General features: G+C 41.4%; 1 long non-coding RNA gene across 1 annotated transcript; it reads left to right on the plus strand.

The window, feature by feature from the left end:
* The first annotated feature begins 36,781 nt into the window (after positions 1–36,781).
* On the plus strand, positions 36,782–48,329 carry LOC122555391. The gene is made up of 3 exons (XR_006313259.1): positions 36,782–36,838; positions 38,254–38,335; positions 48,245–48,329. It is a non-coding gene; the product is annotated as an uncharacterized LOC122555391 (long non-coding RNA).
* Positions 48,330–72,089: the final 23,760 nt, after the last annotated feature.

Here is a 72,089-nt window from a genome sequence, read left to right on the forward strand (position 1 = left end):
CTGACCTGCTCTTGTTGCTGCTGTGTTTATGTTGAGTCTAGTTAAGTTTCTGGCCAATGGTAACTCCTAGGATGTTGATAGTCAGAGATTTAATGATGGTAATGTTATTGAATGTCAAGGAATGTTAATTTGATCATCTCTGACAATAGATGATCAATGCCTGGTGTTTGTGTGTCATTAATGTTATTTGTCACTTGTCAGCACAAGCCTGGACATTGTCCAGATCTTGTTGCATTTAACATTGACTATTTCGGTATCTGAAGAGTTGCAAATGGTGCTGAACATTGTGTAGAAATCAACAAAGATTCCCACTTCTGCCTGTACGATAGCAAGAAGATCATTGACAAAGCAGCTGAAGGTGGTTGAGCCGAGGACACTACCTGAAGGAACTCTGACAGCGATGTCATGGAGGTGAAATAACTCCAATGGCCACAACCTTTTTCTTTAGTGCCAGGTATGACTGCAACCAGGGGAGAGGCTTTCCATTGATTTCAATTGACCCCAGATTTGCTCGAGTTCCTTGGTGCCACATCTGGTCAATTGCCACCTTGATGTTAAGTGCAGTCACTCTCACCTCACCAACAAAACTTAAATCATTAGTCTGACTTTCTTGCATGGATGCAGCTCCAACAGCAGTGAGCAACACTTTTTCACTACCATCTCCACCTTAGCGCACTACAACTCTACCGCATACCATCTGCAAGATCAACATCTGAAGAAGCAACGCTTCAAGTCTTTTTTGACAATACAGTTCATTCTGCTATGACGCGTGTTTCATTAATGTGAATTTGCTATAAAGTGATTGGTGATTGGAGACACTGTTTCTGAAGCGTGAACTTGTAAAATATGTATTGGTTATAATGCGATTTCCAGCCCCATTAGTCTAAATGGTGCTGCGATTACACAATTTTCTTGTAATACAGGATTGCACAAGAATGTAGCTATCACATTATAGGAGAACTGACTGTATCTTCCAAAATTATGACTCCAAAAGGACGGTTTTTACATAAACCACAACTTCCGTATTCCCTTCCACGTCACGCATCGTCCTGACTTGGAACAGTGTCACTATGCAAACACTATTACTAGGTCAAAGTCCTCAGACTCCACAAGTAAAAGCATTGTGTTTACATCAACATCTGCTGTGGTTCAAGAAAGTAACTCTCCACCACAATCTCATGTACAGTTAGCGTTGACCATTGAATACTAGCCTTTTCATTGATTTTTTTTAAAAAATATTGTATATATGCAGAGGATTGTTATGAATTGTTTTAATTTATGTCTAATACTGTTTCCAAATGCATTACATAGGCACTTAGTGAAAATACATTGTTACTATGGAGACATTTCTTTAAGTCAATGTAGCATCATTTGATGCTCAGACCAGGTCTCTGCTGCGCATATTCTGTTTCAAAAACTCAGTAGATTCCCCACTCTGCTATTACCAATCTTAAATCTAACATGAGCCCAGAAAATGTAGGTCAAGCTAGGTTCATTTTTTCTTCAATATACCCCTCTAAGCCTTCATTGATTTCTGTAATTAAATGACTTGGAAGCAGCACCTGATCCTTGTTACTTGTCACACTACGGTGATGATCTCTGAATCTTAATTATCTTTTTATCAGACTTGTGGTGGAACTGCAAGCGATCAGCATTTTTCCAGAATAAAATAACAATGACCGCCAAATGATAACCAGCTATCTGAGTGTGTACTGACAGACCTGCACAATTACTGCTTTATTCTGTGATATTAAAATGGAAAATTGAAAGCAAGGCACATTAATGGAGTTCCTACTAACTTTTGTTGTAGGCCACAAAATGAATAAGAGAGAATCAGCCAGCTAGTTTACATCTGATACTGTTTGCCATTCATGGTATGGTACGGGATGCCAATTCTTGATTCCTGTTTACCAGTAATCAATAAAAAGTAAAATGATTCTACCAGGTTCTAATAAAGAAACGGCTTTGACATGGCTCAGTTCAGCTGGCTCATTGAACACTATCCGTCAACAAAGACTAATCCAGTTATTGATTTTTGAAAACCATGCAGGACTATTTAGCTCAGCTTTCCTACTAGCTGGCAATTCACATCCAAAGCAAAACAGAAGCAGCATGTCATTTGAAAGTATAAGTAGATGACTCAAAAAGTGATAATATATTTTTGACATTTCTTTATTCACAAGCGGTTTGACTTAAATGACTTATTTTGCCACATGCAGGAATGGTGAATGCAGCTAACTACAGGAATGGTTTGAAATTTAGGCCATTTTAGTTCTATTGCACGTGGGGTGGAATCAAATGTAACAAAGATCCTCCTGAGAACCGAGATGCTGAAAATATGGTCATTCAGCTGAGTCGCAAAAAAATGTGACTAATTTAGCCAAAGTTGATAGCAGGTGAATTGTTCTGATCAATTGCTTTTCATGGTGGATGTAAAACGTAGTGGAGCACAGGTTTGTGCATTATTGCAGGTCACCAAATTACTTTGAAATAATCTGTGTGTAATGACAACTTGTGATTTAATGGCGCTTTAATGTAGTCAAAGGTCAAGGCAGTTATTGAACAAAATTTGATGCCAAACCACATAAGGGGAAATGAAGAGTTTGGCTAGATTTTAAGAACCATCTTTAAAGGACACAAGGGCGAGGAGAATGAACAGTTTAGGGAATTGCAGAGTTTAAAACTCAGGCAGATGAAGGCAGTGAATGGTGAAATGTTTTAGATGTCAGTATTCTGAGAAACAGATTTCAATTTAGGCAAATGTGCAAACTTCGACTTTGGCTTTAAAAGAGATACAACAAGATAATTTCTAAATGATGAAGAGCTAGATTAGATTCCCCACAGTGTGGAAACAGGCCCTTTGGCCCAACCAGTCCACATTGACCCTCTGAAGAGTAACCCACCCAGAACGATCTCCCTCTGACTAATGCACCTAACACTATGGGCAATTTACCTGACTTGCACATCTTCGGACTGTGGGAGGAAACCCATGCAGACACAGGTAGAATGTGCAAACTCCACACAGAGAGTTGCCCATGGCTGGAATCAAACCTGGGACGCTAGTACTGTGAAGTAGCAGTGCTAACCACTGAGCCATCATGCCACCCCAAAGGGCCAAAGTCTAGGTATTTTTAGGTATATTGATCAAGAAATTTCATGAGCAGGTCAAGGAAATAATCAAAATGGCTCCTGGAATGCTTACCTTTATATCGAGAGCATAGCTTCTGAAAATATTTTCCTATTGCCAGAACTTTTCAGAAGAATGGTCATGGAACTCAAAAAATTAACTCTGCTTTCTCTTTATAGATGCTGCCACGCCTGCTGAGTTTCTCCAGCAATTTCTGTTTTTGTTTTGATTTACTGCATGTGCAATTCTTTGTTTTATCTTGGTCAGACCAAATAGTTTACTGTGATTTATTCCGGGCACTATACTTGGTCTCGGAGGGAATATGGAACAGACTTACCTGAATGATATCAGGACTCCTGGGCTTAAATTACTTATCCTCTGACTGAATTCACCAGAATTGAGAAGGCTAAGGGCTGAGTTGAGCAAATGTTTCAACTTATTAAGAGGAACATCTATTAGATTTTGGAGTATCAGGACCACAGTTACCTAATAAAGACAACCATTCACAATGAATTTTCTGATAGTTTATTAAAATAGTTATAAAGTGGCAGTTTAGATATGATATTTATGCATTATATGAAAAAAAATACAATTTGTGACAATTGGGGATAGTTCACTAATACCAGGGGATGAACAGACGATTTGCATATTAAAATTGTGAAAGTAACTTCCTGAACTTTAGCCATGTTAGAGAGCTCTTCCCTGGTCTTTGTTCTCTTCTAGACCACCTTCCATCTGAAGGAGACAGCTGTCTGGTGAACAGGGCCACCCGACATGGAGTGTCCTTTGACCCTGAACATTTATGGATAAAGCCTATTTCTCACATCAGGTAGTTTACTCAAAGTAAGTTTGCATTCTGCTAAGAACACCTCGTTCTCTTTCTCCACAAGCCTGACCAAAGTGGTTCATATGCTCCTGGGTTTGTATTTAGTACTGTTCATGGGGTGGTGGGGGGGTGGGAGTTGGGGGGGGGGGGGTGTGGGGAAGGGGGGGATGAAAAAGTGACCTCCTGTCATGGTTATTTAGGCAGGTTGGAAGCAGAGCAAACAATAACCCCAAGACTTGTTGTCCTAGCATTGTCACAATAAGTGGATAATTCTTTGTTCTTGTTTTATTTTCCTCTTGGTCTCCTTGTCTTTATCTTCTCTTTCCTTACTTCAAGATGGTGGATTTCTTGCTCACTTCTCCCTAGTCCTATGTTTAAAGACCTTATCATCATCTCAGATGATTTGTCTCATCTTTGGCTGGTAGTAGTATATACAATTACAGCAATATTTTTCTTATGGATTTAAAAGACCCTTGAGCTCTCCTTTCACTTTTACCCATCTTGTGGATTCTCTTATTTCCCCTTAGTCTTCAGTCAGCCGAACCCAAAACTGCTTTTAATTTTTATTCCCCAGCACCATTTTGTTCACCTTGAATTTAGAACAGAATGTACCATGCTCTGAACAGTGTGGGCTATGGTGAGATGAGTGGTAGGAAAGTCCTGTTGCTGAGATCATCTCACCACAACTTTCCCCTTTTGCTCAGGTGGCATGGCGACATTCTCACTAGCCAGTGGCAAATTCCCAATTGTGTTGCCTGAGAGATGGCTTGTTAACAACCAACTCACCACCATTACCAAACTAGTCATTAGGAAAGCTTGATATGGAAACTAGGAGATCTATGTTGGCCACGGTGAAACTGGACAGCAGGGCATGATCCATCTGAACCAGCTGCATGTACCCTTGCACCATAGGCACTGGCACTCCACTGGACAATGAATGATCTGCCATAAAGTGTAATTTGATGTCAGGTAGATGGTACTGAATTAGTCGTTGTGTGATTAGTGTGATTGCCCCTAGCAGGGCCTCAATTTTTAACAAAATGTACTCTGCCCCCAAAGAAAATTAAAGATACCTTCCTCCACCAGTAACAGTGGCAGTCAATTTGTATTGTCATTGTGAAGTTAATTTTGGATCAAAGCTGGCAAGGGTTCAACTTCATGCCCTTATGAGATACTTTCAAGCTCCACTTGAGTTCCAGGAGATAATTCCCTCATTTTACACATTCCCTCCTATGTTACAGTTCCTTTGCCCCTAATAACTTACCCATCTCCTAATCCATTTTCATTCAGACCCGTTTATCTACAACTTTTATTTCTCTTTCAAAAAACACCAATAATGTTGGTTAAACATGTTTTCCTTTAAACAAAAACCATGTTGATTTCCTAAGATATAAGACCTAAGGAGCAGAATTAGGCATTCGATCAACTGAGTCTGCTCCACCATTTGATCATGGCTGACACGTTCCTCAATCCCATTCATCTACCTTCTCCCTGTAACCCTTAATCCCTTTCCTAATTAAGAGCCTATATATATATCTCCACCTTAAATGCACTCAATGACTGGCCTCCACAGTCTATTTTGTCAATGTGTTCCACAGAATAACTACCCACTGTCTGAAGAAATTCCTCCTCATCTCAGTTCTAAACGGTCATTTCTTCATTCTAAGGCTGTGCTCTCGGGTCCTATTCTCTCCTACGAGTGGAAACACCTTCTCCATGTATAATCTATCCAGGCCTCTTAGTATTCTGTGAATTTCAATAAGATCCCCCCTCATCCTCCTAAACTCCACTCATTACAGAACCAGAATCATTAACTGCTCCTCATATGATAAGTCCTTTATCCCAAGGATCTTTCTTGTAAACCTCCTCTGGACCTCCTCCAGGCTAGCATGTCCTTCCTTAGATATGAGGCCCAAAAGTGCTCACAATATTACAAATGCAATCTGACCAGAGCCTTCTACTGCTCTTGTATTCTAGCCCTCTTGAAGTGAATGCTAACATTGCCTTCCTAACTGCCACAGAATGTTAACCTGAAGAGAATCTTGAAATAGTACTACCAAATCCCTTCTTCATGATTATCTTGTTGTCTTTTTTCAAGTTTCCAGCTATTATTGTCTTAATGATCGTTTCTAATCTGTGACAAATATCAAGCTAATTGGCCTATAGTTTCCAATTTTTGCCTCCCTCCCTTTTGGCAACATTTTGGAGGTGTCTGACAGATAATACAATTTTTTTTAAATAAAGATACATTTTCTGCAAGAAAAATTGACACTTAAGGAGAATTTGTTTTAATTTTTATTCATATTTTAACTTATGAATTCGGACTCTGTATTAGAAAAACAATACTCAGACTACATGGAATTTCTAATATAATTCTGAACCCTTTCATTTCATAAGCCATGTCAAGATGCAGTGAATTATTAACCAAAATTTAAACACTGCTCTTGTCATTTCTCCTGGAAAGCAGCTTCACTGAAAATTAATAGAGACAGCTTGAAACTGCCTCATGGAACTATCTGTCTAAATAGCACAGAAAGGTCACATTGATTGGGACTAAATCTATGTGCTGTGTTGTTGGGAGCAGATCTTGTATTTTGGTTATTCTTGAATTTATGATTTAAATTCAAATTTGAGTTTCACGACTGCTTAGTTAATACTTTAGAATAGCGAACTTGCACCCAAATCACATGACTAGACTCATTGTGAATTAGGAAAAAATATTTTTCAGACAGGTGGATGGTAGGCAGTGATGTTTTTAAGGATTGGTGCTGGGACTACTTTTTTATATATATATATACATTTTACAAGGTAAAATATCAGAACGTATTGGTGATTCATAACTTAGAGGTTTAACTGAATGTGAGGATGACACCAACCGACTTCAACAAGACATTGACAAGCGGAACGGGCAAACAAGTAGCGAATTAAATTTAAAATGGAACTGTGAGGCAATGCAATTTTGTGTAAGAAATAAACTTAATGACACAGTTCTAAAGACAGTGTACGGTTGCAGGACCTGAGGCTTCATATACATAGATGTTTGAAAGTGGGAAGACAAACTGAATGAATTGGGAACAAAGCATATAGGATTTTGTGATTAATATCGCAGTACAGCACAGAATCAGTTCAGGTCACTCAGAATGGGATAAATACAAAGAACAACAAAACATCACAACGCAACTTATAAGAGTGCCTGAAAGGACTATGAATGGAAACTTGTAAAGGATATAAAAGACATTAGGAAGAGATTTTACAGTATATAAAGGGAAAGTGGCTGGTTAAGAGTACCACTGGCCCACTAAAGTTTGAGAGTATGGATATTGTCAGTGACCACAGGCAGACACACTGAATGATTATTTTGCTTCAATCTTCGTAGAAGAAAAGGAGGATTGCCTGCTGGAAGTCCCAAAGAAATTAACAGAGGATCAGGAAACGGTCTAAATAAATTAGCTTAAGTAAATCATCAATAATGAGGACATCAATGGAACTGGAAAGTGACAAATCCTCAGGACTCGATGGTTTCCATCCATGGGTATTAAAGGAGGTAGAATGCCCTAACCATATTCTTTCAGAGTTCCCTGGATTCTGGAGTTTCCCTCTGAATGGAAAGGCACTCAGTTCTTTAAGAAGGGTGACAGAGCAAAACCAGGGACTTACAGACCAGTTAGCCTGACATCTAAGGTGAGTGAATTTTTGGAGTCTATAATCAAGGGTAATTGATCACCTTGAAAAATGTCCAACCAGAGAGAGTCAACATGGATTCATGAAGGGAAGGTCGTACCTGAGAAACTCGTGGAGTTTTTTTGAATAGGTGGCAATGTGGTGGACAGGGGTAAGTTGATAGATATTATTTATAAGGACTTCCTTAAGACTTTTGATAAAGTCCTACACAACAGACTGTCACCTAATTTGTAAGCCCATGGAATTGAGGGCATCTCAATGGTTAAGACATTAGTTGAGTGACAGGAAACAGTGAGTTAGAATAATAGATGAATACTCAAACTGAATAGACAAGACGAATGGTAACCCACTGAGGTCTGTGGTGGGGTCACAGACCTCAGCCTTTGATGTTGTGCAACCTGTGAAACCAATCTGAAGCCTATCTAACTGACACTATTCCATATCATCCATATGTTTATCAAATGACCATTTAAATTAAATGTAGTGTACAAAATACCATGCAAGGACTGCACAAAACACTATATAGGACAAACAGGAAGACAGCTAACAATCCGCATACATGAACATCAACTAGCCACGAAACGACACGACCAGCTATCCTTAGTAGCCACACACGCAGACAACAAGCAACATGAATTCGACTGGGACAACACTACTATCATAGGGCAAGCCAGACAGAGAACAGCCAGGGAATTCCTAGAGGCATGGCATTCATCCACAAACTCCATCAACAAACACATCGACCTGGACCCAATATACCAACCACTACAGCGGACAGCTGAAACTGACAACCGGAAGCGGCAGGGACAGACCACTATAAACACCGGAGGAAACATCAAAGAAGCGCTTCGCAGGAGGCTCCCAAGCACTGATGATGTCGCCTAACAGGGGATGAAACGTTTGCAACAAAAACTTCCAGCTCGGCGAACAGAACCACAACAACGAGCACCCGAGCTACAAATCTTCGCACAAACTTTGATCATCCCTCAATTTTAATGCTATGTCCCCTCATGCTAGCCATCACCATTCAAGGAACAAGGCTCTCACTGTCCACCCTATCTAACTTTCTGATTTTCTTATATATCTTAATTGAGTCACTTCTCAACATTCTTCTCTCTAACAAAAACAGTCTCAAGTCCCTCAGCCTTTCCTCATAAGACCTTCATTCCATACCAGGCAACATTCTGGTAAATCTTCTGTGAACTCTTTCTAAAGCTTCCACATCCTTCCAATAATGCAGCAACCAGAACTATACGCAATACTCCAAGTGTGGCTGCACCAGAGCTTTGTACATCTGCAGCATGACCTCATGGCTCCGAAACTCCATTGCTCTACCAAAATCCTTCCTGACAACCCTATCAACCTGGGTGGCAACGTTCAGGGATCTATGTACATGGACGCCACGATCTCTCTGTTCATCTACGCTACCAAGAATCTTACCATTAGCCCAGTAATCTTTATTCCTGTTGCTCCTTCCAAGGTGAATCACCTCACACTTTTCTGCATTAAACTCCAATTTCCACCTCTCAGTCCAGCTCTGGAGGTTATCTATGTCCCTCTGTAACCTGCAACATCCTTTAGCACTATCCACAACTGCACCAACTTTAGTGCCATCTGCAAATTTACTAACCCATCCTTCTACATCCTCATCCAGGTCATTCATAAAAATGACAAACAGCAGTGGCCCTAAAACAGATCCTTGCAATACATCACTCATAACTGAACTCCAGGATAAATATTTCCTATCAACCACCACACTCTGTCTTCTTTCAGCTAGCCAATTTCTGATCCAAATCACTAAATCACCCTCAATCCCATTCCTCCATATTTTGTCCAATAGCCTACTGTGGGGAACCTTATCAAATGCCTGACTGAAATCCATACACACCACATCAGCTGCTTTACCCTCATCTACCTGTTTGGTGACATTCTCAAAGAATTCAATAAGGTTTGTGAGGTACGACCTACCCTTCACAAAACCATGTTGATTATCCCTAATCAACTTATTCCTATCCAGATGCTTATAAATCCTATCTCTTATAACCTTTTCCAACACTTGACCCACAACCAAAGTAAGGCCCACTGGTCTATAATTACCAGGGTTGTCTTTGCTCCCCTTCTTGGATAGGGGGTAACATTTGCTATCCTCCAGTCTTCTGGCGCTATTCCTATAGACAATGATCACATAGTGGGTGGCATGGTGGCACAGTGGTTAGCACTGCTGCCTCACAGCGCCAGAGACCCGGGTTCAATTCCCGCCTCAGGCGACTGACTGTGTGGAGTTTGCACGTTCTCCCCGTGTCTGTGTGGGTTTCCTCCGGGTGCTCCGGTTTCCTCCCACAGTCCAAAGATGTGCAGGTTGGTTGAATTGGGAATGCAAAATTGCCCATAGTGTTAGGTAAGGGGTAAATGTAGGGGTATGGGTGGGTTGCGCTTCGGCGGGTTGGTGTGGACTTGTTGGGCCGAAGGGCCTGTTTCCACACTGTAATGTAATGTAATGTAATCTAATCTAAAGATCAAAGCAAAAGGGTCTGTAATCTCCTCCCTGGCTTCCTAGAGAATCCTACAATAAATCCCATCCAGCCCAGGGGACTTATCTATCTTCACACTTTCCAGAATGGCTAAAACCTCCTCTTTGTGAAGCTTAATCCTGTCTAGTCTAGTAGCCTGTATCTCAGTACTCTCCTTGACAACATTGTCTTTTTCCAATATGAATACTGATGAAAAATATTCATTTAGTGCTTCCCCATATCTCCACAGACTCCACGCACAGCTTCCCACTGCTGTCCTTGATTGCCTGTAATCTTACTCTAGTCATTCTTTTGTTCCTGATATACTTGTAGAAAGCTTTTGGGTTTTCCTTGATCCTACCTGACAAAGGCTTCCCATGCCTCCTCCTGGCTTTTTAGCTCTCTTTAGATCTTTTCTGGTTAAATTGGATCTCACTAGCGCCTTAAAGGAGCCTTCAGTCTTATTTTTACGTAAACCCCCTTCTTTCTCTTGACAGGAGATTCAACTTCTTTATTAAACCATCGCTCCCTCACTTGACCACTTCTTCCCTGCCTGACAGGTACATACTTACCAAGGACACACAATAGCTGTTCCTTGAATCAGCTCCACGTTTCAATTGTGCCCATCCCCTGCAGTCCCCTTCCCCATCCTATGCATCCTAAAACATGCCTAATCACATCATAATTGCTTTTCCCCATCTATAACTCGTGCCCTGTGGTATATACCTATCCCTTTCCATCGGTAAAGTGAACATAACTGAATTGTGGTTACTATCACCAAAGTGCTCACCTACCTCCACCTGGTTGCGTTCATTACTCAGTACCAAATCCAATGTGGCCTTGTCCCTTGTTGGCTTGTCGACATACTATGTCAGGAAACCCTCCTGCACACATTAAACAAAAACTGATCCATCTAAAACTATAGTATTTTCAATCAATATTTGGAAAGTCAAAGACCCCGTAACAATTACCCTGTTACTCTCGCTCCCATCCAGAATCATCTTTGCTTTCCTTTCCCCTACATCTCTGGAACTATTTGGAGGCCTCTCCTTTTCTGTTTCTAACCTCAGCCCATACTACTTCAGTAGATGAGTCCTCAAACATCCTTTCTGCCACCGTAATACTGTCCTTGACTAACAATGCCATACCTCCCCCTCTTTTACCATCTTCTCTGTTCTTAAAGAAACATCTAAATCCCAGAACCCACAACAACCATTCCTATCCATGCTCAATCCATGTATCCAAAATGGCCACAACACCGAAGTCCCAGTTACCAACCCATGCAGCAAGTTCACCCACCTAATTTCGGATGCTCCTGGACATGCTACAGTGCCAGTACGTCCTTCCTGAGGTGTGGGGCCCAAAACTGGACACAGTATTCTAAATGGGGCCTAACTAGAGCTTTATAAAGTCTTAGGAGCACATCACTGCTTTTACATTCCAACCCTCTTGAGAGAAATTACAACATTAAGTTCCTGTTCTTAACCAAGAACTCAACATTAGGGGAAGGCCATTCAGGAGAGAAGTTAGAAAGCCACTGCAAAGAGTAGTCAAGCTTTGTAACTCTCTTTCTTAAACACCAGACAACGTTAATTCAATTGTTATATTTAAATCTGAAATAGACACATTTTTATTAATCAAGCATATGGAGGGTAATTGGCCCAAGGCAGGCATATGGAGTTAGGCCACAGATCCACCATGATCTTATTGAATGGTGGAGCAGGCTCGAGGGGCTGAATGGCCTACTCCTGCTCCTATGTTCCTAGATATAGAGAGTTTGAGTGCCAAATTGGGGGATATTGAATGAAAACTTGGTAAACCTCTGCTTTGGCCCCAACTAAAGTATTGTATTCAGCCGTGGTCAGTACATTTTATAAGGATCCTTGCAGTTTTATCAGAATGGTTCCAGTGACAAGGAATTTTAGCTTCATGTTGGTTAGAGAAGTTGTTCTTCTTGGGGCAAAGGTGATTGAGTGAGACCCAACAGAGGTGTATGAGATTATGATAACTTTCAAAAATTATACAAGGGTAAACTGTCCTCATTTGCCAATGATGTGAGGAACTTTGATGGCATGGTAGTTCAGTGGTTAGCAGTGCTGCCTCACAGCACCAGGCACCCAGGTTCGATACTGGCTTTGGGCAACTGTGTGGAGTGTGCACATTCTCCCTGTGTCTGTGTGGGTTTCCTCCCACAGTCCAACGATGTGCAGGTCAGGTGAATTGGCCATGCTAAATTGCCCATAGTGTTAGGTACATTAGTCAGAGGAAATATGTCTGGGTGGGTTATTCCTTGGAGGGTCAGTGTGGACTTGTTGGGCCAAAGGGCCTGTTTCCACACTGTAGGGAATCTAATCTCTAATCTAATTTTTTTCAATACTGAGTAGCAACGACCTGGACATCACTGCCAAAAAGGTTGGTGCAAATAAAAACAATGAATAACTTCAAAGAGAAATTAGGTGGGGACTTGAAGGAAATAAACTGCAGGGCCACAGGAAAAGAGGTAGGAAGTGGAAATGAATCATAGAGATGTACAGTAAGGAAACTGACCCTTGAATCCAACTGGTCCATGATGACCAGGTATCCTAAATGGATCTAGTCCTACTTGGCAGCATTTGGTGCATATCCCTCTAAATCCTTCTTGTTCACACATCCATCCAGATGTCTTTTAAATGTTTCCACCACTTCCTTGGGCAGCTCATTCATAATTTCACCTATAACTGAGTGTTTAGACTTTGGGTTGATTAAGATACTGAGTGAATTTCAGTGATTCCTAAGCATATTCAGTTGTGGAAAGTATTTCAACTAATAACAAAACAAGTGATGAAAGTCTTCATAATCATTTGTGATGCTAACAAGTTGATGCTAACAAGGAATTCTGCTATTGCCACACAAATTGATAGAAGATCAGCAGAAACATTCAACTGGCCATATCTTTATGCGCTATGCAAAACAAAAATGTTTTTTGTGAAGAATTTCCAATGAAACCTACCTTCAGTCTATCTTTCCCAAAAGAGCATGCATTTACGACAGCAACCCTTTGTTACTCACACCAACAAACAAAGAAACATTTAATATATGATAGTATAACCAGATGTGACAAGAATTCCTAGGGTAACACAGCAACAGAGCTATCGGTGAGACCTCAAGATTAGAGGTACGATTCAATTACCATGAAATATATCCATGAAATATTCGCCATTACAAAGCTTTATAGATGTCATTCACATTGTTGGCACCAATTTACAGGCCCATTGCTAGTGGTTTGAAAGCAGCAGGAAGGTCATTAAAATCCACATGGTGGCCTCGCCTATACTCTCCCACCGTGTTGGGACCTCCACCCTCACACCAATCAAGACCCTTCAATCGCCAGTTAATTGCCATTTAGGGGCCATTTCCTGCCCCATCTCCAATTTTGAGGCCAGTGGCATGCATTCAAGAAAGGTGGTACTTCTGTCAGATTATCATATTTGGGCGTCAGTTGAGGAGGGCCCCATCATTATTTATCCTGTTCAAAACTGACTGCCCCCTTCCATAATCTGGGCCACTCAGGCACTCCTCTTTGTAGCACACCACTCCAACCCTTTCTCTCCCACACCCGAGCACTCCCCTCAATTCCCTGCCGAAAGACTTTGCACTTACCTCCATTTTGGGTCACCTGTATTTTAATTGGTGGAACTGTTTGTGGTCCTATAAGTTACCACTACAGTGCTGGCAATGACAAGACTGCAGATCTTCCAGCCAATGAAGTTGTCCAGTTACTGTCTGAGCCAGTACTACTGCCTGAGTGCAGACATAATACTCAGCTGAAGACATTTAAAACATTTGGAACATCCCAGATGTATCTCTGATGGCAGGACTGCATTCCCACAGACTTCTCTTGTGGCACGGAAATTCTACTCTGTCTTTCTCAATATTTAAAGAAAAACTTGTATCTATATCGCACCTTACAAAGAATCATAGAGTCATAGAGTAGAATCGTAGAGTGATACAGCATGGAAACATGCCCTTCAGCCCAAACTGTTCCATGCTGACCATGGGTGCCAATGTAGCTAGTTCCAATTGCCAGTATTTGGGCCATATCCCTCTAAACCCTATTCATCCATGTTCTTATCCAAATGCTTTTTAAATGTTGCTATTGTACTTGCCTCAACCACTTTCTCTGGCAGCCTATTCCATATATGTTCCACTCTCTGTGTGAAGAAGTTGCCCCTCAGGTCCTTGTTAAATCTTTCCCCTCTCATGTTAAACCTATGCCCTCTTGTTTTCAATTTCCTATCCCTGGGGAAATAAAAGATTATACACATTCATCCTATCTATGCCCCTCATGCCCCTCAGTAAGGAGATATCTCATTCTCCTACATTTCAAGGAATAAAGTCCTATCCTGGCCAAATGTCTTTCTATAACTCAAGCCTACTAGCCCTGGCAACATCTTCATAAATCATCTATTCACTCTTTCCAGTATTACTATGTCTTTCCTCTAACAGGGCGACCAAAACTGTACACAATACTCCAAGTGTGGCCTCACCAATAACTTATACAACTGTAACATAATGTCCCAACTCAATGCCTCGACCAATGAAAGCCAGCATGCTAAATGCCTTCTTCACCATCCTGTCTACCTGTGACACGGTTTTCATGATCCTCAGGACATCAGAAAGAGCTTTACTCCCAATGAAATATTTCAAGGGTAAAGCCACAGCAACAGTGTTGTCCATTGGAACTCAGTGGTGGAAAAACTTTTATAAATTATAACCTGGGATAAAGCAAACTCACTTGAACATTGTGCACAATGAACAAAGAATGGTGCAGCACAGAACCAGGGCTTTTGGCCCACCAAGAAGTGGAAGGGTGAGTTAGTAAGTTTGCTGATGACATGAAGGTTGGTGGAACGATGGATAATGTAGAGGGCTGTTGTAGGTTGCAATGGGACATTTACAGGATGCAGAACTGGGCTGAGAAGTGGTAGATGGAGTGCAACCTGGAAAAGTGTGATGTGATTCATTTTGGAAGGTCAAATTTGAATGCAAGGTTAAAGGCAGGATTCTTGGCAGTGTGGAGGAACAGAGGGATCTTTGGTTCCATGTTCATAGATCCTTCAAAGTTGCCCCACAAGGTGATAGTGTTGTTCAGAAGGCATATGGTATGTTGGCTTTAATTAGCAGGAGGATTGAGTTAAAGAGCTGCAAGGTTGTGTTGCAGCTCCATAAAGCCCTGGTCAGACCACACTTGGAATATTGTGTTCAATTCTGGTCGCCTTGTTATAGGAAGAATGCAGAAGCTTTAGAGAGGGTGCAGAGGAGATTTATCAGGAAGCTGTCTGGACTGAGGGTATGTCTTAAGAAGAAAGGTTGAGGGACCTAAGGCATTTCTCACTGGAGTGCAGAAGGGTGAGAGACAACTTGATAGAGGTGTAAAAAATGATGAGAGGCATAGATAGAGTGAATAGTCAAATACCTTTTCTCATGGCAGAAACAGCTGTCACAAGGGGGCATAATTTTAAGGTGATTGGAGGAAGCTTTGGGGGATGTCAGAGGTTGTATCTTTGCACAGAGAGTGGTGGGTGCGTGGAATGCATTGCTCGCAATGGTAGTAGTGTCAGATATATTAGGGACACTTAAACGACTCTTGGATAGGGACATGGATGATAGTAAAATGAAGGGTATGTAGATTAGTTTGATCTTAGACTAGGATGAAATGTCGGCACAACATTGAGGGTCAAAGGGCCTGTACTGTGCTGTACTGTTCTATGTCCTATGTTCTAAGTATGTGTCAATTCATAACACCTTTTTAAACTAAAACGTTTTTGCCTCCACGCAGTCCATATCCCTCTATTCTCTGCTTATTCATGTATCTGTTAAGATGCCTCTTAAACTTTGCTATTGTATCCACTTCTACCACATTGATTGATTAAAAAAAGCCAATGTTAAGGACATTGGGTTTAAGCAACTGGATTGATTGGGGTAAAGGTTTTTTAACATTCAACTTTTTTAAAAATCAATCTGTTCAAAGATATTATTACACACTCTGGTGGGAGCAGGTAGGATTTGAACCTAGTCTTCCCAGCTGTGAGGTAAGGACTTTACCACTGCACCATGTGAAGGCTCACAGAAAATGTAGCACATAAACAAACAAAATTAGAAACAGCCAGTACCATTCATTAAAAATGCATAAATATGGACGTTAAGTATGTGCAGAATTAGGCTCAGCTGTAATACATCTAGAATCCATGGTCACTCGTGGTGAATTATTCATTACCTGTTTGAGATATCATCAGCTACTTGCACCATATCCCACAGCCTCTAGCAACGTAGGAATAAAAGTTATCTATTAGTGCATTGAGCCTGGTTGTATATCTAGTTAACTCATAGAATCATAGAATTTACAGTATAGAAGGAGGCCATTTAATCCATTATATTTTTACCAGCTCCTGAAACAGCTACCCAGCTCATCACCTTCTCCAGATCTATCTCTGTAGGCCTCTAAATTGATCACCCTACTCTATTTACCTGTCTTCGCTCCATAATGATTCGATATGCTTACTTAAAAATAAATCAACTCAGTCTCGAAACCTCCAATGATCCTGTAGCCACACCCTTTTAGAGGGAGAGAATTCTAGATGTCTATTGGCCTCTGCCAGCATCTTCAATTGAGAAGAGGATGATTCAAGAAAATAAAATTAAATTCCACAAGAAACAGTAGCGGTGACACTGGTTACAAGAATTTGAAATGAACTAAAGCTGATACACTCCACAAACTTTAGCTAATCCAATGTAATTGTTTTCCAGTTACATTTTGAGATTAAGACATCCTCAAGGTTCATTACCATTTTAACCATAACTAAATTCTGTGACATTTCATCTCAATTCTTCTGTGATATGTTTCCCCCAAGTGCAAAATTACACAGGGGGACTGTTTCAATTCATTGTCTCACAGAAAAATATATTGCATTATTGCACATAATATCATTTCTATAATGGTCAACAACTTGTACAATATTTGGCATAAAAACAATGAAGCAACAATTTCACTCCACTGTGCTTGCTCAAGTGATGGAGTATTATAATTGAACAGTTTGCAACTCTGCATTATCTGAAGTCATGATGTGGGATGTCAATAGTGGACAATATACCAAGATCGCAATTGTCAGTGGTCTGATTGACAGGAAAGCAAATTTTCTTGACAATAGTCAGCCAACTGTCTGAGCTTCTTGAGTTAGAGTTAGAGAGGAAGTAATTATTTTCAAAAATTTTTAAAAATTAAGATTATTTCTACTTTCTGCTATTCACATTGGAAAGCCTCAGTGAACTGGGCCAGGATATATAAAACACAATCTATCTATTTCCCTCAAATGTCGTGACAATAACATTAGTAACTAATTGGGCAGCATGGTGGCTCAGTGGTTAGCACTGCTACCTCACAGCATCAGGGACCCAGGTTTGATTCCAGTGTCGGGCGACTGTCTGTGGGAAGTTTGCATGTTCTGCCCGTGTCTACATGAGTTTCCTCTCCGTTCTCCAGGTTCCTCCCATAGACTAAAGATGTGCAAGTTAGGTGGATTGGCCATGCTAAATTGCCCATAGTATGCAGGCTAGTTGGATTAGCCATGGGAAATACAGTGTTAGTGTAAGGAGATGGGTTTGGGTGCTCTTCAGAGGGTTGGTGTTGTCTTGATAGACTGAATGGCCTGTTTCCACGCTGTAGGGATCTATGATTGTCAACTTCTGATAGGCCAGCAGCAGCTTCATATGCTTGCTCTTTGTCTGGAATGGTCAGAACAGTCACTGTGCATGTCATGAAGTTGACTGCTCAGTTGATAATAGGTGTGTTTCAGAATATGCAAAAAAAAGGAGTCACATTTATACTTGATAGTTGTATCACAAAGATTTGCGATAAATAATACATGATGTGACACTTTTGAGCACTTCATTATTATTAAAATATTACCTTACTGTCTACCAAACGTAACTGTCCTCCAGATAAAATTTTATATGATGAGAAACTCAGTGCTGATAGCTAAGTTCCAAAATACTGCAGGGCCATTTCCATACAATAAAGGTAGAATTATACCTGCTTTAAAAGGGCAAAAAATAAATCAGGAAGATATTGTCATATTAATGGTAAAAGAGATGATTGTATGACAGACTATTTTCTATTCCCTTCATACAGTATTTTTAACGGACGTTATCTTGCCCATAGAAATTGCAATAAGAATGTCAGGTTTACTACTGAGATAATCGAGAAACTAAACTGCCATGACTAATGATGGGCTTGATTCAGATTAGTATTTAAGGATTTAATGGAGCTGGATCTACTATGGGAAACAGCTGATAGATAAATCCAGTATTTGCACTGGAACGTTTCTATTTGTTTACTGCTCAATTTTACTGTGGAAAAGTGAAGATTGCAAACATCTCTCCAAATGGAAACTATCTGAGGCAAACACACAGATTCAATGCCAGCAGCCGTTAGGTAATCCTTCAGATAACCCCTGAAGTCTATTCAAAAGGCCTCGTGCATTCTAATCTCAGCAATACATCCCTTTCATGTGAGAGATTATTGATGCATTCTGTTCCCGCGTGTGCTCTTAGTCCGCAGCCAGATGTAGGTGAAGAGAATGGTACGCAAAGCCCTTACGCATTAGAATAAATTTATTCAGAAGCCATCTGAATGACATTTTTGTATTTAACTGAAAATGAGGTAAATTGTATTTAGAAAACCATACAAGAAAACCTGGAAAATATATGCAAAGGAAAGTAACCAATTCAGACCTGCAGTTTATTAAGTCAAATTTAAGTTTATCTACCTTTTGCTGAATTATGTCTTCAAAGTATTGTAAAATGATAGATTAGGAATTTAGATTGGAAAATTAATACAAACAATGTACGATTGCGTACTAGTTTCTTTAAGTTTTATGCAGACCTTCAACAGATAAAATGAGGATGATGATTTACAATGTATGTGTTGCTGACAGTCAGTGAACAGCATTACATTTAATATAGCAATCAATGTTATTAAAAAAAGAAATCAGAACCAATCCCCAATGACTGCAATTCATTGTTTCATCTCCGCTCATTGTACTGTTACGGTGAATGCATTGAACTCAATGTAACAGTTCTGTCATAATGGTCGAGGTAGGATGGAATCTTTATTTCCCATATAGACCACCAAGCATAGGGATCCTCACAGAAAAGTTCTCGCCCACACACTCACACCAACTTCTTTTTACAGCACTATATGCTGCATTCTGGTAAATAAACACAATTTAAACATCCAAAGCCTGTTGGAGGAACTATAAAGAGAAACGAGAAGGCGATTAGGTGTGTAAGAGGTTAAAGTGACAGGTGAGTGGGTAGGGAGTAGTTTACGTATGAACAGGGTGGCTGATGGGTAGGTGAAACAGTAAGGTTGGTCGGTGAATGGGTGAATTGGTTAGGTGGGAAATAGGTGGGGTAGGACAGTAGCTTGGTGAGGGAGAAGGATGGCAGGTGACATAAGTAGGTAGGGATAGTATGAAAATTGGGAGATGTTCTTCTGAATCTCACACACCTGACCACATCAACTGTTTCATAATGTGGCTTAGTTTTAGATGGGGTGATCATGGAATGGCCATCTCCTTTTGGTTGGTTTGGTTGGTAATCCTTGTTTGCTCTACTCTACCTATAATTTAGATGTAGCCATGTTAAAGAAAATCAAGCATTTGTGTAATTTTTTCATTAATTCACAGGATGTGGTCATTGGTGGCTGGACCAGCATTGTTGTTCATTCCTAATTGTTGAGTCAGCGAAATTGCTGTGGGACTGGAGTCACATGTAGGCCAGACCAGGCAAGGCAGACAGATTCCCAAAAACACTGTAGTGAACCTGATGATTTTTTTTCTTGACAATTGACAATGGCTTCATGGTCACCTAAGATTCTTAAATCCAGGTTTTTAAAAATTAAGTTCAAATTCAGTCAAACTCAAATCCTCAGAAGATTACCTGGATCTCTGGATAGTAGTCTAATAATAGTAATGTGAAATAATCACCTTCTCTTGTATATGAACACAGTTCGGGAACCATTTTTGTCCAGAGTGTTGCTTTGTTCTGTTTTCACCTCTGACTCTTTGTCAGGCTTTCATCACCAGTTACATTCCTGACCGTGTTATCTTAACTTCTTACTCTACGTTGCCGCCAAGTATAACATACAAAAATTTATTAAACTACTTATACTCTCTAGGTTTTTTGTCCACAGATAAAGCCTTTCCTGATCATAGAATCCCTATAGTATGGAAACAGGCCCTTCAGCCCAACAAGTCTTCACCAACCCTCCGAGCAGTAACCAACCCAAATCCATTCCCCTACTACTCTACATTTACCGCTGACTAATGCATCTAACCTACACATCCCTGAACACTACTGGCAATTTAGGCAAGAGTGAAGACTGCAGATGCTGGAAACCAGAATTTAGATCAGAGTGGTGCTGGAAAAGCACAGCAGGCCAGGCAGCATCCAAGGAGCAGGAAAATCAACGTTTTGGGCAAAAGTCCTTCATCAGGAATACAGGCAGGAAGCCTCCAGGGTGAAGAGATAAATGGAGGGGGGGAGGCGAGCTCATTCACCTATTGTACTTCCCTCACCCTCCTCTCTGACCTATCACCTCCATCCCCACACCCATTCACCTATTGTTTATTGTTCTCTTTGCTACCTTCTCCCCAGCATCCCCCCCCCCCCCCCCCCAATTCATCTCTCCACCCTGGAGGCTTCCTGCTTCTATTTCTGATGAAGGGCTTTTGCCAGAAACATCGATTTTCCTGCTCCTCATATGCTGCCTGACCTGCTGTGCTTTTCCAGTGCCACTCTGATCTAAACTACTTTCTGTGACTACCTGGTCAGGTCCACGCCCCCCAACATCCCACCTTCCCATTCTGGCGCCTTCCGCTGCCACCACAGGAATTGCAAAACCTGCGCCCACACCTCCTCCCTCACCACCATCCAAGACCCTAAAGGAGCCTTCCACATCCATCAAAGTTTTACCTGCACACCCACCAATGTCATTTATTGTATCCGTTGCTCCCGATGCGGTCTCCTCTACATTGGGGAGACTGGACGCTCCTAGCGGAGCACTTTAGGGAACATCTCTGGGACACCCGCACCAATCAACCTCACCGCCCTGTGGCCCAACATTTCAACTCCCCCTCCCACTCTGCCGAGGACATGGAGGTCCTGGGCCTCCTTCACCGCCATTCCCTCACCACCCAACGCCTGGAGAAAGAACGCCTCATCTTTCACCTCGGAACACTTCAACCCCAGGGCATCAATGTGGACTTCACCAGTTTCCTCATTTCCCCTTCCCCCACCTCACCCCAGTTCCAAACTTCCAGCTCAGCACTGTCCCCATGACTTGTCCTACCTGCCTATCTTTCTTTCTACCTATCCACTCCACCCTCCTCCCTGGCCTATCACCTCCATCCCCACCCCCATTCACCCATTGTACTCTATGCTACTTTCTCCCCACCCCCAGCCTCCTCTCATTTATCTCTCCACCCTTCAGGCACTCTGCCTCTATTCCTGATGAAGGGCTTTTGCCTGAAACGTCGATTTTCCTGCTCCTCGGATGCTGCCTGAACTGCTGTGCTTTTCCAGCACCACTCTAATCCAGAATCTGGTTTGCAGCATCTGCAGTCATTGTTTTTACCTAGCTGATCTAAACTACTGGCAATTTAGCACATCATTGGATTTTGGGAGGGAACCAAAGTACCCGAAAGAAACCCATGCAGACACGGGGAGAATGTGCAAAGTCCACACAGACAGTCACCCGAGGCTGGAATAAACCCGGGGACCCTGGCACTGTAAGGCAGCACTGTTAACCAGTGAGCCACTGTGCCGCGCCTGATGTCCTGAGTCGTTTTGGACCCTGATAATGGTCTTTTTTGAGTTCTTGGGTCGATTGATACTCCTTGAGAAATTTAATCAGTTAACCTGGAGCAGCGCTAAGCCATTCAGTCCCTGAATCTGCCGTTCCATTCTAGATCAGAGCTGATCATCCACCTCAATGCCTTGATCTATAAACCTTGATATCATTTGCTAAAAGAACAGAGGATACAAATAGCCAAGTGTTGCTGCAACTTGACAAGGCATCAGTGAGATCCCACCAGAATATTCAGTGTAATTTTGGTCCCTGTACTTGTAGACAGATGAAGTTATATTGGAAGCAGTTCTGAGGAGGTTCATTAGATTAATTCCAGAGGTGAGGGTTTTGTCCTATGAATAGAGTTTGAGCAGTTTAGGTCTATATTCTCTGGATTAAAATATGCTAAAGGAGATTGAAAAAATATACTTTGAGAGAATGCTTCCTCATGTGGGGCAATTGAAAATGAAAGGTCCCAGTTTTAGGATAAGGGGTAACAGATGTTAAACAGAGATGAGGGGAAATTACTTCTCTCAAAAGATCATGATTCTGTGGAATTCACTAATCCAGAGTCTGTTCTATACTGGGACATTAGGAATTCCAAAGATTCATCACCCTCTGAGTGAAGATTTTTCTCCTCATCTCGGTTCTACACAACTTGTCTTTTGTTCTGAGACTGTGTCCACTGGTTTTAGACTGCACAGCCATTGGAATCATCATTGTTACATCTATAATGTGTATCCCATTAAGAAATTAGTACATTTCTATGAGATCACCTTTTATTCTTCTCAATGGCAGACAATACAGACCTAGATTCCTCAATTTGTCCTCATAGGAAAGAATTACTATTTCATCTGGTGTATGTTTGCTGCTCTCCCTCCATGAAAGTTTCATACTTCCTTGGCCAAGTGGAACTGCGCTCAACAAAGTAGTCTAGGTGTGGTCTCACAAGTGTTGTATACATATCAACACAGATATGAAGAGCAAAAGCAGAAAATTTGTTCATTGAATCTGCTTCAAATTTCTGCTCTGTTTGAGTTTTGAATTCCAATTTCTCATCTACTCCTGATAAACTTTTTGTTATAGTCTAACAGGTTTAATTGGAAGCACTAGCTTTCGGAGCACCGCTCCTTCATCAGGTGGTTGAAGAAGGAGCGGCACTCCGAAAGCTAGTGCTTCCAATTAAACCTATTGGACTACAATCTGGTGTTGTGTGATTTTTAACTTTGTACACCCCAGTCCAACACCGGCATCTCCAAATCCTGATAAACTTTGATTCCTTTTTTAACAAAAAATCTATCCACCTCCAGCTTAAACATTTCTTAATGATCCTGCCCCACCCATTTCCGAAGCAAAGATTCCAAAGTCACAAACTGTTTGAGAGATAAAAAAAAAATTGTTTTCATCTCTGCCATAAAAGAGTGATGAAGAATGTTTAAATATTAACCCTTAGTTCTAGACTCAATCACAAAAGGGAAGATCCTTTCCGCATCCAACTCGTCAAGACTGTTTCAGATCTTATGTACTTCAATCAAGCCATATCTCACTCTTCTAAACTGCTTGGAAACAAGCCCAATTTGACTAACCCTTCCTCATATGAACCCCGTCATTAAACTTAAACAGGGTATTTTTGCACCTGTACTCAATACTTTTGCAATCATGCTGAACATACCACTTGCCTTCTGAAATGTTTGCTGCATCTTCATTTTGCTTTATTCACCATGGGACCTGGGCATCATTGGGTTGGCCAGCATTTGTTGACTTTGGTGAGCTGCCTTCTTGAACCACTGCAGTCCACATGATGTGGGTTGACCCACAAAACCATTAGGGAAAGAATTCCAAGACTGTGACCCAACGACAGTGTAGGAATGGGGATATATTTCTAAATCAGGATGGTGAGTGTCTTGGAGAAGAACTTGCAGGTGGTCATGTTCCCATGTACTTGCTGTCCTTCCAGATGGAAATGATCATGGGTTTGGAATAGGCTATCGAGGGATTTTTGATGAATTTCTCCAGTGCATCTTATAGATAGTCCACACAACTGCTATTGAGTTTCAATAGTGGAGGGAGTGGATGTGGTGCCAATCAAGCAGGCTGCTTTGTCCTGGATATGTCAAGCTCCTTTAGTGTTATTGGAGCTGCAGCCATCCAGGCAATTTGGGATTATTCAAGCCCCTAACTTATGTCTTGTAGATGGTGGACAGGCTTTGGGGAGTCAGGAGGTGAGCTATTCATCACTTCCTAACATTTGACCTGCCAGTTGTGATGCCAGTTGAGTTTCTGGTCAATGGTAACCACCAGGATGTTGATAGTGGGGGATTCAGTGATGGTAACACCATTGAATAACAAGGGGAGGTGGTTATATTATCAGTCATTAGAACTATTTATGCTAGCTTTCAGTGACTGTCATTTTGTCCATCAACAACTTCAAATATTTGATCAATTCCTCCTACCAATGTCAATAACCTCATACATATCTACATTATATTGCATCTGTCATGCTCCTGATGACTCACTCAGCTTGACTAAGTTGTCTTGAAGCCTTTTTGCATTCTCCTCACAATATACATTCCTATCAAGTTTTATACCATCTGCAAACTTCAGAAATGTTAGAATTGCCACCCATAATCAAATCATGTAAATAGATTGTGAATTGTTGGAGACCAAATACTGTTTATTTTCATATTCCTGCATATCTGATAATGACCTACTTATTCCTACTCTCTGCTTTCAGTCTGTTATTCAACCCTCAATCTGTGCCAAGATACTGAATGCTTTTTATCATCCCAAACTCAATAGAGATTCATATCAATCATCTTTTGTGTTTTCTAAGTGTGTTGTGAAGTTGTCCTTTAAGGGAGCTGAAATTTCTGGCTTGCACAAAATGTGCTGAACATTTAAAATTCAATACTTGGGGTGAAACACATATGTTGTGCTGTGTTGCCAGGATACAAAAACAATTCAAAATTCAACCAGTCAGTTTAAATGATGCCCTAGATACAAAATTCTAATCGAATTTGAATCTTACTATTTTGGATGACATCAAACCAATGAAATGGTCCAATGTTTTGGGATTTAAATATAAAACATTTTGAACAGTTAGCCAGAGCAGCAAAGAGCTGCCAGCACCAGCAAGATTGCTTGCAGGAAGATCTGCTCTCTGAAAGGTACCTTTACCAATTGAGATCTGGGAAGCAGAATCCCCAAGAAGAAGAAAAGAAGATAGGAATACAGAGAAGAACCGAAAGCTGTCTGGTTTTAAAATAAAGTTTTATTTTTAAATCTTAATCAGGATTTTTTTATAGGACTAGTATTGTAGAGGGGGAAGTAAAAGATAAGTTTAAAAGAAAGGAGTTGTAAATAGTTGTTAATATTTTCTGTTAGACTTAAAGTATAAAGTAGTTACTTTTTACTTTTCACTTTTGTTGGTAATTTTTACTTTAAGTAGCGACTTTGGGATAGTTCTTTGCCATTTGAACTTTAATATATTACAGCGTGGGGTGAATCTTTTCTGTGTTGCTGGTTTAAATTAGCAGAGGGGTTTACCCCATGGTGTAAACAAGTGTTTATTCTCAAAACACCATATATCTCACTGAGGTTCTTCCATTCTCTTCAGGTTGACAGTCTCTGTTCACATATACTAACCTCATACTGAAGTAGATTTAGGATTTTGCTTCATGTCTGTGGTTATATCACTCTAACTGCTTAATTATTTGACTCTCTTTATGCAATCTGGGTCTTCTGCTATAATATTACATCTGAGCTTCCTAATAAGATGCCTTTTTTTAGTTTTTGACCCGTTAAGAAAAAAAATTGTTCAATAATTTTCTTCTGCAATCAGTAAAAATAATGTTCTGTCTTGTATTTTCTGTCATCAATGTATTCTTCAGTTTTTACATCTCTCTCTGTTTCACCATTAGGTCACGGACAATATGGCAAGTGAGTTGAAAACTACATTTTCTATGAATGATCTGAAATTCTCATGAACAGACAGTAAACCATTATCTTCATCAAGAGTACTATGTGTTGAACAAATTATTTTCAACTATTACAGCAGCATTTACTGTTGAGGAATGAAGTCTATTAACCCCCACTCATTGGCAGAATAATCTACAATGATAAGGCTGATTTTCCCACTGAAATTTAATAGATCAAGACCTAGTCTTTTCCAGGAAGATTGATGATATCAGAGGTTCCATCATTATTGATTACTAATGTGTTGAATATGGTGTGAGTCATTACATCTTGGCCACCATTTTTTAAAATTCATTCACAGGATGAGGATGTCACTGGCTAGGCCAGCACTAATTGCCCAGAGGGCAGTTAAGAGTCAACCACATTGCTGTGGGTCTGGAGTCACACATAGGCCAGAGCAGGTAAGGATGGCAGCTTCTTTCCCTGAAGGACATTAGTGAACCAGATGGATTTTTCCAACAATTGACAATGGATTCTTGGTCATCATTAGAATTTTAATTCCAGATTTTTGTTGAATTCAAATTCCACCATCTGCTGTGGAGGGATTCAAATCTGGGTCCCCAGATTACCTGAATCTCCGGATTAACAGTCCAGTGATAATACCACTAGGCCATCGCCTCCCTGATTGCTGTGTTTTTTGTTCTACAGCTTATGATGCATAGATGACTACCATAGAGCCTTGGAGAACTCTGTCTCTCATAGATTTTGGGACTACTAGTTTGTCATTCAAGACTAACACATCCACCACTACAGCCAGGGAGTTTTGGTGCTCTTAATATTGTCCCGAGACTGTAGTCAGACCAGCTATCTTGGGCCACATGTTCTGACTTCTGTGCAATCTGTTCATTTTAACTGAGCTGCTCAGATTTCAGGACGTCATTTCTTTGAAGCTGGTTAAGTATTTGCTACAATGAAAGGTTATGCTTCTACCTCAGAAATGAGTATGACTTCTTGATTTTTAGTTTGTTCATACTTGATAGAGTGTCTGTAGTTACTTGAGACTTTTGTGACACATACTCTATTGTCAAGTCATAACATATGAATCTTAATCAAAATCAGGGTCATATTCAGCAACACTCCCCAAGACCTCACCATCAAGTGTGTTGATCCTGTCCTGATTTGTCTTTTCAAAATGCAGTACCTCACACCTATCTAAATTAATTTCCATCTGCCATCCCATAACCTATTGGCTCATCTGATCAAGATCCCGATGTAATCAGAGCTAACCTTATTTGGTGTCCACTATATCTCCAATTTTGGTGTCATCTGCTAACTTATTAACCATATCTCCTATGTTTACATCCAATTAATTTATGTAAATGACAAAAGCAGTGGACCCAGCACTGATCCTTATGGCATACCTCTGGTCACAGGCCTCCAGTTAGAAAAAAACAACCCTCCACCAACACCTCTGTCTTCTACCTTTGCCCCAGTTTTGTTTCTAAGTGGCTAGTTCTCCCTGTATTCCATTTGATCTAACCTTGCTAATTAGTCTAGCATGAGGAATGTTGCTGATCACTTAACTGAAGTCCATATAGATCACATCCACCACTCTGCCCTCATTAAACTTCTTTGTTACTTCTTCAAAAGATAGTGAGATATCATTTCCCATGCACAAAGCCATGTTGACTATCCCTAATCAGTCCTTACCTTTCCAAATATATGCAAATCCTGTCCCTCAGGATTGCCTCCAACAATGTGCCCGTTGATGTCAGGCTCACTGGTTAGTGGTTCCCTGGCTTTTCCTTACCACCTTTCTCAAATAGTGACACCAACCTCTAGTCTTCTTGCTCCTCACCTATGGCTATCGATGATACAAATATCTGACAAAGGAGCAGCGCTCTGAAAGCTTGTATTTCCAAATAAACCTGTTGGTCTACAACCTGGTGTTGTGAGGTGTTTAATTTTGTCCACCCCAGTCCAACACCAACACGTCCACATCAGAAATATCTCAGCAAGGGGCCCAGCAATCACTTCCCTAGCTTCCCACAAAGTTCTAGGATACACCTGATCAGGTGCCAGGGATTTATCTACCTTTATGCATTTTAAGACATCCAGCATCTCCTCTTCTGTAAGATGGACACTTTTCAATATGTCACTATTTATTTCCCTGTATTCTGTATCTTCCATGTCCTTCTCCACAGTAAACACTGATGCAAAATGCTTGTTTAGTATCTCCCCTATCTCATCCATAGGTGGCCATGCTGATCTTTTAAGGTGCCCTATTCTCTCCCCAATTACCCTTTTACCCTTAATGTATTTATAACATCCCTTTGGATTTTCCTTAACCCTATTTGCCAAGGCTATCTCATGTCCCCTTTTTGCCCTCCTGATTTCCCTCTTAAGCATAGTGCTGTAGTTCCTATCCTTCTCTAGGGATTCACTGGATTCTTGCTATCTATACCTGACATATGCTTCCTTCTTTTTCTTGACCAAAACCTCAATTTCTCCAGTCATCTAATATTCCCGACACCTTCCATCCTTGCACTTCATCCTGACAGTAACATACTGTCCTTATCTCTCATTATCTCATTTTTGAAGGCTTCCCATTTTCCAGCTGCCTCTTTTCCTGCAAACATCTGCCCCCCCAGTCAACTTTTGAAAGTTCCTGCCTAATATTGTAAAATTGGCCTTCCTCCAACTTAGAACTTTAACTTTAGACCCAGTCTCTCTTTTTCCATCAATGCAGTCTATTCTAATATAACACGATAGTTCGATTCTTATGCGATCTCGCATTATAAAAAAATCGGCCAACAGCTGCACCATTAAAACTAATGGAGTTGGGATCGTGTATATCCAATAAATGTAAAGAAAGTTCATGTTCTACAACTAACGGTCTAAATTCTTCAATAATGTTAAATCGTGTAAAAGGAACACACATTATAGCAGAACGAATTGTATTTTAAAACTATTAGAATTATGGTCACTGGCCCCAAAGTGGTCTCCCACTGACACCTCAGTCACCTGCCCTGCCTTATTTCTCAAGAGTAGGTCAAGTTTTGTTCCATCTCTAGCAGGTCCAGCTACACACTGAATCTGAAAATTTTCTCGTCCACACTTAAATTCCTCTGCATCCAAGCTTTTAACACTATGGCAGTCCCAGTATATGTTTGGGAACTTAAAATCCCCTACCATAACCACCGTATTAAAATTATTGCCTGTGGAGTGCAGAAGCCAATGGCCCTTTTTCCCTGCAATGCTTGACATACTGCTTCACCTAGGGCACAGTACTGACCCGGGCTGCTTTCTGCTGGTTTGATCTGGGGGCTTGGCCTCCTGTGGCAGGTAGCTGGAAAGAAATATGACCCTCCTATCCACTAGTCTACCCAGTAGCACTCCCAGATCCCTGACCATGAAACATGGTGTGAAGTCTCCTTTCTGTGCTGTGAAGGTGGAGCACCACAGTGTGAGGGCCAGTCCCTGACTTCAAGCATAGAAAATACTGTGCAGCTATGTTTGAATAGATCACTAGTGGCATGAATGCCAAATGTCTCAGCAGTGGGAAAGAACTTCTGCCTCGCCTGCCTCACAATTCCATGAAAAGAGTGCCATCTAGCCTGGTTGCAGACTGAATGGGGTGAAGAGCAGAAACTTGTATAAGAAGTGTTGTTCCAAATCAAGGCAGCCTAGATGCCAGGAATATCACTCAATAAACTATTTTAATTGCAAATGGGAACATTTCACCCAAACAGCTTTAGTAATTCTCTTATCTTTGTGGTGGTGATGTGTATTTCACTTTCTGAGTCTGTGCCTCCTAGTCCTTGTAGTTTAATATTGGTTGGCTAAATTTCAATCCTGTTAAGCCATTCCAGATGGTCTGATAAAACAGATGCTGCAGCTCTTATGTCAAGCTTAAATTCTATTTGAAGCTTTTTTCCTCCAACATCACTGCCCCGAAGTTCTCATCAGTATGCTTAATTTTTCCTCGAAAGTCTGCAGAGCTTCCTTTGTTTCCAGTTTTGTGGACTTGTCATGTTATTAGAAGCCTGTACTTGTTTTCTGTAGTTGAAATTACTTTCCTACTGACGATACCATTTAAAGTGATCTGTTTTCCCAGATGTGGACGTACTGGTATTGGACTGGGGTGGACAAAATTCAAAATCACACAATACCAGGTTATCGTCCAACAGGTTTAAATGGAAGTACTAGCTTTTGGAGCGCTGCTCTTTCATCAGGTAGCTGTGGATCAGGATCATAGGACACAGAATTCATAGAAAACGTCACAGTGTCATGCAACTGATACGATATACTGAACAAACCTAGATTGCTGTTAAGTCTTTCATCTTTTAGAATGGGTTGTAGGTTTCAGTTAACTAATATGTAAATCCCAGAACTTATTCCAAGTCATATTCTCAAAATAACTTAAGGTTTTCTGAAAAAAAGGTGACATCTCAGCTCAGACAATGCATTAAAGGTGTGAGAGTTTAGAGTCAGTCTGTATCCCAATGTTGAGTCAGACTGGTTCTATTTCCAAAGTAGGAATTTATAAAATGTTACATGGATTGACTGCCTGCAGATTATGTGCTTTTTGAGCAAAGTAGAGTGTATCTGCAATTACAATTCTGTAACTGCAAATTTACCCCAATAGACTTATATGTGTGTGTGCATTCATGTGAGGGAGGGAAAGTGTGTGTGTGTGTGTGCGCATGTGAGGGGGGTGTTTATATGTGTGCATGCTTGGTACAGAGTGTGCAGGGGTGTGATGGAGTATAAGCCAGCGAAAACCTGTGTGCATGGGTGTGAATGTGAGGGGTGTATTTGTGTGTGTCTGAGAGAGTGTATGTATGAGAGAGGGTCTGCATATGTGTGTTGTGTTTGTGTTGTGTGTGTGTGTGTAATGGGGTTACCTGTAATGTGACATGAACCCAATGTTATCCTTGCCTGCAGCATATGAGAGCTAATGTTTTCCCAGAAAAAAGCTCCCCTGCTGGACATGCTTCTCTCTGACCTCTCATCTCACCACAATTTAAACTCACCAAAATTGTGGTGCTTGGGTTTTCCTCCTTTTTGCAATGTTGATACATTTGTTTGTGATCATTCAAAGCAAGGGTCATTTTAGGGCCTAGGACATAAATATTCCCTTCCAAAGTTTCAGTTTTTTCCACAACTTACCCCTTGGTTTTACCTTCTCTGTTCAGTCTACTTAGTGTAATTTACAACCCACTCTAGGGCCAGATCTTCTCAGTTATACTGTGACCTGAAAAGCTTGATACATTGCCCAATTCATCCAGTTTCTGACTCATCTACTTGAACTTCACTCAGTCAATAACTAAGCTTCTCTTTGGACTGAAATTGTTTATAAAATCTCTTCAAATGATGCAAAAATCTCATTGGCTGCTCGTCTCACCACCTGGCATTGGTCTTATGGCTTGTAAAAATATAGTTATCTAATGTCACCCTCCAATTTCCTGATTAAGGGCTTATGCCAGAAATGTCGACTCTCCTGCTTCTCGGATGCTGCCTGAACGCTGTGCTTTTCCAGCACCACACTTTTCGACTCTTTTCTCCTGATTAAGTCTTGTTTCCTTTCCCCTACTTTGTGAGACTGGTACTGCATTGCTCTAATTCAATGCTCACCGATCATCACCTTGGTTTCTTCACATCCTTGATGTTAGCTGCTTCTGAGTGATACCTGCTTTGCTGCCACCATGGTCTGCGATTGGACTGACTGATGTTACCATGGTCGGACCTTTCTTCTGTGTCTGGCTTGTTTTGACGGAGTCCTCTTTCAACTTCTTCTCTTGGTAATTCCTGTTCCTTAATCTAGCAACAACATAGACATAGAGCCAGTAAAGTAATTCCAACTCTTACTCTATACTGTTGTATAGTCTGGTGAGAGCCATATCTCTCTGAGCAGAGAGTGGTGCTTCTTACAGTCTCCTGTTCAAATTGTTCTGCTTGACTTCCTTACATTATCAGTTAAATCATCATCTCGTTTACATTAACCTTTTATTCCACATGGCTAGTGTTAACAAGCTCAATTCCCATTAATTACTTCAAAAAACAGAGACTGTCAATTTTTTGCTGTTCACCTATCATATTATGGGGAACAAGTCAGGAGTTGGTGGGAAGGTGTTGGGTTAGCCACAGAATATATTTTATGTGCACCCTCCCCCTGATGAAAATGCATCCATTGGGGTGCTAAAAAGTCCAGTCCCATGTTTCTGTGCATAATTTAAACCTGTTTCAGGAATTTATTAAGTTGCCTTTATTGCTCAGAGCATTAAGTATAGGAGTTGGGACGACATGTTGAGGTTGTATTTGACATTAGCTAGGCCACTTTTGGAGTACTGTGTACAGGTCTGGTTGCCCTGCTATACGAAAGATATTATTAAGTCAGAGATGGCTCAGAAAAGATTTACCAGGACGTTACCAGGACTGAAGGGTTTGAATTACAAGGAGAGGCTGGATAGGCTGGGACATTTTTCCAATGGACCATAGGAGGTTAAGGGGTGACCTTCTAGCGGTTTATAAAATCATGAAGGGCATGGATAAGATAAATCACAAAGGTCTTTTCCTAGGGTAGGAGAGATCAAAATTCGGGGGCATATTTATAAAGTGAGAGGAGAAAGATTTAAAAGGGACCTTGAGGGGCAACTTTTTCACACAGCGGGTGGTTAGCATGTGGAATGAACTGCCAGAGGAAGTGATAGATGCAGGTACAGTTGCAACATTTAAAATACATTTGGATAGGTACATTGTTCATATATCCCTGCCTTGAATGGACTGAGTGGGGGTGGATAAATCTTTCAGTGAGAAAAGTTAAAATTCATTTATTGATGAACACGGATTGCTTCATATAAACAGTTTTTGCCCCTTGTTCAGGGTCACCTTCAAGATATAATTGACTGAAATGATTAGACTCACAATTCTATATTATAAATATAGAATTGTGAGTCTAATCATTTCAGTCAATTATAAATATAGAATGAACCAAGCTTTTCATTAAACAATTTTGGTGTCAAACAAAATGTAGTGCCTTAAGTGACAGTCTGCTAATACCTGACAAATGGTCTCCCTCGTGTTTCCAGTTGTATCTCAAGAACAATTTACTGGCTTTCGTTTTTCTTATTTTTGTAAGCTGATAGTAAGAAAATAAGACTCTAATCTAAATTCTCTTTTACTAAAGGGAAAGATTGAAAAGCTTTAATGGAATTTACATTGACCTTCAAAAGTAGAAAAAATATAGATCCAAATGCTTACTGTCATTTTCCAATTTTTGTTCTCTATAAGGTGCATCACATGTGCTTGAGCTTGATTCAGTAGGTGCCAATCATCCTCTCTTTACAACAAAGTATCAAATTGAGAGTCAGAGTGAGTAGATTAGCTGGTCAGTGATGTTATAGCTGTGCTTCAGCCTGTCTTCATCTACTTAAAATAGATTCAGCAAGATATAACTATGAGTAAGGACCTTGAATATTTTACTCCTCCTTATCTGAGTGGCTGAGAGGAAGCTAATTGCAAATTTCAAATTTATTCTTGCAAGTTATAATATGCAAAATTTTAAACATGGAAACTGTCACTTGGTCTTTTGAGGCTGTTCTCTTATTCAATATGATCATGGCTGATCCTCCATTTCAATGTCACATTCCCACCTTCATGCCATATCAGCTGGTGTCTTTGAAATCTAAAAATGTACATATAACTCTTCCTTGATATGGCCTCCACAGCCTTCTGTAGAAGGGAATTCCATAGATTCACTCTACCTTGTATCTTGAAACTGTATCCAAGGTTTCTAGATTCCCCAACCAAGGAAAACATCCTACTTGCATCGGGTCTGTCCAACCTGGTTTGAACGTTTCAAACAGACATGAAGACAGCTAACCTAAACATTGCACACATCATCCAGTTTCTAAGGGGATCTTCTGCTAGGACTTTCTTGTATGAAGGCTTTCAGAAGCTGCTGGAGGTTTCTGCTGGCCCTGGGCTTGCTGACACATTTGTTTCTCCCCAATTTCTCTGCAACTTGCTTGTGCAATGGCCACAGTGATGATAATAACAGCTATTGTAGCTGAATCCATTGGTGACAGCTCAAATGAGCCAATGAGGATGATATCAGAAACTGAACAGCCCCTTAGTAAAGTGAGCAGTCACTTCAAAGTAGCCTATCATCACCTCTGATTCACAGAGGTTACAGGGATTCATTTGTAACGATTACTGATCTGCTCAAGGTTACTTGTGGCCAGGAATTCTAGTTGGTTATTGCATGAAGTTCTCATGCAGAATTCTATGATTATCAAAGTCATTAACCTGTACTGCATAAGTGCCTGACTAATGCAAGGGCTTCACTCAGTAAATGAGTAGAGCCCACTCCTTTAGACAAAAAAAAACTTACTCTGTCTGCTTTGGATGTGGTGGCAGCCATTTATCGATTTTATTGCACAATTAAGATTCAGCTAAGGATGGAAGGCAACCTGAGCATTGCTTCATCGAGTGAATTGCAGTCCTCAGCCTGTCAATCCTGTCAAACCATTTTTACATTTCTGTCTTACACTCATGGTCGAACCGTTAGGTTTGAGTCTGTTCATATTTCTGCCAAACATCTTTCTTTAAGTGCTCATCCCTTCACTTTACTCATTGAACCCCAGAGCTGCAGTTTATTTATGCCAAACATTGTTGTGAGCTGTGTCCCTATTGAAACCAGAGTGGTAGGGATCCTAGATGACCATCCCTGACCCCAACAGGACACCACGCTCTATTGTCTCCCACATTGATGTTGCTGGTAAGGCCATTTCAGAGCCACATTGATATGGAGCTGGAATCAAATATAGGCCAGAATAAGGGAGGAAGACGGATTTTCTTCCCTATAGTAAGATTGTTACTGAAACATTCATATTTTACTGTCTGCCACAGTGAGAATGTTGAAGAAATTTTCCGGATTCAGACCTAGAGCATTAACAAATTTAATGGCATGATATCATGGGGTGCACACCTTTCCTAATCATGGTGCAGTGCTACTCCAAAGTGCTACTGATTGCCACAGATTTATATATTATGACATATGCCAAGCTGATAGTTTCTCCGGACTGCACATAACAAGCTATTGTTTACAGACCTTGAGTCAATACATACTCCAGATACTCCATTCACCAGTTGATAATGTATGGCTGGGTTTCGGCTTTGCATTACAGGTGGCTGCAGATAAATAAGTAGAGGTTATGTGGGAAAAACAGAATGGTCTAGCATACTAGGGGCCACCCACAGCAAGGGGTTTTAAGCTAGGCGAGGACAATATCATGATGTAAGCAAACAGGCCAGCAAAACCAACTTCCACAATCCCTCCTTTTTGATCATAAGATCAAAGCAATGCATCAGGATTTCCTGCAAAAAGGGGAATGTAGCTGGAGTCTGGGGGATTATCCAGTAGTGATGGCTTAGAATCAGAAGGGTAGTCCTCCAGGATCCGATGTGTCCGAAGAGCAGGTTCCAACTCCTGGTGTTCTGCATCAGGGTAAGGGTTTTAAACGAGGGGGACCTTGACCCACTGGGAGGTTAATGGGGCTGAGGGCAATAACAGCAAGCCAAAGCACACACATCATCGCTTAAGTCAGACAACAAGAACTGAAATGAGAACACAAATGATGACAAGTACCATAAGGCCCCCAGGGACCGAACCATTCACCCATCCAACTCCACAGATCCCAAGGGGAGCTAATGTCATGGAGCTTGGAGGCAGCCTTTCGAATGTGATTGGTGAGGTTGGTAACATTCCCACTGGGTTCGGGAATTTAGGTGCAATATTCAGAGCCAATGAGCGCACAGTTGTCCCCTTTCTCAGCCAGTAGATTATCTAAAGGCAATCTATTTTGGAAGGCGTCTGTGCGAATGGTGACTACCTCCAAACTTGTTCAAGGGCTGCTGCCGTGTCATTCGCTATTTCTTCAAGGACTGAGGCCAATTTTCTAACCTCCTTTGCCAGTCGAGAGATCCCATAAAAAGGGAAGAGAGTGGCAAAGAACCACTCAGTTTCAGTTATAGCTCTCTTCGTGTGAGGCCAAGGCCATTCGAACAGGGAGGAGTGTGAGTGATAAATAAAGGGTTTCACTCTAGATAGCAACTACCAGCCCCAGGAGATTGGTAGCCAGGGGTAGGCCTTGTGACCGCAAATGAAACAGGTGCCATTTTAACATCTCAAGTAATTGGTCTGCGTTCCCATCCAAAGAGTTTTGAATGTAGTGTTTTTATTAATCTTGTTATGAACTTCAAGGTCAAGGATACTCCAATCAGAAGTGGATAGATGTGCAGATGGGTTAAGGAGCAGGGAATAGGAACATGTAGAGCAGGGAATAGGAACATTCCAGCAGATGGTTCACATGAGTGTACCCTTCCCTGTGGTATTAGTGAGGAACAGAGCTGAGAGTGTATGCGAGAGTTTGTACTGAGACTGGAACTAACCCTTATACTTTTCCATATTATAACCTGCAGACTCCCAAGTGAACTTATCTTTAGCAGAATAAATGGTCTCATCAGACCTTCACATAAAAGATTCATGAGATTCCTAGTCAAACCTACCTCCCCCCGCAATGGACATATCGGAGGACTTGTTTTGTTCCAACCACCACTCAGCTGTCTCAAATTCATTAAATGGAATGGGTGTCAGGGGTTTTCCTCCCTTAGAGTGTATGGAGATATGGGTGCATACCCAGCAGCTAGAGCGGTTAACCTTGTGCGCGGAAATATCAGTCATGTAAAGAAATGTGTTGACAACTCCCTTGTGACAGAGTTCATCATCTCATCTTTCCTGTTCCCCTCATGCCCAGGCAGTATGAAGAAGGCAATGAGGAGCAGAGAGACTGAAATGGCGATCAGACTTCACACATTGTGGCTGACGGGTGAGCTAATGCCTCCAATGTTTTCTGCTCGTGTCCGTCTGGTGATGGTGTTCTCTTGCAGAGGGTTCCGTGCATCCACTCAGGTCTTCCCTTGACCTTTACAGCTGTCTGTGTTACCAGGAGGATGAGGTACAGGCCTTTCCACCTGGGAGAAAGAGAATTATTTTTCAAAGATCTTATCATGACGTAGTCCCCAGTTTGGAAGGGATACAATGGATAATCATCAGGTGCGGGAATGGTCTCCTTTACTTGATCACAGTCATGGGTAATCATCTTACAAAGTGCCTTGACATAATCCAGAAGAGCTTTCTGTGACAAAGATAATTCCATATTCACAGGAAATTTAGGAGGCCTTGCCACCTTGAGTATTGATCTCCCCATCATGACCTCAAATGGGGTAAGTCCTGTGGTTCTGTTGACTTGGTTTTTTATGATATACAGGGCTAGTGTTTCTGGCTAAGGTAGGCCCATGTCCCATATGATCTTTATCAGGGGGCTTTTAAGGGTACCATTCATCCATTCCACCATACCTGAGGACTGGGGCTGATAGGGAATATGATATTTCCATGCAATGCCTAGTGCTTTACTAACATTTTCTGCGACTGGTGTGGTAAAGTGAGTGCCTCTGTCACTGTTAATGCTCCTTGGAATTCCAAATTTAGGGATCACATTCTTCATGAGGCATTTGACCACTGTTCTGGCATTGTCTTTCCTTGTGGGGAAGGCTTCTACTCACTTAGAAAACAAGTCGACAATTACCAACCTATACTTCAAACCCTGTTTAGCTGGCTTGTGAATGAAAAGAATCTGTAAATGATTAAAGGGTCTGTCTGGGACTGGCAGATGATCATACTTGGTGAAAAGTTTAGCATTGTTATTTTGTAGACATACTAGACATTTGATACTAGCACTAGTGCTGCTGCTGCAAAGCTTGGGATGTCCCAAGTTTGTTGTACTGCATGTATCATCCCTGTTTTTCTTACATGGCCTACCCCGTATGCAGCCAGTGCAAGAACATGCAAGTGGGCTTTAGGGCAAATGAAACTTCCATCAGGATGCACCGTTAGCCCCAAAGGGGATTCCTTAGCTCCTATGGGCATCCAGCTGTCTTTCTCGACTTGTGGAGTGTGTTGCTGTGCTGCCCATATTCCCTCCACCAGATCTAAAACCCTTGCTGCTTCCCCTGCCTTTGGAGCTTGTTGTACCTACACAGTGGGAGCTAATGTTGCTTGTCTAGCAGCTTGGTCAGCACGATCATTCCCTCGGGTGATTGGGTCGTCAGTGATGGGATGGGCAGCACACTTTCTCACAGCTACAATGGAGGGGAGCAGAATAGCCTGGAAACAATTGTTGATGAGCAGGGCATGCTGCAAGGGCCTTCTGGAAGAGGTAATAAATCCTCTATGTTTCCACAGGGTTCCAAAATCATGTACCACTCCAACGGCATATCTGGAGTTGGTGTTAACAGACCTTTCATCACCAAGGATACAGGATCTGGTAAGGGCAAACAGTTTGGCTGCGTGCACAGAAGTCCCTTCTGGCAGTGCAGCAGATTCAAGAGTTTCTAAAGATGTGCATATCACGTAGCCAGTGAGCATATGGTGGTCTGAGGGCTGAAAAGAGGAGCCGTCTGTGAAAGGATCATGTCTGAGTTGTCTAACAGAGTCTCGGAGAGGTCGGGCGCAGGGTGACAACCTCTTGGACTACATGCAGACAATCATGGCTCTCTGCTGGGGAATCCTGTATAATGGAGAAAGGTGGCAGGGTTTAAAGCAGGGGGTGGGCGCTGAAGCGTAAGATTAGTGCGAGAAAGTAGGATGACGTCATTGCCAGTTCTCTGTGACATCATAAAATGCTTAGTCACCACTGAATTAAGCAGCAGGGAGACCGAGTGAGGAACAAAAACTGTACAAGGATGATCAAGATCAGGGATGCCCAGAGCTGGCGCTGAGGTTAAGCACTTTAAGTTCTTGAAAGGCTTGTGCCATTTCAGGTGTCCAGTTCACCTGGGTCAGCTGGCTTGGTGAAGATGCCTGGTAGAGATGCATCAATAACTCGATAGACTGGTATCCAATGTCTATAGTAATTTACCATACCCAAAAGTGGGCCGGCACAGTGGTACAGTGGTTAGCACTGCTGCCTCGCAGCGTCAGAGACCCGGGTTCAATTCCCGCCTCAGGCGACTGACTGTGTGGAGTTTGCACGTTCTCCCCGTGTCTGCGTGGGTTTTCTCCGGGTGCTCCGGTTTCCTCCCACAGTCCAAAGATGTGCAGGTCAGGTGAATTGGCCATGCTAAATTGCCCGTAGTGTTAGGTAAGGGGTAAATGTAGGGGTATGGGTGGGTTGCGCTTCGGCGGGTCGGTGTGGACTTGTTGGGCCGAAGGGCCTGTTTCTACACTGTAAGTAATCTAATCTAAAAGTGACGAAAGCTCACTTCATGTAGTGGGAGGAGAGAGGTCAACGATGGCTGCAATATGATCTTTTGTCAGTGCTCTGAGGCCGTGCGAGAGTTTGTAGCCCAAAAGTTGTACTGTCTTTTGGTAGAGCTGTGTCTTTTGAGCATAGACCTTATGTCCTTCCTGAGCCAGACAGTGATGCAATGTAACAGTATCATACGTGCTGGCATCAGGTGAATCAGAGGCCACTAGTAAATCAACAGCATCTTTTACATGGCAGGTAGAGGTCTTTAAGGGTCTGGTGTACCGCAGAGGTTTATACAGTGGGACTCTCCATGTAACCTTGGCGAAGCCATGCCCATGTATATTGGCGGCTATCGTAAGTAAAAGCGAAAAGGTACTGGCTGCCCAGTGACAATTTAATGGAGAAAAAGGTCAAGCAGAGGTCAATGACAGAAAAAAGTGGCAAAAGCAGAGAGGCTAGTCAGTGTGGAAGGCAGATTGAGTTAGGGGTCTGCAATAGCAGAATAAGATAGGTCAGGGTCAGTCAGCTAAGCGGCAGTGCTGTGAAGCTTACACAGAAACAGCCTGTCTGAATGATCCAGGGAAGGAAGGTGGTCAGTGGTGGAGGGGGTGGGGGGTCCCATAAGCCAGAGGCATCAAAATATGGACATCCAGGGGCAAACAATTGTAAATACTGCAGATTTGTATTCACCAATTATAAAATGATGTCAGGTGTTTGAAGTGGATCAGGAGCATCTTGGAGTATGCCAGGGCTTATTGAAAGGTGAATCGCCGATCATTACCTGGGAACATTGATCTGTGGGAGACTTTGTCTTCGACTGGGTGTTACACCTGGCACTGGACGTGGAGGTGACAGTGGAGTCAGGCCTGGTTTCGTGGGACAGAGACCGGTACACCCTCATTGTTGGGTGGGCCCTCCGCAGTGTTATTATTGAGTGGTACGAGAGAGAGCCAATGGTGTGGGTAAGTGGTGGCAAAAGACATGATCCCATCAATGTGAGGGTCAGATTCTGGAGTGGGATGAGAAGCTTAGGGTACTGAGGGGTATAAGGTAGCAGTGCGGAGGGATCAGGCCTGGAATAGGAAAGGTTGTCAGGACGCTGACAGAGATCTTTATTTTAAGGGGGTTGATGGCCTTTCGCAACTTCTTTAAGTTTATCTAAACACTGGAGCATGTAATCAGTATCCCAAGAGGGGTCGCTGTACCCACCCTCAATGTTTGTCCTCCAGCAAACAATCTTTTCCAATCTGATGGAGCATCCATAAGGACATTTGCCGTGGGACTACCCGAGTAGGTCAGAAGTGAATAACATATCCACTGTCACCTGTCTCCTTCCAAACAATATCAGTCAGTGACCCTGGCAGCACCAGGGGGTCTCCTACTTTAATTTTGTATTGAGTGTACTTACCATGGCGCTTCTGTGTTTCTTCGAGGGGCCAAATGGACATGGGCCATCCGTCTCAGAGGGAAATGGTTTCCTTGTTCCTGGGGCTGGCCTGTCTTTCTCATGTTTAGAAGTCACCAAACCCATTGTCACTTCCTCAGTTCCGAAGCGCGATCTACGATCTGTGAAGAAATGAACAACAAACACACAAAGACAGACAAACAAACACTGGCGCCGTTGTCAATCCCTCAAGGTCACTTTAAAATGATTTCTCTCCTATGGCAGCAGTCTTTCTAGTCCCATCTTGTCACAGCATCTTTCCCTAACTTGAGATCAGCCTGTGGACTCAGGTTAGGATTATGCAGGCAGCCGATTTTATACTTTAGGTTCTCTCAGGATCCAGTAATTAAGAGATCCTGCCGACTAATGCCAGATTGTTGAAGACATTTTCTAGAGTCAGAGCTTGGGCATTGAAAAATTTTATTGCATGATATAATGGGGAGCACACCTTTCCTAATCACAGTCCGGAGCTACTCCAAAGCGGTCCGGATCGGCGCAGATTTAGATATTACAGCAGATGCCGATCTGACAGTTTCTCCGGACTGTACGTAACAAGCTATTGTTTTCAGACCTTGAGTCAATGCATATTCCAGTCACTACGTTCACTCATTGATAACGTCTGGCTGGGTTGTGGTTTGCTTAACAGGTGTCTGCAGATAAACAAGCCAAATTTATGTGAGAAAAGCAGAATGTTTTAGCATACTGGGGGCCACCTAGGATTTTAAGGGATTTTAAGGATACAAGGGATTTTAAGCTAAGCATGACTGTAAACAAGCAAACCGGTAAAAACAGCTTCCACACAGATCAAACCCATATTCCCCAGAAGATTAGCCCAGGATGGGGGGTGGGGTTTGTGTTGTCCAGATTGTAAGTACTGTGGGAGAATTCAGCCCAATATTTAAACTTAAGCCTGAAGAATGTCAGTTGAAATTGTTAGTAAAGTGCATCTGAAACTTGAGGAACTGTATGCGAAATCATCCTTCAACGTAGGAGGTGAGAAAGAGGGAAACATCACAGCAGAAAATATTTAGAGTCATAGAGTCATGGAGACATATAGCTTGGAAACAGATCCTTCAGACCTACTCATCCATGCCGACCAGCTATCTGAAATTAATCTAGTCTCATTTGTCAGCATTTGGTCCATAATCCTCCAAACCCTTCCTATTCATATACCCATCCAGATGCCTTTTAAATGTTGCAGTTGTACCAGCCTCCACCACTTCCTCTAGCAGCTCATTCCATTTACCCACCACTCTCTGTGTGAAAAAGTTGCCTTTTAGGTCCCTTTTAAATCTTTTCTCTCTCACCTTAAACCTATGCCCACTAGTTTTGTGTTTCCCTACCTGGCGAAAAGACCTTAACTATTAAACTTATCCATGACCCTCATGATTTTCTAAACTTCTATAAGATCACCCCTCAGCTTCCGACTCTCCAAGAATCCCCCTCTATCAACATCCTGGGGGTTATCATTGCCCAGAAACTCAATTGGACTTACCACAAAAACACAATGGCGACAGAGAGGCCAGAGGCGAGGAAGACTGCAGCAAGTGACACACCTCCTGATTCCCCAAAGCCTGTCCACAATCTATACTGCACAAGTCAGAAGTGTGATGGGATACTCCCCACTTGCTTGGAATAATGCAGCCCCAACAACACTCAAGAAGCCTGACACCATCCAGGACAAAGCAGCCTGCTTGACTGGCACTACATCCATAAGTATCCACTCGTCCACCACCAATGCTCAGTAGCAGCAGGGTGTACTATCTACAAAATGCACCACAGGAAGTCACCTGAAGTGGCACGGTGGCTCAGTGGCGAGCACTTCTGCCTCACAGTACCAGGGACCTGGGTTCAATTCCAGATTCGGGCGACTGTGGAGTTTGTACAATCTCCCTGTGTCTGTGTGGGCTTGTTCTGGGTGCTTGAGTTTCCTCCCACAATCCAGAGGTGTGCAGGTTAGGTGAACTGGCCATATTAAATTGTCCATTATGTTCAAGAATGTGCAGTATAGGTGCATTCATCAGGGGTAAATATAGGATAACAGGGTAGGGGAATGGGTCTGGGTGAGTTACTCTTCAGAGGGTCAGTGTGGACTTGTTGAGCCGAAGGACCTGTTTCCACACTAGGGATTCTATGAACTCTAATTTTAAACATTCTCAGACAGCACTTTCCAAACCAACAACCACCTCCATCTAGAAGGGCAAGGACAGCAGATATATGGAAACACTGCCACCTTTACCTTTCCCTCCAAGCCACTCACCATCCTGACTTGGAAATACAGGTAGACGATCCTGCATCTGAAGTTCCAAAATCCGAAAAGCTCTGATATCCGAAGGTTTTTCCGTTAAGTTTTTTTCTCATTAACAAGGTTGTTTGCCATGCAAACAATTAACCCAAGTTGACACCCACTCGATGCATGTCACTCAGATGCGACGTGGGGCGCTGTGACCCTGCACCGGCAGACCTGGATTCTCTCTCAAGGCCTGTTTTAGTTAGGAAGTCTGCTCCTCCAGTAAGATTGTTTAAAATTTCACCATCAAACAGTCACTTATTTTGAAATTCGAAAAATTCTGAATTCCAAAAAACAGCTGGTCCCGATGATTTCAGATAAAGGATTGTCTTTCTGTATAATCACTGTTAATGGGCCAAAGTCCTGGAATTCCCTCTCTAATGGCATTGTGGGTCAACCCACAGCAGGTGGACTGCAGCAGTTCAAGAAGGCAGCTTACCACCACCTTATCTAGGACAACTAGGGATGGGCAATAAATGCAGGCCAGCCAGCAACACCAATATCCCACAAATTAATTTCAAATAAAATCTCCCCCATCTCCTACAGTTTCACACATAGGTGGTCTTGTTGATCTCTAAGGGGCCCTATTCTCTCCCTAAATACTCTTGTCCTTCGTGTATTTGTGGTTACCCTTTTGATTGTCCTTAACCCTATTTGCTAAAGCTATCTCATATCCCCTTTTTTCCCTCCTGATTTCCCTCTTAAGCATAATCCTGCTGTTCCTATACTCTTCTAGGAATTCACTGAATCCCTGCTCTCTGTACCTAACATATACTTCCTTCTTTTTCTTGACCAGAACCTCAGTTTCTCTAGTCATTCAACATTCCCTCCACCTACCAGTCTTGCCCTTCACCCTAACAGGAACATACTATCTCTGGACTCTTGCTATGTAATTTTTGAAGGCTTCCCACTTTCCAGCCATCCCTTTACCTGTGAATATCCACTTCTCCCCATCAATTTTTGAACGTTCTTGCCGAATACTGTCAAAATTGGCCTTCCTCCAATTTAGAACTTTAACTTTTAGATTAGGTCTATCATTTTTCATAACAATTTAAAACTAATGTAATTCTGGTCACTGGGCCCGAGGTTCTCCCACACTGACATCCCAGTCACTTGCCCTGCATTATTTACCAAGAATAGGTCAAGTTTTGTTCCTTTCCTAGTAGGTAAGGCCACAAACTGAATCAGAAAATTTCCTTGTGCACACTTAACAAATTCCTCTCCATCTGATCCCTTAACACTATGGCAGTCCCTGTCTATGTTTGAAATGTTAAAATCCCCTATCATTACCACCCCATTATTCTTACAGATAATGAGATCTCCTAACAAATTTGCTTCTCAATTTCCACTGACTATTGGGGGGTTTCCAAAGTACAATTCCAATAAGGTGATCATCCCTTTCTTATTTCTCAATTCTACCCAAATAACTTCACCGATTCAATTGCCTTCCTCTCCTCACTTCTCTCCAATTACCACAGTTTTCTAAATACATGGAGAACTTACTGTATGTCCCTGCCCTGTGCATACTGTCTCTTTGTACCCAGTCACGTCCCTGCTTTGTGACAACCTTGCCACCACTCTCTACTTGAGCTAATTGGAGGTCACTTTTTTTAGGCTTTTCTGTGAAGTTAGTTGCACTTATAAGCACTATGGCACCACATTGCTCTTGATGTCCTTTCCATTAGCAGCAGTAAATATTACCTGCTTTTGACAAGGCATAGCTGTAGTGATTGTAATGAGGCCAGGCAGGTGAATCTCAGAGAATATGAGTTCCCTGATTTGGGCCTGTTAATCTCGTCCAGTCAGCAAGCCATGTCAGACAGATAAGAACAGGAGTGTACATAGCGAGCAGGGCAGCGGTAGACATATGGTACGTGGCCACCACCATCCGACGCCTTAAAATGGCGGTGCACGGACCCGACGTAGTGCACCAGTTGGAGGATGCTCAGGTGTGTGGTGGGATCCCGTCCATGCTCACCCCAGCCCATACAGAATTTCACATTGGCCCCAAGGTCCCGTACTTTCCACGGGAGCCTGTGCCACACAATCTGAGCTGCCTCCGGAATTTTAATTTTGTCCCTTTTAAGGACGTAAAAAGGCAGGCCCTGTATAGACTGCTGCTGCACACCGTCCACCTCTTCTCCCTCATCCACCGTCCGGATACGCCTTGGCATGCCCATTTGCCACCGGACGGTGGGGATCCCCAGTGGAGGGCTACACGGGAGTCCTCCCCCTTTCTCTCGGGGATCTGGGGTGGAGGGTGCTGCACGCAGTGATCCCCTGCAACCACAGATTGCGGTGGTTCACGGACTCCCAGCCCAACTGCTTGTTCTGTGGTGCTGTGGAGTTCATGGACCATGTGCATATTGAGTGTGGGCGTTTGCACTCCCTTTTTGATTTTCTTAAAAACCTCCTCCTTTGCTTTTGGTTGCACTTCAGTCCCATGCTCCTGATCTTCGTGCTCCCGGTACGGAGGTGGGAGGGCAGGTCTGAAGACCTCCTCGTGGGTCTGCTCCTCGGCCTGGCCAAACTGGCCATCAACAGGTCCAGGCAGCGGGCCGTGGAGGGGGTCATTAAGGCCGACTGCCTGCCCCTCTTCCGCAGTTACGTTAGAGCCCGGGTGTCCTTGGAGAACACCCTGGAGTTGTTCAGGGAGAGGTGGGCGCCGCAGGGAGTGGGGTGCATTATTTCCCCCTCCAACTCTATTTTTATTTAATCCCTGCCCTCCCCTTCACTGTTTGTTCACACAGCATTGCCCTTTGATGTGAAGGGCACTGCTTGTCACTGGCCACTCAGGTGTTTCTTTTCTTCCTGGTGGTGGAAACTGAATAAAGATTTGTGCACCTTGTGTCTTTCACTGTGTCTCACAAAAAAAAGAAAAAATAAATTAAAAAAAAACTGGAGTGTCAGAGGTTTGGGTCACTCTGAGAGACAAAATAAGAACAGGAGTGTCAGACATCCTGGTCACTCTGAGAGTTGGCTCTGTGGGATTCTCCAATTTGTGCCTAGGAAGCATCCCGCTGCTATTTTCACTAACTTCTGTCATACGTCTCACCTCACACAGGCCATCTGCTCACTATCCAATATTTTCCCACACATGTTCCATTCCAGCCATCCCAGACTTTGATTAACTATTTCTAAATATTATGGTTTATAATTACATAAACTATATTGTTACATTGCTTTTCAGATGAGAAACTAATCTTTCACATGGTTACAATTAAAACAGCGCAGCAATAGTACTCTAGTTATTCACAGAGTCAGGCTTGCTACACTGTTTCTGATTAACTCATTTCATCCTAGCCCTGGACATTCACCCAAGTTGCCACCCATCACAAGTGAGGCCTTATTATCCAGCCACAGGATCACATGGCTCAACTTTTCAGAGCAAGAGTGGGTCAGGAGCCACTAGTTAACAGATCTGTCTAAAATCTGACTGCAGGGCCTACTGCCTCTGGACCAGGAGCCTTACTTTGCCAGGGGCATTGGAAATGATCACTGTCCTGAACTGTCTGCCTCAGGCTCCCTTCAGTCTGCTACTGGAGACATCTTCTGTACCTCCCAGAATAGTATACACAGTTGTATTAAATATTTCACCAATGTCTTCTTAACTAAAGCTGTCAGCATGTTTTCTATGCTATCCGGCTTCCATCACATACAAGGCTTCATTGAATGCATGCATATCGCGATCAAGTCGCCAGAGGATAAGCCATAACTATTAATGCACAAGATTTAGCAATTATTTAAAAACCTTACAAATATGTTTACTGTCAAAGGATCATGAAATTCTATGCCAGTTCTACTGACAGATGTCCCAATAATTTCATCTTCAACCATCCTCCCATTACTTTATATCACTGGAAATGTGCTAACTCCAATTATGTCAATGCATTGCTGCTAGGTGACATACTTGTGTAATGACAGCCTTCTGAATCACCATGAACCTTGCACACCTCAGGTACAGTAACAATCATATATTATCAAGTACATTGCTGAATACACTGTTAGCATCTTGAAGTTAAGGTTCATGAACCTTGATCACTTTGGAGCTTCCCTGCAGTGTGACAGATGAGGTACGTTATATCAGATTAATGCATTATACAATATAATATGGGAATTCAAGTTGCCACTCATTGTGAGGGTACTGGACAAACCAGATATTTGTTAGGATCTGAATTGGAATGCCCTAATCATTTAAAGAATATACACAAGGAATTCCTGTGATCCCATGGTAGTATCCCTACCTCTGGACCAGAAAGTATGAGTTCAAATCCACCCACTCCTGAGGTTTGTTGTAGTATGTCTGAATAGGTTGATTTTAAAAATAGCTTGAATTCATTGAAGAAGCAAAGTTAAAGAAATTAGCAGTCAAGATAAATTGAAATATTAAAGATATTTACAATACCAACTTGATTAAGACAGATCCAACCAATAATGGCTAAGTAGTAAACTAAAATAATATAATGATTCTAAAAAGATATGTTTGTACCCTATCCTTAATTCAACTTATATAACTAGCTCATTCCTTTTAGACTTTCTCATGGTTTGGTGAAACTGAATGGTTTGCTAGACCATTTCAGAGGGCTCATTGCTGTGAGTCACAAGTTAAACAACAAATATCCTTACGCTACATTAGTGAACCAGGTGCTTCTTTTATGACAACCATCAATGAATTCATGGTCACCACTAGTTCCACATTTATTTATTGAGTCTAAACTCCACCAGCTGCTATGCTGGAATTTGAATCTGCAACAGACTTGAGGGGCGGATTGGCCTACTCCTTTTATAATATTCCTAACCCCAGAGGATGAGCCTCAGCCTCTGGATGACTCTGGATGTCCAGTGACATTGCAACTATGCTGACCCCTCCTCTATATAAAATCAAGCTTCTTTCTGAAGCATTCTGGTGTTGTCTTTTGGACACCATCTTGGTGATAAGACATGAGAATGGTGACAAGCAGATGTACTGAGAGCCTGTGCAAAAGCTGCACATGGCATGCCAGAGGTACCACTGCTGATCCACTGTGCCTGAGGCTTAGTAATTTTGTTGATCGCTTGGAAGGAAGTGCACTTAAAAGCTACTGTTCACATGCTTCACAAATCTCCCCAAGGTGGACATCTGACTTCCTAATGTAGGGCAGAGTTTTGAGCCACACCAGATTACTCTGCTGTCATACTCGGAGAGTGCTGAACAGGTGGAGGTGATGCTTTCTGGATGAAATGTTAAACTGAGTCTCTATTTCTCTCTTAGATGAAGGTAAACGATTCTAGGGAACTAGAGTGTGGAGCTATTCCTCATGTCCAAGCCAACAATTAACATTACAACAACTACTTACCTGGACAGTATCACAACAATGTAGGACTCTCCTGTGCACGAAGTAAGTCGCAGACAGTGTGGAAATGTACAGCAGGTCAGGCAGCATCCGAAGAGCAGGAGAACTGAAGTTTCAGGCGTAAACCCTTCATCAGGAAAATGCACTTTCTCCTGTGCATGAAGCGAGTACCATATTGTGTACATTATAATGCTTTTGAATCTCTTTCTTTCTTCCTATCTTTACTTATGAGCAGCAACTGCATTGTCCCTGAAAGTCCACACTGTCACGTCAACTGTAGATTGTTGATGCCTCATAAGATGGAAGCAGATTCCTTCATATTTTTAACTATGGTGGTGAAGAAACCTAGCATCATTTCATGCACATAGCATTCATGGCCACCAGTTTTCATAATTGTGCATAGAGTCATAGAATCATAGAGACGTACAGCATGGAAACAGACTCTTTGGTCCAACTCATTCATACTGACCAGATATCCTAAATTAGTCTAGCCCCACTTGTCAGCATTTGGCCCATTACCCCTTAAAACCTTCCTATCATATACCAATCCAGATGCTTTTTAAATGTTGTAATTGTACCAGCCTCCACCACTTCCTATGGCAGCTCATTCCATACATGTACCATCCCATGCAGGAAGATGTTGCCTCGTTAGGTTCTTTTTAAATCTTTCCCCTCTCACCTTAAGTCTATGCCATCTAGTTTTGGACTCCCTTACCCTAACAAAAAGACATTGACTTCACCCTATCCATGGCCCTCATGATTTTATAAACTTTTTTAAGGTCACTCCTCAGTCTCCGACCCTGCTGGGAAAACAGCCCATGTCTTTTCAGTCTCTCCCTATAGCTCAAACCCTTGATCTGAGTAAAGCTTTTCTGAACCCTTTTAAATTTCATTGCATCTTACCTTTCGCAGTGAGCCTAGACCTGAATGCAATATTCCAAAAGTGGCCTCACCATTGGAGGTACATATCACAATATCCATAGACAAGTTTAGGGAGGACTTTGCCTTTGAGTGAGTTGACTCTGCTGTCACTAGCAACACTCGCAAATCCTGTGCAATAGTGCTGAATGCATCACCATGTCCATCCATGTTCCATTCCCTCTAGTTCATTTTTATCACTGATTCATGTGCTGATGCTGTCATGAGGGAGATTCGAGGATATTGCCCGGGTAACTGACACCACCCTGGGCCAGCGACTGCAACCCCAATTCCCTCTTAACCTCCTCTCTGAAATTTGATTTGTAGGTACAAACCACATCTAAACTACTTTATAATTAACTTCCGATTTATTTTTTTCACTAATTTTGCAAATTGTTATATTCTATACTGAAATTTGCAGGGTTTGTAACAGTTCAGTAAGAGTGAGGCCTAATTTCTGACTTGTCTGTATCTTCAGTGCTGAGGAAACAAGTTTTTATCTTGTTTTTCATCAGTAAAATTAGAACCAACTGCAATTAGTTCTCAACATATCATCAGCAAGCCTCACCCATTTTCTACTTCACTTGCATTGAATAGATACAAGAACTCATGGGGAGATCACATTTTGCTGACTTGAGGGTGACTCAACAGAATACAATCTCCCAGGGTTCCTACTTAATCTCTGGCAGGCTTCTATTCAGGGTCTGAGGGATATTAAATTACCATGTGACACACATGCTGAGTATTTGTTTTATTCCAAATAAATAGCTAGGATAGCTTCGTCAGCTGTTAGCAACAGCATGATATGAATCACCTGTTTTGCAATCCTAGCTAAGGCCAAGGTCAAAAGGTGGACATTTGCACTCTGAGCTCCGTACCCTAAATAAATAATTTCTTCTCCTTGAACAGATACTACAATTCAAGTGGGCTGTTACAAAATGGAATCAGTTGGATAAAACACCCCTTAAATATAAGAAATTAAGTCCTTTTCCAGCATTGCAAATTCTCTTAAAAAGCAAACATTAATACAGTTAACAGTTTCCCGCAGCAGCTATTTTAATCAACCAGCTCAGATGCATAATGGAACAGCGCTGGAGCAGGTGGAACATGAACCTCTTGGCTCAGAGTTAGGGGCTCTACCACTGCACCACAAGTGCCCTTCCAGCTATAGTTTAATTGAAATAAAATTCCCATGTGCATAGTGGAGAGGAGATGGTAAGTTACCCGATGAGGGGCTGCTGGCAGTGAACACCACAGTGGCCTCCGCAGGGTGTGCATAGAGCAGTAAGGTCGAAATCATTAAGATAGATAGGGTTTAGGTGGCAGGAAGAACAATTGTAGGTAAACATTGATGTGGTGGGAATGGGCTGTCAGGGTAGGCTAAAGTAAAAAGGGACGTGGGTGCCCTGGGGAGAACCTGGTGACCAGGCAGAGCCCATTGCTAACAATATTCCCCATCATCACTTACTATTCACCAGATGGGAAGAGCTATTTGAAAATGTCTGGGTCAACGCCCAGGTTGGGTGGAGTCACTGACATTTTGATGGAAGAAAGTGCAGGATCTAAATTGTCAGGGCAGTGAGATATTGAAGGAACAAATACATGAAGCAGCTATTTGCAAACCTTAACTATATTTAATTTGGAATCATTTTATCATCAATTTATTATGCATGCATAGTCAATGTGCTCGGGAGTGAGATCCTGGTCAAAGGTGTTTTGCATCACATCTTTGGATGATTGAACATTGGCAACTTGAACATCTAATGATAGTGTGGTTAGCAGCAATGACATAAAAAGGAGTCAGTGCCCATCAAAGGGGAATGAAGGGAGCTGTGAGAGGTGTGCATCATTGCTTCATTGGCTTACAGGTAACTTTCACACATTTACTCAGAAGTTGAATGAGTGATGTGGGTTTGGGATAGGAAGTTGATTCAGAATGCACCAGGCATTCCTTTTCTTATGTAACGAGTGGCACCTTCATCAATTTGAGGCTGGATAAGTGATGGAGATATGCTCCTTGCTATTGGGGTACAGAATGTCTCATTATATTGAGCAGTGCGTGCAGTCCCCATCTGAAACACATACCATTCTTTTGCGATCTGAGAATCTCTTTTAACTTTCATGTTAGCAACATCGGTCATTTCTACCTAGGCCCAACTGTTGGTCAGTGGCTGTGGTTGCTTTCCCAGGAAGTTGAAGGCAGATTCAGGAGGATTCGGGCTGACAGCAAATCCAGAAACAGCCAAAGCCCATCAGAGAGAATGATAATAACCCAGCTCAGGAAAAGGTCTCTGCTGCAGGGTTCCTCAGGATATGTGTGTCAACAGGGCGACCAGACCTTTTCACTCCCGACCTGAATTCCAGGAGGTGGTTGATGTACAATGGCAACACAGGTTCCATTATGTCCCAAGACACTGCGATGGAGCGGGCCCAGAGGGCTGAGAAATGGGAGGCCATCCTTTCCCAGAGGCTGTGAAGGTGAGTGCTGCTTTGAACTTCTATGTGATTGGCTCCTTCCAGGAAGTGTTAACTGGTCTGTGTGGGATCTATTGGTTGTCTAACACGGTACTAAATAAAGTAAGAGCCCATGGTTTTGGAGGTAGTGTAACAGGATGGATAGATGACTAGCTAACTACCTGGGATGGGGGACATTTTCAAGATGGTAACTTAGAACTCATCATGTACATTGATCACATTGTGATGTGGCCACAATTATTTCCAATATATATTAATGACTTGGATGAGGAAAATAAATATAACTCTGTTTTGCAGATGACACAAAAATATGTAGGAAACCAAATAATGTGGATGACATAGCCTATGGAGGGAAATGGACAGATTACACAAATGAGTAAAAACTTGGCTGATGGAATATAATGTGGGAAATTTTGAGGTTATGCACTTTGACAGGAAGAACAGAGGAGCTGAATATTATTTAAATGGACAAGGTCGGAAGTTACATGACACCAGGTTATTTTCCAACAGGTTTATTTGAAATCACAAGCATTCAGAGCATAGCCCGAGTTATTAAAATGGAGAAAGACTGAAGAAAGCTACAGAAGATTTTTTGGCATCCTCATCCATGAATCACAAAAAAACCTAGCATTTGGTGTGTAATGAAGATGGCAAATCAAAATTTATCCTTTATTTCAAAGGGACTAGAGGACAAAGGTAGGGTGGATTTTCTCAAACTATATAAGTCACTAGGAGAAAGTGCAGACTGCAGATGCTGGAGATCAGTGTCGTGAGTGTGGTGCTGGAAAAGCACAGCCAGTAAGGCAGCATCTGAGGAGTAGGAGAATTGACCTTCGGGCAAGAGCCCTTGATCACCTATATAAGGCACTAGTCAGATCATAATTTGAATACTGTGAACTGTTTTGAGCCCCTTATCAAGGAACGATGTACTGCCGTTGGAGGCAGTCCTGAAAAGATTCACAAGGCTGACACCAGACTGTTTTGTGAGGAGAGATGGAATATATTGACCTGGACTCATTGGAATTCAGAAGAATGAAAGATGACTTTATTGAAACATACAAGATATTCAGAGGATTTGACAGATTAGATGCAGAAAGGTTTATTCTTCCTATGGAACATTCTATGATCAGAGGACATAATCTCAGAATAAAGAGTTGCACACTTACAACACAGATAAAGAGGAATTTCTTCTCTCAGAGGGTAATGAATCTGTGGAGGTCTTTATGTAGAGAGTTGTTGAATCTGCGTCATTAAGGAAATTCAAGACTGAAATAGACTGACTTTTAATGAGTTAGGGAATCAAATGTTAGGTAAAAGGCAGTAAAATGGAGTTAAGGATGATCAGATCAGCCATGATCTCATTGAATGGTGGAGCAAACGTGATGGGCTGAATGGCCTATTTCTGCTTCTGTGTCATATGATCTTATGGTAGTCAGGTTCAGCTCCAATGATTTGCAGTGGATGCTTAGTCAGAAGGATTGAATCCAGTCCACCATCCATTGCCTCCACGTATTTCTGCTGATATTTCATTAGCATCCTCTTCTGTAATAGTTTGTAATTGTTGAGCATTTTGATATGAGGTCTTTTCTGCTGCAGATATGTAATTAAAGCTACTTTAACAATGGCTACCTGCAGGCAAGCCTGTCGTTATCAACCCTCAACGGATTCAAGCTGATGCTGACTTAAGGTTGCAGATCTCTGTTGTGGAACTTTGTGTGACTGAACAGGTTATTTCTCGATCAGCAGACCTTTGGACACATGGGATAGCATGTCCCAGCAGATGCTGGGATCTGGATAATAGGATTTGCCTCTTTTGACTCTTGATTTGATGCTTTATCATGAAGGCATTGGGACTCATAGCCTGATACAACTCAATTGACAAGTTGTTGTCAATCTGAATGATTGGTAACAAGCTTCTCCCTGTCATTGATGTCAATGCAAATGCACTTTAAAGAGAGCTTCAGAAAGTCTTTGTAGCAGTTTCCTTGACCTCTCATGGATGCCAGGACGTGGTGGTGTAGATGCTTTCCAACTATCCAGATACTATGGTCCAACATAGTTAGTTTTGCTGGGTTTGCCTGAATGCTTTAAAAGACCTGCCTTCAAAAAGGCCACTTGCATGTGTGCAATGATCTTGCCATTGAATCCAGAGATTGCAATGTGATATTCCTTGTGGAATTTCTACAGTGATCTTATGTGTTACTGATTCACAGTGCAATGGCATTGAAGTACAGGAGTATGATGATGACAATTGCCCTTTTGGTCAGAATGTTTGTTGACATGGAGGTCAAAATCATACTGAGTGTAATACACAATAGAAAGACAAACATGAGTCTGGGATAGATTTTTTTTTACTTTTCTTTACAGAACTGAACGACTGAAGAATAGTGTGACATAACTTTAAAACTCTGAAATTGGATTTTGAGGAAAGTTAAAGACATATTTGGAGGCATTAGGGGGACCCTAACAATGAGGGCTGATCTAATTACAGTTAAAGATTTCACATTTGACTGAAAGCAAAAGAAATAACGTAAGAGGATAAAGTAAGTTGTTCCTTCACTGTGATAGGAGTAAATGCTTTTGATGTGATTTTAAACCAATGTTGTCTGAGAAACCCCAGTTTGATGGATTAAGCTGAAGTTAATGAAATTCTTGACTCATATTGTGGCATGAACAAGAATGAGATTGCACTGGGAGTTAACGTTTCATCAAAGGAAGCAATTGCCAAGTGACACTATTGAGGATTATATTCTCAAATTAAAGAAACTCTCTCATCACAGCAGATCAGGCATGAATTTAATGATTAACTTTAGAGATGTATTTGAAACATAAAGGACAATGAAGTCTAGGCCAAGCTTTTGAGTAAAGACAATAACCTTGCATAGATAGAGGCCTTTGTTCTCTTAGCCTTGGGAAGTTGCAGAAAAAGAAACTGCAAAAGATCTTTTTTTCCTGAACTACAGGGGAGGTGCTCCAGATTTCAACGAGATCTGGACCACAGCAGCCAAGCTCATGGACTCAAAGTCAGAAATTTGAACTCTGTCATTGTCTTTATTGAAACCAATCACTTGGAAAGCCCCATTCCCAATACAAGTGCTCAACCTGTGGTAAAGTCAGTCATATCCTGAGGGTAAGCAGGAGCATAAAAAACAATAATGCTCCAAATCATGGCAGAATATGAGAATAAAAGTGTTCAAGAGTACAGTAACAACAGTTAAAAGACATTTTGACAGGTACCTGGATCGCAAAGGTTTAGAGGGATAAGGCTAAATGCAGGCAAATGAGACTAGTTCAGTTTAGAAAGCCTGGCTGCCATGGACAGGTTGGGCCGAAGGGTTTGTTCCTTGCTGTGTGTCTCTATGACTATCACTCTAATTCTACTTTCCACAATAAGCTTGGACGTTGGATATTCACAATTTACTTACATGATAGAGACGGCTACTGTAGTGTCTGATATCTTGGAAGAAGTCATATTCCCTCACATAATTTTTTTTGAACCTTTAGCTATTCCAATAAACCCATTCCAATATTCAGTGAAAGTAGTGATGTATAAAGTTCCGTTTTATAAATTGGAATCAGTTGTAGAAGATGGATAAAACCCTGTGAAGGTTAGACATAGAAATATAGAATAGAATGACTTCGTTATCGGTGACAATAGGAAAGCAGCACAATATAATCGAGTTTCCTGGACCTACATCATCACTTGAGCAGTTCTGTTCTTCCTCAGCCAGCTGCGCTATCTTCTTCTTTTCCTATGGATTGGGACCTTGTTGTCCAGGAGCACCACCCCCCACTTCCCCCACTCCCATTTACAGACCCACTCCTCACCTCAAACCCCCATCTGTAGCCTCCTAGTTATAGAGCTTGTTCCTTGTGATGAGACAGAAGGAGGGACTGAGTATGAGCAGTTAGTAGTCATACATGAGCAGGAGAGGTAGTGAGGTTTTCCCAGTGAATGAGTAGGAAGTACAAATAGCAAAAAGTTAGTGTTTTGAGAGGTTAAGATGAATAAGAGCTGTGTAGTTGACATGACACAGATCATATTGAGTGTTGCCTTGGGTAGAGGCATGTACAGTGGCTGAGTTAGATTGAGTGGTGGCCCTGCAAATGTGAAGTTCTAAAGACAAGATGGTGACAGCAATCCTTGCAGAGCTCAGAAGATATTGATATTCTTCCAGCACTGCTGGCTATATATTGATGTGGGGCAATGCACTGAGCTGGCCTGCAATTTCTGACCACATTGGCTGAAGAGAACTGGCCTCCTTTCCATTATCCATCCACTAACACTCTTCAGATCTCTGTCCGAGAAGGGAGATCAAGCTTGGCTTTCTTTGAAGCTGTGAGCTGAGAATTCAGTAGTGAGTTCTGGCTTATAGCATCGGAAGTGGTGCACAACTACACTTTAACCATGGCACGAGAGTCACAGACACTGGAAAATCCGGGCAGTGCCATGCACTTCCTTCCTCACTTGTCATGAATTCACCGAAAAATACTCTCAACATTTTGGTTGCAAGGCAATGGGAGGAAAACTGAAAGACTGTGGGTGAAACTTTGCCCTACATCATAGCAGAGTACATGTCATAAAATTTACTCACCACCTATACTTGACTACAAATGGGAAAATCCAGCACAAAGTAGTTACTAAGCATTCAAGTTTTGTCCTGTGCCTCTAAGTTGGTGTCACTCTTTATCCTGAAAAGCTCCAGTCCATTTCTTACTTCCTGCTATCTATTTACAAACAGGCAGAGGTGTTTTTGTGTTCCTCCCTTTCTATTCACATATTAAGGGTCAAACATTGAGGATTGAGAGATAAGAGAAATTTCTTCTAAAAGGTTGTGAATCTGTTGAATTGTCTTTCCAGAAGGTTGTAGGTGCCTGTGTGTTGAGTGAATTTGAGGCTGACATAGATTTTTAGCTCTCAGGATGACCGGTGGCCATGGAATTGTATTGCTGCATAAGTGCAGCCAGAAGGAAATTGACAAGAGAAAGTCAATAAGCAATAAAAATAAGATAAACAATGAAAACATAAACACAGAGCATTTAATTCATTCTCTATAAACAGTCTGAGAGATACAATTGCCTGTGATATCGCAGAAATAACTGTTCCTTTGCACAATTTTACAGACAATCAACTGTTCTTGGAAAACATATCAAATTTAAAATAAATGTTTTAGCAGAGTGATTCAGCTGGATATTCTACCACTCAACACTCCGTCCATATATGCCTTGCATGTCTAAAGATTGGTTTCTATTAACAGAAACTCAGTGAAGTTTCTGTCAGAGTGTTTTGATTGGTTAGTGCTACTGCCTCGCAGGGTTCCACTCCAGTCTTGGATGATTTTCTGTGAGGAGTTTGCACATTCTCCAAATGTCTTTGCAGGTTTCCTCCCAAAGATGTGCCAGTTAGATAGGTTGGCCATCGTAAATTGCCCCACACTGTTCAGGGACGTGCAGGTTAGGTGGGTTAGCTATGGTAAATATAGATGATAGGGAGGGTCTGGATCTGGATAGGATGCTTTTCTGAGGGTCAACAGCAGACCTGATGACTGATTGGCCTCTCCTTAACTTCAATAAATTAAATTCAAATTCAAATTCCCTGCACTGTAGGCATCATATGAAATGAATAAAGTTCTATGAAAGCTTTTCTGAGCACACATTATATTTCAGTCAGCAATTGTGAACAGAAATATAATATTTATAATTTTGCCCTTCATCTCTTTAACAACCAGCATACAAAACTATCTTCGCAATGAAACAGGGATAATATTGAAAGGTACTACTAATATTCATTAAAAGCCACATGGCACATGAAAAGTTCCAGTACAGGTCTCAAACAATTTGGCCCTATTGCTACGAAAACGTTTTGAAAGGCCTTTGCACTTCAACAAAATGATTGGACACTACAAAATTTAAAAAGAATTTAAAAAGATGGGTATTTTTTACATCATTCGCCTTTTTTTAATCAAAAATTGAAAAAGAAACGAGGAACTGGAAACCTGAAACAAAAACAGAAATTGCCTGAGAGGTCCAGCAGGGCTAGCAGCATCTGTGGAGAGAAGGCAGAGTTAATGTTTCCGGTCCAGTAACCCTCTTCATGCCAACGATTTCTGTTTTTATCAAAAATTGATTTAGATTACAGTCATGTAAAATGCATGCTTGTAACAATAAGAGACTGACTTTGAAGATTTGCTGCAAAAGCCACTTCAACAACACAAAAAAGATCTTCCCGAAACTAATAGCCTACAGCATATAAACAAATGAAAAATGATGGCCAGGAGAAGACCTATTGTTCAATCCAGCTTGTTCTGCACAAATGCGATACTTTGCAGATCATTCTCCCAATTTTTGCTGCTAGGCCATTAATGAAACTAATAAGTAGCAATTCATTCAATACTCCATTAATGACCAGTCTCCAATCTCATTGACAACAACTGACTGCAAATGCACAAACAGTGCAATAGATTGCCAATAATACTTGTGATTTCAAGTCAGAAGTCTGAAATACAATACCCAAACAAACATTTTTGAAATCCAGATACACAATGTTTATCTGGATCAGTTATCTTGGTACATGTTACAATCCAATTAACAAGCCAGGACTCCTTTTATAAATCTACCTTTGGTGTCCGTGATGCTGTTTCTCCTTTGTTTAATTAGTCAGATGTCACATTTCAGATTTATCCTCAAACATCAAGCTGATAGGTCGATATTCAGCTCATCCTCCTTATCTTTGTTTCAAATATTGTAATTACGTTGCCATCCATCCAATCCAAGGGAATAGTTCCTGACTACAGCAAACAAGAAGCCCACACAGCATCTGGCCTATTTCCTTAAAAACACTCAGGGGGATATGATCGGTAATATTTAAGGCCTCCAATTCAAAACTATATGTTAATCTGTTTGAATATTAACACTCCTATTGCTAACAACATCATTAAAAACATCTGTGATAAAGCAAAAGAAAGGGAACGCTGAAATAAAAGCAGAAAATGTTGAAAATACCTAGCATATTTGAAAATATCTGTGGAGGGTGAAGCAGAGTTAATGGGAAGAATTTAACCAAGTTTGTGGAGATAGCTGTGGAGGAAAAGTTGTGGGAACTTGGACATTTGGGATGTCATGCATTGAATTGATTCCGCAAAAGTTCCACTACCATTAAGTGTCCTGTCTACCTGGCAGCAGGGGATTTCCAATTGAGGCACTTAAAAGGATGGTTAGCTTTTCTCTCAGACAAAGTTTGAATCTTGCGAGTGGTTCACATCTCGATCCTCAAATCCCCATCCCAGGCTGTGTTTTTCAGCAGCTGAGGGGAAGTTATCTCATAGCGCAAGGTCAAAGTCACAGATGTTTAAGGCTCTAGATGAGCACAGAGGCTGGAGATAGAGCATACAGTCTTTCCAGTCACTTCTGATATAATGGAGATGGATGTCTCCTACGACTTGATGCTGTAAAACACTATCCGTTTCACCAATGTTATTGGTGGCTGCAGTTCCACTCAGGTCTTTCTTTTGCCTGGCCTTCAGCAGTTCTCCCATTGGTCTTGTGCCACCTGCACTTAGACAGGAAAGTATTAAGAGAAGGCAAGGAGTAGTAGGATGGTGATTTGGTATAACGACATCAAAGTTCCTTTGAACACCAACATTTTTTGAATTGTTCACCATTTAAGAATATTCTGCTTTTCTACTTCAAAGTATGTAGCTTCACATTTGTTCACATGTATGTTTTACTGACAAGTTATTGTCTACTCCTTTGACATGACAGCTATGGCTCTGGTGGAACACTCCTACCTCAGAGCCAAAACATTGGATCCCACTCCAGAATACTGCATATGTAAATCTAGGCTAATTCTCCAGTGCACTCCAGTCAGAAGCCCTTGTCTTTTGGATGGGAAATTAAACCAGAGAACTGTCTGTTCTTGCAGGTGGAAATGAAAGGACCCACATTCCTCCAATGGAGTTATTTCTCAATCAATTTTGATTACTGAAACAGATTTTCCGATCACATTTTTGTTGCTCTTTGTTGGATGTGCAATGTCTTTCTTATAAAAAAATGCTATTTATAATTTTCAAAGATTTGTCAAACACAAGTTCCATTTTATAAATTCATGTAGACTGCCCATTCCAATCCTGATTTCTAAAGTGCCCTGTTACCATTTCCACAATGATATATTTTGGGCTGGATTTTAACTGACCCCCGCTGGCCATGCTTATGCCCAGCCCTAAGCTAACACCCAAAATCCATTTGGTAAATGGCTGAAATGGAAGCTGTCCTTCTGTATTTAAGTAATTAATTCAGGTTTATTAGGCTTGTTCCATTTAGTGTGGACAGGTAGGCCTGAGTGGGCAGCATACTTTTGGGGTTGAGTGTGGGACAAAAGGAGGGCATCTCATTTGATGGGTAGTCTGGGTGCATCACAACACACCACCCCCTTCATGAAGGTTAGCCCACCTCCTTCTGGATTGCCTGCCTTCCAATGCAATGTGCTTACACTTTTAACCACACATGCTGGGTTGTTGGATCCCTCCCTTTCTGACCTTTCTACATCAGCCTCTCTTTGTGACCCTTCTTGTAATCCTGGCAGTGCTCATTACTGCTCTCTGGTACTGTTGAGATTGGTAGAGGTGACAGCTAATCGGATTGGCTGGCACTTTGTGAGGGTGGGACTTCTCCCTCTGAGGGATCCTACTCTTAACCAATGTAGCCTACTCTCAGGAAGTGGGAACAGCCTCTTTTCTGGTCTGTAGTCTGATGCTTGACTTATCTTCTGTGAGGCAAGTAGTCTGCCACCTGTAAAATATAGCCCTATAACATATCCCTGCTAATGATGTCAAGTTAATATGTTTTTTTTCTGCCTCCTTTCTTTAATAATTGGGATATTTTCCAACATCAAGAAATCTAGGTAATTTGGTAAGATTGCTAAAACGAAATACAGACAGTTCTTCTGCAATACAATGGTTGCATTCTTGTGCAACCCAGCATTATAGAAAACTCAAACTTTAGAAACAGAACTTAAAGTGTTGACCATGTAATCATGTTACAGCTAAAACATGTTTTAAAAGGTTGCACTTTAGAAGCAGTGTCCCCAAATCGTTAATCGCATTACAGCGAATTCATGTTAACAAAACTTTTGTTATAGCAGAACGACCTTTACCAGGTCGAAGCTTTTCATTTTGTACTTATCATGACTGAAACACAACAATACCAACTTGGCAAGTAAAACTTAATACAGCATGTGAAGAGAGTGTGATTGTTTGGATTGTATACCTGGCATTGAGATACAGCAGAAATTGTTAATTATCTTAGTTAACTGATTGAATTCAAAGCCAACATGTTGACTGGGATTGGGCTCCCTCAGAATGAAAATTTTGACTGGTCATCCAAAAAACGTAATCCCATTAAACGATCAAGAGACTGAGAAAATAAACAATTTCTCAATTGCCTTGACAACCATATTAGCAATTCCTCCTCAGCCAAAACCATTAGCTGGATTTGGAGCTTAGACAAGCATGCTTTGAATGATTGCATCAATATCCTCACCTGAGTCGAGTTCATTAGTAGGTTTTGGAGCTCAGCCCAGTATTCATAATGGGATTTCATCATCCAGCTGTACAAACAGAACCTCTCAAACTTTGAAGTCATTGAAAGAGTTCAAAAATCTGTTTAGGCTCAAAAAATAATGGGAAGATGTGATTCAAATGGAAAGATAAGAATCAGAGGATAATGTGACATATCGAAATCTGAATACAAGTACATAGGAATAGGAGTGGGGCATTCAACCCATAGAGACCATACTGCAATTCTTAACCATTGCCCATCATTTCCTTTAATGCCACTTGCCTGTACTATCTTCATGTTTCTTAATGTAATCATCGTATATTAATATTCATTTCCATCATAAACCTATGCAATTATTGACCTTCTAGAGCCCTCTAGGGTAGAGAATTCCAAAAATTCACAAACCTCAGTATGAAGGAGCTCCTTCTCACCTCAATCTACATGGTCTGCCCCTTATCCTGCCATTATGCCCCCTGTTCCTAGAATCACAGTCCGTGGAAATATCCAATCTATCTGATCTATCGACCCTGATCATATATATCTGATTCCATTATGCCCTGTAAGAATTTTCTAAGTTTCAATAAGATCAGCTTTCTTTCTTTCAAAACTGAAGGGAATTAAGGCACATTATCCTCAATATCTCCACATAAAACAATCCAACCATCCCAGGGTTAATCTGCTGAATGATCTTCATTCCTTAAATGCCTCCATAGATAAAGAAATGAAAACTATATACAATGTTCCAGGTAACATCTCACCAAGGCTCTATACAACTACTCATTCCTGAAGAAGGGCTCATGCCCGAAACATCGATTCTCCTGCTCCTTGGATGCTGCCTGACCTGCTGCGCTTTTCCAGCAACACATTTTCAGCTCCTTCTATACAACTACAGCAATGTATCTATATTTTAGTACTCAAATTCCCTTGAACTGAATGCCAATACACTTTTGCCTTTCTAATTGCTTATTGCACCTCCATGCAAGTTTTTAGTGCCTCATGATCAAGGACACTGAAGGACCTTTGAACAGCCTCATCTCCTGACATGACACCATTTAAGAAATAATCAGTCTTTATTTTTTCTACCCATGTGAATAACTGCACACTTACTTAAATATATATTTCATTTTTCATGTTCTTGCCTATTCATGTGGTCTGCACAGTTCATCTTGAAGATTGCTTGCATCTTTTTTCACAACTTATGTTCTCACCTGATTTACTACAATATCACAAGCCTCTTCCATTAATGTTAGAGTCACAGAGGTCTACAACATAGAAAAAGGCCCTTTGACCCATCAAAAACAACTACCTAGTTATTTCAATCCCATTTATGAGCACTTTTCCCATAGCTTGTTATGTCTCAGCATTACAAGTGTATATCTAAATACTTATGAAATGTTATGAAGGTTTGTGGTTTCTGTCTTTACCACACTTGCAGGCAATGAGTCCCAGATTCCTGTCACCCTCTGGATGAAAATTTGTTTCCTCATATTCCTTTTAAAGATCCTGACTTACCTTAAATTGTTGCCCCCATTATTGATCCCTCTACCAAATGGAATAGCCTCTTCCTATTTACCTTATCCATGTCCCCCATTATTCTATGAATCTAAATCATGTCCTCTGCTCTGAGGAAAATAACTCCAGTCTGTCCAATTTTCCTTTATAACTGAAACTCTCCAGTGCAGGCAGTGTCCTGGTAAACCACCTTTGCATCCTGCCCAGTGGAATTATCCACACTGACTTTAAAAAATCTTAGTACAGGTCATTGTGGTATAACATGACAGCTGTGTTCCTCTGCAAGCTCGCACTAGAGAAAATCGCGCTGTGGAAAACTGCACTGTCGAAGATCGCTGTTAGAAAACCACTATACACATTCAGTAGAAAGTTATGTTATCCCAACGATGTCCACAATTCATCAATCGTGTTCTCGCCAATTTGTGCTGATAAAATGCACATCATAGCAGAATGACGTGTAGCTGCAATTGGCCCACAATTCCCATTTTTTTAGTCATGAAGGGAATCGATATTTGTTAACAATTTTAAAAAAATATTTCAATTGGTTGCCCAATCATAGCTTTGTAGAAATTTACTGCATGTAAGGAAGCAATTTGGCAAATTATTCCCACACTAGTTGACATAGAGCTATCCAGATTCATGCCACATTCTAGCTATTGACTAGCTTCATTTTGATAAGAATGCTGAATTGACTGTTATATGCTATGTCATTGCAAATTATTTTCTGTATTTCACCATTTCAGAAAACTTGCTAAGTTTTGAACGTGCATGCTATTCCACCAGAAATAACACACAGAAAGATGTATTTTATCACTGAATTAAAATAAAACCTTTCCTGTAGTGAGCAGGTGAGCAAAAAAATCTTCCAATTTACATACATTTGGTATTATTAGACTGTAAAATGAAACATTAACTAAGTTTAATTTAAAATAGTCACTATTTTGACTACCTTCCCAGTTCCAATTTGTCAGTTGTAAAGTCATTCAAAATTGTAAATTTTCTCCTTTTCAAAGAAAAAGCTGATCACAAGTCGATATGTTTTGAATTCTATAATCTCTGTGGGTGGGCCTCGGTAATCATGGAGGAACAAGTTTTAAAATGAAAGTGTTTATGGAAGCAAGTTTAAAAATGTTAATCTACCATTAAGAAACTATTTTTGAAATCAGTCTTAGAATGAAAAAGAGAACTGACAATGTGAGAACCATAAATCAACATGGCATATTGCTTAAAGATGAATTCATGTCAATTTGTATTGGAGATACTGTTGTTTCAATTTTGTTTCTATTTAGGCATACATGATGAACTTTACTGAAGGTAGTAGACAGACTTTAGAGGTTCAGAAGTTGAGTTCATTGCTGCAGAATTCCTCATGTTTGACCTGATCATGAAGCAACACTAATTATGTGGTTAATCCAGACAGACTGTTGATAGTAGTATTCCTCCCGACCTCGCAACGTTGTTGGCTGGGAGATTCTTCAATAGCAAAGCTGTTGTATGTCTATGTTCAGATCCTTGTTATTTGATCATGACAAATGTTACCTGCCACATATCAATCCAAGTATGAACATTGTTCAATTCTTCTTGCATATAGACAGTTTGTTTCAGGATCTAGAATACTAAATGGTGGTGAATACTGTGCAATCAGCAGAAGCATTCACATTTCTGACCTTTTAATGCAGAGTCGGTCATTAATAAACCAGTTGAAGATAGTTGGGCTAAGGAGACTGCCTTGAGGAATTCCTGTGGGGATGTTCTGGGACAGAGCTGATTGACTTTGAAGAAAGACAACTATACTCTTTAACAAAAAAAATGAAAGAACTGCAGATGTTGGAAATGAGAAACAAAACCAAAAATTGCTGGAAAAGCTCAGCAGCATCTAATGGAGGGTCACTGGACCCATAACATTAATTCTGTTTTCTCTCCACAGATGCTGCCAGATCTGCTGAGTTTTTCCAACAATTTCTGTTTTTGAACTATATTCTTTATGCTAGATATGACTCCAATGATTGCTTTTTTCTTTCATTTACTTCACTTTTTCTAGGCCTCCTTGATGGCATACTTGATCAAATTCTGCCTTATGTCAAGGGAAACCCCTAATCTCAATTCTGAAATTCAGTCGCTTTGTTCTATATTTGGAGTGAGACTGTAAAGGAGTTGACTGGCCTTGTGGAATTCAAACTTCACGTCAGTGAGCAGGTCATTATTGAAGAAGTGCTACTTGATAGCAGTATTGATGACATCTTCCATCATTTTACTGATGACTTACTCCAGACTGATGGTACACGAATTAATAAAATTGGATGAGTCCTGCTTTGTGATGACTTGACACACCCATCTAATCTTCCACAATTTTACTGATGACAGTGTAGTCGCTGTACTGGAACAACTGGATTAGGACCTTGACTAGTTCTGGAATGCTACCAGAATGTTGCCAGGGCCAGTTAGGATATGGAATGCACTGTCTGGAAATGTGGCTGAAGCAGGTTCAATCGAAGCATTCAAGAGAGCTGTGGATGAAGATTTGGATAATGCTGGTGTGTGGAGATACAGGAAAAAGGCAAGAGATTGTCACTCATTAATAGAGCCAGACTAGATTGGTTTTTATTCATTCATGGTACATGGCATTGTTCATTGGATCAGAATTTATTGCCCATTCCTAATTGCCCAGATGATTGTTAAGAGTCACCCACATTGCTGTGGATCTGGAGTCACATGTAAGCCAGACCAGGTAAGGGCAGTAGTTTCCTAAAGGATATCAGTGAATCAGATGGACTTTTTCTATGATCAGCAATGGTTTCATGGCCATTGTGAGACTTCATTCCAGATTTAAATTGATGTTCCACCACTTGCAATGGTGGCAATCAAATCCAAGTCTGCAGAACATTACCTGGGTCTCTGGATTTATAGTCTACTGATAATATCGCTAAGCCATCACTTCCACAGAATAGATATAGAGCCAATGCACTCATTTCTGCTCCCTGACTCTCCTGAAGTTCTCGTGTGCTACTGGAGTCTTTCATTGTGAAAACTGATGCGAACTACCTCTTCAGTTCCTTCACCATTTCTTTGTTCCCCATTACGACTTCTCCATCTTCATTTTCCAGTGATCCAATGTAATTTTTTTGCCTCTCGCTCTTTTTTTAGATATCCAAAATCAATCTTGCAATCTGCTTTTACATTATTAGCTTGCTTACTCTCATATTTTATCTTCTCCCTGTTTCTTGTTTTTTTTTAGCTATCCTCTGCTGGTTTCTTAAAGGCTTCTTAAAGGATCTTTTCGTCTTCACTGTCAATGGGGGTGGTGCCAGGGGACTGGAGAGTGGCGAATGTTGTGCCCCTGTTCAAAAAAGGGAATAGGGATAACCCCAGGAATTACAGGCCAGTTAGCCTTACTTTGGTGGTAGGCAAAGTAATGGAAAGGGTACTGAGGGATAGGATTTATGAGTATCTGGAAAGACACTGCTTGATTAGGGACAGCCAGCACGGATTTGTGAGGGGTAGGTCTTGCCTTACAAGTCTTATTGAATTCTTTGAGGAGGTGACCAATCATGTGGATGAGGGTAGAGCAGTGAATGTAGTGTACATGGATTTTAGTAAGGCATTTGACAAAGTTCCCCATGGTAGTCTTATGCGGAAAGTCAGGAGGCATGGGATAGAGGGAAATTTGGCCAATTGGATAGAAAACTGGCTAACCGGTCGAAGGCAGAGAGTGGTGGTAGATGGTAAATATTCAGCCTGGAGCCCAGTTACAAGTCGAGTTCCGCAGGGATCAGTTCTGGGTCCTCTGCTGTTCGTAATTTTTATTAATGACTTGGACGAGGGAGTCGAAGGGTGGGTCAGTAAATTTGCAGATGATACGAAGATAGGTGGAGTTGTGGACAGTGAGGAGGGCTGTTGTCGGCTGCAGAGGGACTTAGATATGATGCAGAGCTGGGCTGAGGACTGGCAGATGGAGTTCAACCCTGCCAAGTGTGAGGTTGTCCATTTTGGAAGGACAAATAAGAACGCGGAATACAGGGTTAATGGTAGGGTTCTTAGTAAGGTGGAGGGGCAGAGGGATCTTGGGGTCTATGTTCATAGATCTTTGAAAGTTGCCACTCAGGTGGATAGAGCTTGTAAGAAGGCCTATGGTGTATTTGCGTTCATTAGCAGAGGGATTGAATTCAAGAGTCGTGAGGTGATGTTGCAGCTGTATAGGACCTTGGTAAGGCCTCATTTGGAGTACTGTGTACAGTTCTGGTCACCTCATTTTAGGAAAGATGTGGAAGCTTTGGAGAGGGTGCAGAGGAGATTTACCAGGATGTTGCCTGGAACGGAGAATAGGTCATACGAGGATAGATAGAGAATGCTAGGCCTTTTCTCATTGGAACGGAGAAGGATGAGGGATGACTTGATAGAGGTTTACAGGATGATCAGGGGAATAGATAGAGTAGACAGTCAGAGACTTTTTCTCCGGGTACAACAGAGTGTTACAAGTGGACATAAATTTAAGGTGAAGGGTGGAAGGTATAGGGGGGATGTCAGGGGTAGGTTCTTTACCCAGAGAGTGGTGGGGGAATGGAATGCGCTGCCTGTGGGAGTGGCAGAGTCAGAATCATTGGTGACCTTTAAGCGGCAATTGGATAGGTACATGGATAGGTGCTTAAGCTAGGACAAATGTTCGGCACAACATCGTGGGCCGAAGGGCCTGTTCTGTACTGTATTGTTCTATGTTCTATGTTCTATGTTCCCAATCCTCTGGCTTCTCACTAATCTTCACTACATTACTGGCTGTTTCTTTTCATCAACTATGACTTCAAGGAGCTCTAACAAATCTGGAGTCAGTGAGAATCAGGGGAAATTCTCTACCAGTTGGAATTATAAATGGCACAAAGGAAGATAATTGTGGATTTTGGAGTTCAATCAACTTGGCTTCAGAATATCTCTGCTGAAACTCCTCAGGGTAGCATGCTAGACCCAACCAACCATCTTCAGCTGCTTCATCAATGACCTTGCCTCCATCTTAAAGTCAGAAGACAGAGTGTTCGCTGATTATTGCACAAAGTTCAGCAAGATTTGTGATTCCCCCAGATACTGAATCATTTGATGTCCAAATGCAGCAAGACCTGGAAAACATCTGGGTTTGGGCTGACAAGTGACATTTACTTAACAAACGTGCAGGGCAATGACCATATATAACAAAGAACCTAACCATCCCCCCTTGAATATGCAATGGTAATACCATCACTGAATCAACCATTATCAACATTCTAGAGACTTACCTGTATGATTCTGTACTTCTCAATGATATGATTCTATGGTACCATTGATCAAAAACTGGACTCGCTATATAAAGATGGTTCCTACAACAGTAGGTCAAAGACTAAGAATTCTGCAGATAGTAACTTACCCCCTGAAACCCCAAAGCCTGTCCACTATCTACAAGGCACAGGTCAGAAGGGTGATGAGATACTCCTCACTTGCCTGGGTGGGTGCAGCTCCAACAACACTGAGGAAGACTGACACCATCCAGGCAGAGCTATCTGTTTCTTTGGCACTACATCCAAAAACATCCACTCCTTCCTCCACCAACGGCTATTAGCAGCAGTGTACACCATTACAAAATGCGCTGCTGGAATTCACGACAGCTCCTCAGACAGCACCTTCCAAACAGAGAACATAGAAACTCAGAGTATGAATAGGCCTTATGGCTGCTCCATCATATAATAGGATCATAGGTGATGCTCTATCTTCTTGCCATATTCCTGCTTTCTCTCCATACCCCTTGACATTTCTCCAGTCTAGAAATTTATCAAAATAAAAACTGAAAGAACTGTGGATGCTGTAAATCAGAAACAAAAACAGAAATTGCTAGAGAAGCTCAGAAGGTCTGGCAGCATCGGTAAGAGAAAGCAGAGAGTCAATGTTTCGGGTCTGGGGTCCAATTCTGAGGAAGGGTCACTGGATCCAAAATGTTAACTCTGATTTATCTGCACAGATGCTTCCAGACCTGCTGAGCTTTTCCAGAAATTTCTGGGTTTTTTTGTGCTAGAAACATATCTATCTCTTCTTGAATATATTCATTAAAGTTTGTGCGAAGATTTGTAGCTCGGGTGCTCGTTGTTGTGGTTCTGTTCGCCGAGCTGGAAGTTTTTGTTGCAAACGTTTCGTCCCCTGGCTAGGCGACATCATCAGTGCTTGGGAGCCTCCTGCGAAGCGCTTCTTTGATGTTTATAAACACCGGAGGAAACATCAAAGAAGCGCTTCGCAGGAGGCTCCCAAGCACTGATGATGTCGCCTAGCCAGGGGACGAAATGTTTGCAACAAAAACTTCCAGCTCGGCGAACAGAACCATATATTCATTAACTTGGCTTCCACAGCCTTCTGTGGTAGACAATTCCGTAGGATCATTACCCTTTGAGCGAAGACATTTGTTCTCATCTCAATCCTAAATAGTCTGTCTCATTCCCTGAGACTGTGTTCCTGAATCTCTGTCCCAGTCTTTTTGAATTTTTTTCTGTTTGAGTCCGATCCCCTCTCATCCTTCTAAACATTGGCGAATATAGATCCAATCAAATGAATCTCCCCACATAGAACAGTCCTACTATCCCTGCTATCAGTCTCGCGAAAATCCACTGCACGCCCTCTATGGCAAGTAAATCCTTTTGTTGGTATGGACCACTTCCATATAGAAGCACAGCAGGTGCATAGGATCACCAGCACCTGCAAGTTTCCCTCCAAGCCACTCACCATTCTGACCTGGAAATACATCAGTCTTCCTTTGGTGGTGCTGAGTCAAAATGCTGGTCCTCCTTCCCTTACAGCATTGTGGGTCTATCTACACCAAATAGATGCAGCAGTTCAAAAAGATAGCTTACCTCTACCTTCTCAAGAGCAACTATATATGGACAAGAAATGCTGGCCTAGCCAGTGATGCCCACATTCTGTGAATGAACAGAAGAAAATTTAATTGGTGTGTTCTCCATGACAATATCTCCACCAATCAGAGCCTACTTGCCAACCAATCAGAATTGCCTTTCTTTCAAATTGATAAATACTATTTTTCTCTTACTTCAGTATTTCTTGCAAATTGTCCTGATGAATACAGGATGGAAAGCTTTGACAATGCGTTTTTTCAGCTCACATTCTATACTTACAAATGATCAAAAAGTATTTCATTAAATCTTCTAATTGATCCCCAGTTCTGAACAAACATCACCATTGTTTAAATGTATATGATTCATCAAATCACTTCTTTTTTTTTCCACTGATTTATTTTATTGAACAGAATAAACGAAAGTATTGTGATGACTGAAATTTGGCTACATCTTTCTTCTCCTCCTTCCACCTAATCAGATTTACTTTGGATTCGCCATCATGCATATGGCTCGCCATAATCTAACTTTAAAGTGAGATTTAGACCAAACTCTGCCAAGCTATTTTTGAAAATGAGACTTTATGAACACTACTACTGATGCTTTTTCTTGTTGCACCACATTTTATTTTAGTATTCATGGAACAGTACTGCAAAAGTGAATCAACACATAGGAGGATTTTGGCAAAAAACAAAAGAATGCTTACAAAATACTCAATATAAATGGCACAAAGAACATAAAATCCATTTATACCAGTGCAAACCTTCTTAGTCATGCACAAATGATGAATTAAATCATATGCATAGTTTTGTAGGCTAACACATTTATAACATGTATAATCAGTACCCAAATAAAAAGATGAAGTTATTTTTCCTATTAAATAAATCTTCTTTATATCCCTGGCAGAATTTCATCTTATAATCAAGCTGTGTGAACACCAGGAGCACTTTATCACAATATAATTTAGCAAATGTAACATTCCTGTTCATAAAATTAAAGCAAATTGAAGAACTGCAGAGACTTAAGCCTTAATCTTCAATCATTCTTCATTGTTAAACTCAGCAGAAAGGCATAACAAGGCTGAATATTGGACAGTCACTTCACCACCCTCAAAAATAAATTCTTTAAGCTGCAAAGTGACTCAAAGGATTTATTAATAGAAGATTGCATTCCTGGATTGCTTAGGCCCCTAGGGCTGTCTCAGGATTGCCTGTAGTGAGAGCAGATTATCACAGCAGGCTAAGGCCAGTCTAAGTAGCAAACGTCCTGATAGAACTGGCAGGGATAGCTACATATTCCTGTGTCACTGTGAGTGACAAGAACAGGTTCAATAATAGATTTTCCTTTCCAACCCATCCTATGCCACAGAACCTTATCTAACAACTAGGACTGACCATGAAGCACATTCCAGTGTAGGCAAAACAAAAGAATGCAGCAAATGTGTTATCACAAAATTCATCTGAAATCTGACCCGGTCATGGAAAAAACATTTTTCCAGTATGAAGGTATATTTAGAATTAAATAAACATTTCCACTTTAGTATTAATTAGCCACATGACTTAAGATCCTGGTTGCAAAATCTGAGATTTGATAACTGAACTAGAATGAAATATAATGATAAGAAATATTTTAAAATGTCTGTTTGCATGATGCTAAAGTTTAGACGTATTTTAATTTGCACAGCCTCTGGTGAACTGGGTGTCATATTTAAAATCACCACAAAGAACATATTGTCATGTAATAAACTTGACTCTCATCTGCTGTCATCTCAAGTGTGTAATTTACTTAACGACTGAGACGCATGCCTGATACTGAAATAAGTAGCCGAGAATGATATCCAGACAACAGTGGCATTTTAACCAATGACTGAGCAGATGACTGAACTAAAGCAAGTGCTAAACCTTCTTTTTAAATCTAGAAAAGTAGAAGTGATCTTCCAGGCCTCTTCCTGCTCTTGAAAGCTCAGCATACTTTGATCTTTCTCTGCTTGAAAACAAAATTCACCATGTCCATTTTCCATCTAATATTTAAATTGAGCTTGTGTAAGTGACTTGTGGGTTTCTTGATCTTTGCATTCTGATAGTCAGCCAGCTGCCTATTTCTGCTAGTTTCAGTTGGTTATGTGGGAGAAAGTGAGGACTGCAGATGCTGGAGATCAAAGTCAGAAAGAGTGGCACTGGAAAAGCACAGCCGGTCAGGCAGCATCCGAACAGCAGGAGAGTTGAGAGTTGGATGGGGGGAGGCGGGTTGGGTAGGCGTGGACCTAATAAATGAGTCACAGAGGTAATGGTCTCTGTGGAATGCAGAGAAGGGTGGGGAGAGCGATATATCTCTGGTGGTAGGGTGTATTTGTAGGTGGTGGAAGTGGCAGAGAATGATGCATTGCATCCAAAGTTTGGTGAGGTGGAAGGTAAGAACCGGAGGCGGGTGGCAGGGTGGTGGTGGGGGT

Source organism: Chiloscyllium plagiosum, chromosome 1 (genome assembly GCF_004010195.1).
Source record: "Chiloscyllium plagiosum isolate BGI_BamShark_2017 chromosome 1, ASM401019v2, whole genome shotgun sequence".
Lineage (NCBI taxonomy): Eukaryota > Metazoa > Chordata > Chondrichthyes > Orectolobiformes > Hemiscylliidae > Chiloscyllium > Chiloscyllium plagiosum.